Source organism: Salvia splendens, chromosome 22 (assembly GCF_004379255.2).
Source record: "Salvia splendens isolate huo1 chromosome 22, SspV2, whole genome shotgun sequence".
NCBI classification, from domain to species: Eukaryota; Viridiplantae; Streptophyta; class Magnoliopsida; order Lamiales; family Lamiaceae; genus Salvia; species Salvia splendens.
The window spans coordinates 17,032,890-17,104,978 of NC_056053.1; the positions used below are offsets into that span (position 1 = coordinate 17,032,890).

General features: G+C 38.7%; 3 protein-coding genes and 2 long non-coding RNA genes across 6 annotated transcripts; 4 read left to right on the top strand and 1 right to left on the bottom strand.

The window, feature by feature from the left end:
• Positions 1–14,682: 14,682 nt before the first annotated feature.
• On the top strand, positions 14,683–15,490 carry LOC121786830 (putative late blight resistance protein homolog R1A-3). The gene is made up of 2 exons (XM_042185445.1): positions 14,683–14,893; positions 15,105–15,490. Exons 1-2 carry the CDS (start codon positions 14,683–14,685, stop codon positions 15,488–15,490), a joined length of 597 nt encoding a protein of 198 aa, XP_042041379.1.
• Positions 15,491–16,360: 870 nt separating this feature from the next.
• Positions 16,361–17,892, top strand: LOC121785739. Its single transcript, XR_006047041.1, has 2 exons — positions 16,361–16,628; positions 16,720–17,892. It is a non-coding gene; the product is annotated as an uncharacterized LOC121785739 (long non-coding RNA).
• LOC121785738 lies at positions 17,677–20,442 on the bottom strand. 2 transcript variants are annotated; one of them, XM_042184159.1, is made up of 5 exons: positions 20,322–20,442; positions 20,152–20,249; positions 20,021–20,076; positions 18,872–19,923; positions 17,677–17,776 (listed from the first exon to the last, which is right to left on the bottom strand). In XM_042184159.1, exons 1-5 carry the CDS (start codon positions 20,427–20,429, stop codon positions 17,753–17,755), a joined length of 1,338 nt encoding a protein of 445 aa, XP_042040093.1. In that variant the 5' UTR covers positions 20,430–20,442; the 3' UTR covers positions 17,677–17,752. The 2 variants fall into 2 exon arrangements, with proteins under 2 accessions (XP_042040093.1, XP_042040092.1); XM_042184158.1 differs by lacking the exon at positions 17,677–17,776 and adding an exon at positions 18,375–18,748.
• A 1,993-nt stretch (positions 20,443–22,435) lies between these two features.
• LOC121786831 (amino acid permease 2-like) lies at positions 22,436–22,807 on the top strand. Its single transcript, XM_042185446.1, has one exon. It carries the CDS (start codon positions 22,436–22,438, stop codon positions 22,805–22,807), a length of 372 nt encoding a protein of 123 aa, XP_042041380.1.
• A 5,185-nt stretch (positions 22,808–27,992) lies between these two features.
• Positions 27,993–28,377, top strand: LOC121787242. Its single transcript, XR_006047303.1, has 3 exons — positions 27,993–28,027; positions 28,111–28,226; positions 28,321–28,377. It is a non-coding gene; the product is annotated as an uncharacterized LOC121787242 (long non-coding RNA).
• The last annotated feature ends 43,712 nt before the right edge of the window (positions 28,378–72,089 follow it).

Consider the following 72,089-nt stretch of genomic DNA (forward strand, 5'->3'; position numbering starts at 1 on the left):
ATTTATGGCTCTTAGTCTTAAGGCCAAGAAAATACTTAGTTGTTGTTCAAAACTGATCTAGACTATCAAGATTTTAGCAATTTGTTTGTTAAATAGCTTGAAAGTCGAGAATGTATGTTTGATGCACTATGAATTAGAATCATTTAATTCAGAATACTTATAGAAGTGCGACATAGAAAGAATAGCAAGTCTTAATTGTTTACACTATAAGAAGACGAGTAATGGGTTATGATCAGTAGTGGCAGTCTAATCTCCATTGACGAATCCAAGCATTTTTCTAAAGAATGGGATAGGTATGTAAGAAGGAATCGAAGTCTTTCTAAGACAAGTTTGATTAAGTGATGAGTTGTACTAATGAAAATCTTATGATTGATGGGATAAGCGTTAGATACAACGAGTTCCACATTAAAGAAACTACCAACATTAGTACCTTCTACAAAACACGAGTTGTGGACTAGAGCGACTCTAGTCTAACTAGGCCCAAGGTGTAATGTTGTTCCAACACATGTTGGAAAGGTATCTAAGTAATTGGAGTTGAGTACTGATCATGTATGTTTTAAGGTTGTCCCAAATGATTAAGGTTATAAGTTCTGTAATCTTCAAAGATAGAATTCTTGTGTGAAGATCAAGAAATGAACTACAAGCATAACAACGTGATAACTCTCAAGATAAAGAGAGAGAGATATCGGATTTTCCACATTACCAAGTAGTCATACCTTTAGAAACTTTTGCACTAATAAAATCTACTTCAGTACCTAAGATTGTAAGAACCATGTCGTAGTGGGAGCGTTCCTTGGAACATAACAAGTTCATGGGTCTAAGAGTGTCGCAAGACTCAGTCTTAGATTAACTTGAACATAATCACTCTACTACAATGTAGCATTGGTTCATTTGGATATTCATCCTTGGAAATGTGATAGATTTCAAACTACAATCTTAGATAGACAACATGTTTTACAAGACTTGCAATACTTCCTACATGTTGTGTCAGTCAGTGAGAGTAAGTATCCTTGCAAGTGTAAATGTGGATATTTATATCTTAAACACGAGAAATAATAAATGAAAGAGATAAAGCCCAGATTAATCGTAATTTGGGATTGGACGGGCAGTCAATATTATCTTACCGTAGTGGCTAATAATAATATTCTGTCGGACTTGTATTAAATTAAGGCTCAATTTAGTTAGTAAAAGTCCAACAGGTTTGGCCCAAGTCCAACCTCCATGGTGTTAGGTTTAGTATACTGAAAATCATGTTTCGAGCAAGTTCGCGCGAATATAATCTTGCTTTTATACGGAAAACTCTACAATCCACTTTTAACCCGGTTCAATATTATTCGAGCACTTTGCACGAATAGAATCAATATATTATTACATTGTATTTGCTTGTGCATTTATAAGATGTTTTATAAACATTTAAATTCATAAGAAGTAAACAAAGCCTAAGTCTTTTGCTTAGTAGACTGGTTGTGGGCGTCGTCCACTTTAAGGTAACTACTGTCGGTTCTATGCAATGCTTTGCAAAAGAAAAAGAAGAATTTCACAACCCAGATAGACTTTGGCTACCTATCGCGAAAGGTTGCAATGTCAGTCCGATTATTTCTAAGCCTTATTGAAATAAGATGACGTTGGTGTGGTATAGCACTGAATGGATCTAACATCAAGACGTGTCTTTATGCTATCTATTGAAAGACTAGGTCTTGATAAAATACTATTTCTTAATCTACATACGTTAGCATTGAGCATATATGGTATTGATTATGCACTACTTTGACTTATCAAAATGTGCGGGTTTTTCGCAACCCAATAATCCTGATATATTGGGTAGTGGTGATTAATATCTAGCAGTGCTAGGATTGCTATTATGTTGAATCGTGCGTGAGGTGAGTCTCGTTTGATAGGGTCCTCAAGAGGAGCTTGAACAAAGTTTTATTATTCGGAAACTGGCCAGTTGGAATTTAACTATTCCACGAATAATAAATAAGTATTTCTTGCTAAGTCCACTCTTGGAATTGATACGATGTTAATTAATTAAGTCTATAGCAGACTTTAATTAATTAATGGACATTTATATCTTAAGAGCGAGAAATAAATAATAAACAAAATGGAAACTCGGATTACTTGTAATTTCAGATTTGGATGGGGAGGTCAATATTACTTCTGTAGTGGCTGTTCGTAATATTCCAATATAAGCTTGTATTAAATTGTGGGTTCAATTTAATTAGTAAAAAGCTAATTGGGGGAGCCCATATCCAAAACCTTCCATAGATCCCTAACTGGGCCCAATATAAATTTAATATAAATAGGAGAATAAATGAGACAAAAAACACAATTTTTAAAAGATGAAATTTTTGCCCCTTCTCTTTTTGAAGGAGGACGAAATTTCCTAGTTTTCTCCTCCGTGAGATTTTCAGCTCCTCCTCCGTGAGAAAGTTCTGTCTCTTTATTCGAATCCTAGTATTTTGATAAGATCAGCCCACCCTGATATCGAGATACGTTCGGGAACCAGTCAGAAGATCAGTGGTCTAGTATTGAAGATCATCGTGGAGAAGGCGCGAGCAATCGACGATTCTTTGGAGAATCAAATCAGTAACTCTAAACCGTAGAATTCATGTTTTAGGATTTATATTCTTTAAGCATGAATTATTTGTGTTCTAGCATGCAATTCTGTGTTAACATGTGAATAGATTAATCCCATAATCTGTCAAATAGATTCTACGTCTGATTTATTTGTTTTGTACAAGTCTTCCGCTGTGCAAGGGGCTCCAAACCCCAACACATGGACCCTAATCTGACCCATTATAACTCAATATAAAAGGATTTTAGAAAGGAGATTAATAATTAATTCCCTCATAATTTTCGTGACCTACTTTCACCGGTAGAGGGAATTTTCAGTTCTTTACAAATCTGAAGTTCTATCTCCTTTCTAATCAAGCCCTTTTCGATTCTGACAAGATTTTCTCACCCAAAGGTCATAATCTGAGTTCGAGATACAAATTAGAAGTTTCATGGTTGAGTATGAAGAAAATCACGTGGAGAAGGCGCGAGCAATCGACGATTCTTTGGAGAATCAGATCGGTAATCCTAAACTATAGGAAATTCATGTTTTAAGTTTTAATTACTTTTACATGAATTATATCTGTTCTAGCATGCAATTTTGTGTTTAACATGTGATAAATTGATCCCATAATCTGTGAAATAGATCCATATGTATGATTTATTTGTCAATGCATGACTTCCGCTGTGCAAGGAGCACCAAACCGAACACCCTTTTCCTTTCTACCGATCGCCCCTCACGTATTCTTTCCCCTTCTGCCTTATCACTCCCCGTCTCTTCTTCTTTGCTGTCATCTTTTGCAAGCAGATCATATGAGGAGAAGGAAGTAAGAGAAGCGGCTTGGGTATCAAATAGGGATGCAGTTTCGCTCAAACTCTCGAGAGAAAGTGGGTTAGAAGGGGCAGTTTCCTCGTACCCAATATTGGCGGCCTGGTAGGTGAACGGGTAGCTCATCTCTCCCGTGGGTCTGAATTTTTTCATTATACCCTTAAAACTTTCTGAGTGTGACTCGCCTAGGACGTCTCCGGAGGCTGAGTTGTATCGGTGATTGGTAAGACCATCGATTGGGGGGTCATGGGCGTCTTGGTTTCTGGGCGAGGAGTTGACGGGACCAGCCGGCTGAGGGCTTTTTGGATTGGTTGGAAGCGATAATTTGTCCATCGTTGGCTTTGGAGAACGGCTTCGCCTGAACCTAAGGGAAAGGAAATTAGGAATTTTTATGAGTTTTGAGAGGGTTAGCAAGACGTGAGAATGTGTGAGAGAGATGTGCTAAATAGATGTATAGGGAGAAGAGGGAACGGTTGCCATGACATCTGTGACTGTTCGCCTCCCTACGACAAATTTCAAATTTCGAGATTATATGGATAATTTCCTTTTTACCTTTACCGGTTAACAACAAACTTGCGCAGTAATTTTCTCTCTCTCACTCATTCTATCAAATCCAAACTTAAAATCAAAAGAAAGAAAACAAATAAAAAGATACTGTGGAATTCTGGCCAAGGATTTTTCAAGATTCTGATAAATACTACGTTGGAATTAAAAACGCCCCCAAATACATCCACATATTTGAAATATATTTTTACCATTTTCTGAAATTAATTTGTTTGGGATTTTCTTAAAAAGAGAACAGGAAATAATAAAAAAAATTATTTCAAGTCGCGGACAATTCTCGGGATCCACTTGATCCAGTGCCTTGCCCATACATGTGTATTGAGTTGAGCAAGCGAATCGCAAGAATTGTTCAACAACTATTTATCTACTTGATCAAGCCGAATATGCAGGATGGGATTTCTCCCGCTGCGCATACTGCAGATTTATTTACCATTAATCTTTTCAGATGGATCATTAAGAAAAAGTTATAGACCAGGATACTTCCCTGAAACTTTACACTTCCTAGGAGGTGGTGGATCGATCCACTTGCAGGTTGATCCTTGCTTGTCTGAGCTTGATTGGTATTGATTCCTGCCAAGTCTGGGGGAGTAGTACTTTCTGCTTCACTCGTCGCCATCGCACCCTTGTGCTCATTAGTTGGAAGCTTCATTCCCTCCTCGCAGTCATCCATCATTTGGTTATCGTTGCCGTCTTCACCGTTAACATGATCAAGTAACTCTAAGTTTACTTTCAGCTTGATCAGTTCATGGGTCGACAAACCGTTATGGGAATGATTCTTAATTGGAGATCCTGATACAACTTTTCTTCTAGCAGTTCTTCCTGTCCATCGATTCTTCCAAGGGTACATCACGATCACGATAGCCCCCTTTTTCTTATGATTCTTATAAGTTCCCTGAACCTTCCTCTTTTCCTTGGGACGCAATCCATGGTCAGAAGATTTCTCCTTTTAGGCGGTTTAGGCCACGGCCTTAGCTGCTTACAATAGATTAGTTTCGCAGCTCCTCTTCTAGCCTTTTCATTTTCTGGGCTTGGCCCTTCTTCTTCGCAGCACTCATCCAATTTGTCTATCACTAGGGTGGTTTTTCTACCGGTACTGTCACAACCGCCCTTACTAAGGATAGCGAAGACGGGGAAATCGTGACTGTGGGGAAACAATAAAAGACGACATTGAACAACACTCAATTAACTTCCAAAAGAAATATTTTAGTTAAGCAGCAGATTAAAGTCTCAAGGTAATTGGTATCGTAAAAAAATGTAAAGTAAAACGAAAGACTTTATCAAAACAATTCAAGACAAGGCAACGGAAAACAGGTATCTAGGGAGAGTCATAGGACGACGCCCATGTATGAAGACACGACGCCTCCGAATTCCTTAAGGCTCGACTCAACATCCGCCGCAACATCCCGCTCAACCTGCACATTTTTAAAAAGAAATGCAGGGCTGAGTACTTAATGCACTCAGTGGACTCATGCCGAAAACATTTTATACAAGTTATGTCCCATAGTGAACTCGAGTTTTACATTTCAAAAGAAATATCATCGAGTATCACAAAAACAGTTTCACAGCCTGGCCAGACAAACAATCTCCCCCACTTTCTCAACAATCCAACAATCACATCATCTTTCCATAGTGCGACGAAAGTGTGGCCACACTATTCGCCCACGAGACCGGCTGACTAGCAAGGACGGCTCCCGATCCCACCAGTGTACACAGCCTGATAGGGTTTGCGGCCCTACTCAGACCCGAATTCGTTTCACACATAGCCATATAGCCTAACAGAGTAAACTCAGACGAACTAGGCATCATGCACACAATCTCAATCAAAACAATCCATGGCATGACATAACACTTTAAACCACCCTTATAGCTCCACAATCATACTTTGGAAAAATAAAAGAGTTTAGTTAAAGAAAGCCCACCTCGCTTGCTTATACCACACAATCACAACTCATAAGCAACCCTCGTTCCTTGTGCTCACGTACGCACAACAACCCTTGTCAACACCACAACACAATCAGCCTTCCATCAATACAATTTATCATGCATGTCTTATCATTCCTTTCATCGTTTTCTTAAATTACCCATCCTAAACGTTCACCAACATAAGGAAACACACCATAGTATAGCTCAACGTATAACACATAACCACACCATAAGATACGTTCTTTAATTACACATGCATCATGTAATTCATCCAAACTTGACAACAAGTATTATTTTAACATGACGGAAATATGGCAGAACTGCACAGTCGTTTTGTAAAAATCATTAAAAATCCATCCAACCTCCGTTGGGTCTGAACTTTTGCCACAACACAGTAGACACATCAAGGATCATCCAGTTAAAATTTCACATCAAGATCACATCTTTAGGTCGGTCAAATAAAAAATGAAACTCACTGGACGAGAATATAAATTCTGACAGAACTGCGCAGTTAAATTTAAAAATTCATTAAAACCTCATCTTTCGTCAAAAGAGGCTGAAATTTATACACAACACAGAAGACATCTCAAATTTTTCTCAGTTAAAATTTCGTGCCAAAATAAGATCGTTTGGTTGGTCAAACATTCGTCGGAACCTACTGTCCGAACACCACAGAAATCATGCTCAACATTCACTAACTAGGGTTTGTCTATCATCCATCCACACATTCGTATTCTTGCTTCAAAAATGACATCACAACCATGTTCTCCTATTTACACATAATATTCACCAATGAATCATCCACAAACTCACATACACACATACATACACGCACATACACACTTTTCTTATGAAATCATTCTTCCCACGCGATTAAATTCTTAGATCTACGATTTCTACACTCATTATATACATGAGGGAATCAAGAAACATGGATTCAATGGTAAAGGTGACAAAGATGATTCAAGTATACCTTTCCCTTGCAAAAACAATCGGTAGAAGTGAAAAGTGGCTCCATTCTTCAATGAATCTTGAATATCCAACTCCAAAATGATGCAAGAACAAGGGATTGGTGAAGAATTGGTGGAGAAGGAGAGAGGGAGAGAAAAATCGTGTGGGAGAGAGGGACAAGGGAGGGAGGCGTTTTTTGTGTGTGCTAGGGTTAGAGTTTCTCTAGCATTTAATTAATAATTATTCTCACACTTCATTAAAATAATTGTGGAGGAATAAGATAGAGATCAATAAATAAATCCCACAATTAAAATGAGAAATAAGCGCGTATGAGGGAAGAAGGATTTTCGAAAATTGGGCATTATTTGGAGAGAAATATATTCACAAATTTGATAAAAAGATATTGGGTATTTCATAAATAAAGTAACAAGATAAATTAAAAGAAATCTCCAAGAAGGAAATAAATGGGGCGTCTATTTTAAGGGAGTAGCAAGGAAATATTTAAATGCTCCAATAAAATATGAATATGATTTAAATTTGGTAATTTTTTTTTGTAGGAAAAGACCCCCACAAAATAGGTAACAAATAAATTAATTCCCCAAGGAAAATCATAGGTACAAGGGCGAAAATTTATTGGCCTTAAAGAAGTAAATAGTCAAATCCTAATTAAAATAGGATATGGAGGGATTTGACAACATATGGTTAGATTTAATTGGATTTTAAATTCGAGAAGAGAAATTAAATAAGGTACCAATTAAATTAAATTCGAGAAGAGAAATTAAATAAGGTACTAATTAATAGGAGATTTTTTAAAATTCCAAGGAAAACGCTAAGGGTCAAAAATCATGTAGAATAAATTAGGGATAATTTGGTTTGGATTTAATTTGGATAAATATCCCAAAACAATTTATTAAATCCAAGAAAGAAAATATTATTTCCAATACTTTGAAGAGGCCAAAAACATGGCTAGAACAAAATGCATGATCCCATTTAATTAATTTCCTACATTGGAAAAATATAGTACATTAATCCACATAACTTTCAACAATTAAAAATCACATCGTTAACTCAAACACATAGAAATTAAATTCCATGAATGAAATTCCAAATTCAACCACCATATTAAAGAGAGCAAAAAGTCGCAAAAATTTCGGGGTGCTACATCCTTCCCCTCTTAACAGAAATTTCGTCCCGAAATTTGATCGTCTTACATAAACAACTTGGGGTACTATTTCCTCATTCTATCTTCTAACTCCCACGTGGCTCCCTCGGGACCATGGTGTCTCCACAACACCTTCACGGATGTTATTGATTTGTTTCGCAACTCTTGCACCTTTCGATCTAGGATCGCTTCGGGTCTCTCCTCGTAGCTCATGTCGGGGGTCAAGACAACCTCTTCTTGATGAATCACATGCTTGGGATCGAACACGTACTTGCGCAACTGCGACAGATGGAACACATTGTGCACATTCCCAAAACTAGGAGGTAACGCCAAGCAGTACGCTACAGACCTACTTCATCAACAATCTCGCCGAACCTTACGACTCCTCTCGTCGGGGATACTTTCAAGAATACTTTGTCACCAACATCGAATGTTGAGCCTTCGTGACACTTCTAGTCTAAGGTTCACTAATTTAGACTTAAGGTAAAAGAAGACTCTTGGACCAGAGCGAAAGAACGAAGCTCTGATACCACTTTGTCACGACCGCCCTCACTAAGGATAGTGAAGACGGGGAAAACGTGACGAGGGGAGGGACTAAGGAGCGGGTAGAAAAAGGGGGACGCAAATATGAAAAACCCAATTAACTTCAAAAAGAAATATTTTAGTTTATTGAAAAGTTAAACAACAGAAGCCTCAAAATACTTAATTTCATAAAACAATATTAAATAGTGTGGAAGACTTCTAGAAAATAATTTCAGCCACGGCAGCGGAAAAACAAGTATTCAAGAGTGTCAAAGGGAGATGCCTATGTATGAAGACACGACGCATCCGAAATTTCTTAAGGCTCGACTCAACATCCGCCGCAACATCAACGCTCAACCTGCACATAAAGAAAACTGGTTGGTCTTAGAAAGAGGCGAAAACGCGATTAGAATACGGATCAAGTTATATGGAATGATAACCGAACCGTTGGATCAGTTAGCAAATGTCGTTGCCACTTAATCACAGTAGTCTTGCTCTCGCTCTTTCTTCCTTACCAAAGTAATTTATAAACTCCCAATTTTGCACAACTTTAACAGTAAAGCGGCAAGTTCGGGGTCGATCCCACAGAGAAATTGGTGTTTCAAGTGTGTGAGTAGTGAACAGGGGGGTTGGCTGCGGCCACGCTTTAACTTGGGAGTTTTTAACTACTATTTTTACTCTAGGCAGAATTAAACTAGCTAGCTTGATCAATGGAACTTTAACTACTGGGTCAAGTAACATGCAAGTAACAGCGGAAAAGTAAATGCAAAGCAAATAACTTTGATTTAACTAGGGGTGTGCATCGGGTTTCGGTTCGGTTTTGAAACAAAACCGAACCAAAACTGAAAAACCGAATTTAGTTCAAAATCCAAACCGAACCGAAACCGAAAAACCGAAAAACCGAAACCGAAAAACCGAAAACCGAACTTAAAAAACCGAAAAACCCGAACAAAACCGAAAAAAACCGAAAAACCCAAAAAAATAAATATAATATTAATATATATATGTGTGTAATTTATTTTATTTTTTATATATACTAATAGAATATTTATATATAATATAAAATTAATAATACATATAATATATATAATATAGTAGAATTTATTAAAAGAATATATTATATATTATATATAATATAATATATTAAATTAGTAGAATACATATATAATTCGGTTTTTCGGTTTTTTTCTTCGCCCGAACCGAACCGAACCGAACCGAAAAACCGAAATTTTTATATTTTCAAAACCGAACCGAACCGAAAAACCAAAATAACTGAACCGAATTTCAAAATTTCGGTTTGGTTTGGTTCGGATATTCGGTTTCCGGTTTTGTTGCTCACCCCTAGATTTAACTAAAACTGAGTACAACGTAAAGATTAATCTAAACTAACACTTCGAAATCTAAGAAAGCGGTAAAAACTGAGAAGAATCTCAGCGGAAAACTTAAGATAACGCTAACAGAAATGAAGTATTCTGTAGCGCTTCCTTCGGTCGCCCTTTTTAACTAAGCTATCTAAGAACTAAACTAAGCTAAAGTGTTGAACTAAGCTAAGCTAGAGAGCTGAACTAAACTAGATAACTAAGCTAAATTAGGCAGAAAGGAAAGTATATCGGATTCTTTTCTTGTGGTGGCACATCCTCTATTTATAAGCTCGATTCGGCCTCCAGCTGGACAACGATCTTGACAGGGAATATTCACTCATGCAGAGAATGAGCGACTCATTGATTGCTATGTGCTCTTTCTTCTAGAATGACGACGCTTTTTGAGTAACAACTTTCTGACCAGCTTCGTCCTTGCGTCTCATAAGCCAGCACGTGTCCCCTTCTAGAACGTCGTCCTGGATAACAGAATGGTGCGCCACATCCAGCTCATTTCTTCACGTGTTCTTCTTCTAGAAGCCAGCGGTCCCCAATTAAATGCTTGATCACTCCACCTTGATCAACTCCCTCGATTTTTGGCCTTTTATCGCCTTTTGTACTTGCTTGATCAGTTCAGCCTTGCTGCCTTGGTCAAGCGGCATTTCTGCACATTTAACACTTGTTTTACGCGATAAACCGATCAAGTAGTACGTATTTCACCCATAAACCGATGCATGAAATAAGCCTTATCAAACTGCTCACACTTAAAATATATTTGTCCTCAAGTATAAAAGAAAAAAAAGAAAAGAAACGATAAGGCAAATTTCAGGCATGGTTTGCTCATTTCAAAAAGAAAGAGGACGATAAAGAAAAACAAGACTCAAAACCAAAAAACGTATATTTTCAAGTATGCATTAGACTGAATAAATTTCCAACAATCATACCCGAGGTCGAGTTCAATCCATTTGTCAGTAGCTTATATTTTCCTTTTTCGCGATTGCTTGATCAAGGTGTTAGTTCGTCAAGATTGCTCAATTTAAACCACTGTTGGATTCACTCAGTCACTCATTTCTCACCAGAGATGTTAGGACTGTTCAGACATATATCATTTATTCACTCAAAACTTGACAACAAGTATTATTTTAACATGACAGAAATCTGGCAGAACTGTGCAGTCCTTTTGTAGAAATCATTAAAAATCCATCCGACCTCCGTTGGGGCTGAAATTTTATCACAACACTGTAGACACATCAAAGATCATCCTGTTAAAATTTCACATCAAAATCACATCTTTAGGTTGGTCAAATCAAAAACGAAACTTACTGGACGAGATACAAATTCTGACAGAACTGCGCAGTTAACTTTAAAAATTCATTTAAAATTCATCTTTCATCAAAAGAGGTTCAAATTTATACACAACACAGAAGACATCTCAAAATTTACTCAGTTAAAAATTCGTGCCAAAATAAAATCGTTTGGTCAGTCAAACACATGTCGGAATCTACTGTCCGAACACCACAGTTTGTATGCTTCACAAATTCGAATTAGGGTTTATCTATCATTCATCCAAACACATATATTCATGCTTTCAACACATAATCATGCTTCAAAAAGATCTCACAACCAAGTTCTCATATATTCACATATCATTCACCAACGAATCATCCACAACCTCACACATACACATACATAAACGCATATCCACATACTTTCTCATGCAAAACATCAATCCCAACCGATTAATTTTTAGATCTATGATTTCTACACTCACTATATGCATGAGGGAATCAAGAAACATGGGTTCAATGGAAAGGATGAGAAAGAGAATTCAAATATACCTTTCTTGTTCAAAAACAATCGGTAGGAAAGACAATTGATGCGATTCTTCGATGAATCTTGAATTTCCAACTCCAAATTGATGCAAGAACAAAGGATTGGTGAAGAATTGGTGGAGAAGGAGAGGGAGGGAGAAAAAAAATCGCGTGGGAGAGAGGAGAGGGAGAGAGCGGCGTGAATAATGGGGCTAGGGTTAGGGTTTGGCTTATTTATTCTCTAGGTTTAATTTCACACTTAAATAAACTAATTAAATTGTGAGGGAATAAAATAAAATCCTACCATTAAAAATAAAAGTAGGCGTGTGGAATGGGAGAGATCAAGGAAAAAAAAAACTTAAATCCTCAAATCAAATAGGAATAGGATTTAAATTTGGTAAGGTATGGTAAGTTTTAATTGGATTTTAATTCAAGGAAGGAGACAAACAAGATACCAATTAAATCCACAAAATAATTTCTTCTCCTAATTACTATGGGATTTCAAAAATCTCAAGGGATGACATAATTTGGTTTAGATTTAATTTGGATAAATATCCAAAAGCAATTAATTAAATCCAAGAAAGAAAGTATTATTTCCAATAAGTAGGAGGGCCGAAAATTTTAAATAAAATGGCTAGAATGATTAATTCACACATTGGAAGCTTAATCACATTAACTCACATAACACACAACAACTAATTTCACATAATTAACTCAAACACATAGAGACTAAATTTCAACAAAAGAAATTCTTATTCAACATCCACATTAATTAAAAAAAAAGCAAAAAAAAAAAAGTCATAATTTTCCAGGGTGCTACAGGTACATTCTTCCCTTCCATTCCAGACACAAGCCTTTCCACCTTCTCATCGAGTTCATGCACTGTTCTTGCCTGGAGGAAGAATAATGTAGCGCCGAGTCCCATGCATCGCTTGATGACCACTTCGTCCTTTTCTTGAGGTTCATCATTCCCCCATCTGGAATTTCCCGTGATGTTTCATCATTAATGGGCGTGGTGGTCGACTCTCTTCAGGTTGGGACTCCTCCCCTGCTGGTTCTGCTTCAGTGGTTCTTACCTCTTCCTGCTCTTCCGGTGGCTTCTCCGACTCATGTTCAGTATTTGATGGCTCCCCTTTCTCGGGTATGTGGCGCTGCTTTCCTGATTATGTCTTTCATAAGCCCCAAGATCATTTCGCCCCCAGGTTTTATCATTTTTTTAAAAAATTAAATGATATTCCAATTTGTTTGAATCTTAATCATTTGTAATTTGGTTATTAGAGAGCATGATATCAGACTGGAGACCCTTTCTACTTCCAAGATTAAGAACGAAGAAGGTAAAATTGTTAATTTCTGGATAATATTATCATTTTGATGCTATATAAATAAGCACAAAAAATCATGTAATGTTTTTTATTTTTATTGCTATATATGTGACTTTTGGCCTGAACACATTGATGATCTCGCTGATCCCTGCGTATTCGAGACCAAATTTACATCATCCTTACAACTTCGCAAGCCTGAGCCTAAGCCTAAGCCTTACCTTTTTGTCTATTTCCGTAAATCTAATGAGTGAATATTTCGTTGCATATTCTTCCCCCCGAAGAAGATGGCACCATCTCACCCAAATATTACGTATATCCTCCCTCTTTTCTAGCTAAAGATTATGACTTCACTAGGTGTAGCTCAAATGGCCTACTTCATTTTTATGATCATCACAACAAGAGTCATGTTGTTCGGAACCCAACAACAAGTGAGTATAAGATCCTCCCTAAGCCCTTTGTGGAACCTCACCTTATGTATTCGAGGGATCAATTTGGAATGAGGTTTGACAACACACTTGAAAATTACAAACTGTTGCATCTTGTAAACACTTGTTTAGTCGATGATCAAGGGCTTTTTCAAAACCAGACTTTTCGCATTGACTTATACTCACACAAAACTAATTCCTGGAAGCAAATACCTACCTCTCAGTTTGATATAGAATATGCACTCTGGGGGGCTTTCGTGTATGGGACTTTTTATTGTAAAACATCGACTCGTGTTCTCCTTGCGTTCGACTTTTCTACTGAAATCTTTTCCACTTTACCCTTACCTAACATATAGTGTGACAAATATTTATTTCTAGAGTATAAAGGGATGTTAGGTGCTCTTGAATTCTACACTTGTGAACCTGATTCATATCCTAGACCTTTCAACTTTCAACTTTGGGTCATGAGCGATGGATCATGGACAAGAGAGTCGGTTTTCCATATTCGTCGTATTAGGGAGCCGTTGCTGTTTTCAGAAGATGGTAAGCTATTGTATTTGACATTCCTTGGCGAGTATGAGCAGGAGCTAGTGGTGTTTGATCGCGCCAGTGGAAAGCTAAAGCATCTTGGCATCGCTAGCCATGTCGATGATCCAGCAATGTTTCCATTTGTTGAGAGCTTTGTTCAACTCAATGGAATTTCAAGTATTGAAGAGGTGAAATTCCTTTTGATTCCAACTTTATCTATATTTTTTTGTATAAATAAATTGTTAAGGTTTGCCATATATGGATGAGTATTAATGTGTAGTATATTATTGATTCAACTTGATCATAAGCAGGGGAACGAAGAAAAAGATGAAGACGTGACTAAAGCCGAAGCATGAGAACCAATTAATTCTAGCGTAGCTTGTTATTTTCATATAGAGTTAGTTATTTCAGCGCAAACTTGGTTTTGAAAAGATAAACTTTTATCTAGTTTTAATAAGTCCTAGTTATGCTTTTTAGTACTTAGCAAGCTGATTAATGGTGTATGCTTCTCTTCGGCAGCTCCTTGATACTAACTCTTCATTCACACAAATAAGAGAAGTATCACATGAAGCTGAAGACATCATTGAATCCCACATGGTTCATCACATGCTCTCTGGATCTGCAGCAAGTAACACGAGAACTTGATTCTGTTATGGAGCAAGCGGAGAAGCTCATAGAGATGGAGGATAAAAAAACTTGATTCTGTTGTGGATCAAGTGTTGAAGCCCACGGAAATGGAGGATAAGAAGAAGCTTCCAGAACTTGATTCTTTTATGGAACAAGTGAAGCTCGTGGAGATGGAAGATAAGAAGATGCTGTCTAGCACTTCATCAACCAGTGTTGTGGTGGGAATTGATGAAGATCTGATGCAGCTCAAGGATCGCCTGATCGGTCAACAGCAGAAAAAGCTGGAGATTGTCCCCATCGTTGGTATGGGTGGAATAGGTAAAACAACTCTCGCTCGAAAGCTTTATGAAGATCAATTGATTGTTTGCCACTTTGCATCCACAATCTCACAAGATTACAATATGGAGCAAACTCTCAGAAGCCTTCTTCGTTGCATAGCTGGGCTAGATCTACATACCGATAAGTTTTAAAGAATTAAATGAGTTGCTGTATAAGAGATTGTACGGTATAAAGTACTTGATTGTATTAGCTGACATATGGAGCACGAAATTCTGGGATGAGATAAGGATGTGCTTCCTAGATAACAACAATGGGAGTCGCATTGTGATCACCACTAGGGAATCTGATGTGGCGAACTATGCTGACTATTCGAGTTTGAAACATCCGGTGCAGTTGCTTAGCGAGTTTGAAAGTTGGAATCTGCTTCACCAACTTGTGTTTGTGGAAGAGGAGTGCCCTCCTGAATTGCAAGACATTGGTCGAAAAATTGCCAACGGTTGCAGTGGGCTTCCTCTAGCCATCGCTGTAATTGGAGGGCTACTATCTATGATCAAAAGGTCAGAAGATGGTTGGGAGAAAATTGGGAACAATGTAATAGCAGCAATTGCCAGAAATGCTATAGTATTTTGTCTTTAAGTTATAAGCACTTGCCGAATCACTTGAAACCATGTTTCTTATACATGGGAGCTTACCCGGAAGACTTCGAGATTCAAGGCTCCAGGCTCATATGTTTGTGGGCTTACCCTGGCTGTCTGTTTGGTGTGTTTATGTTGTTCATACTATTCCATGAAGCTTAAACTTCGTACCTTTTTTCATGATTTTTTCGATCCTTTGCCTTTTGAAAATATTATGTTTTGTTATTTTGCTAGTCATGTGTATGTTTCTTGTTCCCATGTTCGTCCTTTGATTCAAACGCTGTTTTCAGCCGGAGCGTTTGCTTTTGTAGCGTCTTAGTTGTAGTTTTGTTTAGACGCATGAATATTAACCAACTATTTTCCTTTTTTTAAGTTATTTCAAATCAATATTTAAGGAGTAATTAGTTCTTTTCAAATTGCATCATTTATAGTTCATTTTATACTACTTAGGTTATATAATTATTTTTAAAAATTTATTGTCACTTATAATCGATGATTAAGTCAACTACTGTTTTTGTATCTTTTACCTTCAAAGTTCTGACCCTGAACAAGAAACAAAAGCTACAAATAAACTCACTCAAAGTTCTTAGTGTGGATTTTATGCAATTTAAACAAAGAAAATGACCTCAAATGAGTGATAGAAACTAGTCTATCGATTATCGATATACATATTTTAAAAAGTTTGTAATTTGTAGTTTTATCATTAAATTTGATTTGATTTGATTTGATTTGATTTGAAACAGCCATTGGATTAGTATATAATTTTGCAAATAACATAGAAGTAAATTGAAGAGTCTATGCTTTTATTTAGTCTAAATTTTAAATTATCTTAACGCATAAAAATACTTTGAATTCATTCGAGAACATGAAATAACCCAGTTTTTTTTTTCTGCGCCAAATCACGCTTTTAAGAAAAAAACAAAAATCAAAATACCTCACTTCTCTCTGATTCAATCCCCAAAACTTCCCGCGAAATATCTGAACTACCTAAGGCGAGAGACCACCTTGTTCACGGAAATTCGCACTCGATTTTTCTGAACGTCGGTGCAACTTTTGGCTGGCGTGAATAGTTGGACGGGATGTGGCAAGTGGAATCCGATCTAAACGAAGATCCCAAGGACTGATGGGAGATTGTAGAGGTATTTGAATATTTTCTAATAGTCGAATTTCTTTTTCATTGAATTTGGGGTTTCAACGTTTTTGGGTGTTTTGTTGGTTGATTGGTTGCAGGAGGCTTATGTATACTGGAAATATGATGGGCATGGAACATAATTTGAGAGAAATCACAGAGGTTACGTTTAGATTTAATTCTGTTTTAATCATATAGTATTTAATTGTGCACGAATTACATTTCTGAAATAAGAAGCATGATTCTGATTTCTGAATTTCTGATTATAATGATTTTTGAAAATTACTTGGATAGAATGGACCAACAATCCAGTCACTGACTGTCTGACTTATCCCATCTACATTCCACTATGCAAAAGTAACACTCAAATAAATAAAGTTTCAGTCACTCATTCCACAATCAAGGTCCACAACTGATAAACAACTGCAGCTGAGTTGTTATAGATCATTCAATCATCTTGTTTTTGTGTGATTGCAATTTGCAAGAAGCTTTCCTCCTTTGCTGTGATAAAAAAAATGGCTTACAATCTTCATTCCCTCATCACCATTCTTGAAGGAATCCTGGATCCTGACCAACCACGATGGATCGTTGACGAAAACAACCCTTAACTCCAATCCCTTCTTGATAAAGCTATTTCTCTTCAGCAGCTCGTTGATAAATCTTCACTCACCAAAATAGACAGCGAAATCAGAGAAGTAGCACATCAAGCTGAAGACATCATTGAATCCCACATGGTTCATCACATGCTCTCTGGATCTAATTGCGTGAGATTCACTTTGTCCACACGAGATCTTGATTCTGTTATTGAGCAAGCGGTGAAGCTGGTTGAGATGGAGGATAAGAAGATGCCGTGAGAGCATAATTCTGCTATGGAACAAGTGAAGCTCGTGGATAAGAAGATGCCATCTAGCAGTTCATCCAGTGTTGTGCTGGGAATTGATAAAGATCTGATGCAGCTCAAGGATCGGCTTGCCGAGATGCAAACAAAGCTGGAGATCGTCCTCATCGTTGGTATGGGTGGAGTAGGTAAAACAACTCTTGCTCGAAAGCTTTATGAAGATCCATTGATTGTCGATCACTTTGCATGTCGTGCTTGGACCACAATCCCACAAGATTACAATATGCCACAAATTCTCAAAAGCCTTCTTCGTTGCATAACTGAACAAGAATGTGATCAACTTTTGTAATGATTTAAAAGATATGTTGTATAGAAGGTAGAAAGTACTTGATTGTATTAGATGATATATAGAATACAAAATTCTAGGATGAGATAAGGAAGTACTTCCCAGACAACAACAATGGAAGTGGTATTGTGATCACCACTAGAGAATCTGGTGTGGCGAACTATGCAGACTCTCTGAGTTTGCATCATCAGGTGCAATTGCTTAGCAAGTCAGAAAGTTGGAATCTGCTTCACCAACTCGTGTTTGGAGAAGAGGATTGTCCTATTTTATAACAAGGAGGGTTGGTCGAAATATTGCCAAAGATTGTGGTGCCATCTGTGTGATTGGAGGTCTACTATCTAAGACGGAAAGATCCAAAGATGCTTGGGAGAAAATTAGGATCAATGTAATAGCAGCAATTGCTGAATCAAACGAGTAATGCTCTAATATATTTTCTTTAATTTATGCCGAATCACTTGAAACCATGTTTCGAGCTTACCCTGAAGAATACGAGATTAAAGGATAGAGACCGGACGTTTGTGGGTGGTAGAAGGATTTGTTAAGTCAAATGGGGAAACTCACAAAACCTTATTCAGATGCTCCTCGTGGTGGTTGGTATGTTATAAAACCTTATCCAAGCTCATGTTCAGATGCTCCTCGTGGTGGTTGGTATATCAACAAGTGCAAACTCACAAAACCTTATTGTGATCAGAAAAAGTATCCACAAAATGGGTGGTTTCTCAGTGAACACTAATAACAAATTATGATCAGATTTTCAAATATTATAAGCATATTAACAAAGTTGCTCTAGTTAAACTAGGAATTGTTAAAACTAGATAAAAGTATCTTTTCAAAACCAAGTTTGCGCTGAAATAACTAATTCTATATGAAAATAACAAGCTACGCTAGAATTAATTGGTTCTCATGCTTCAGCTTTAGTCACGCCTTTATCATTTTCTTCGTTCCCCTGTTTATGATCAAGTTGAATCAATAATATACTACACATTAATACTCATCCATATATGGCAAACCTTAACAATTTATTTACACAAAAAAATATAGATAAAGTTGGAATCAAAAGGAATTTCACCTCCTCAGTACATGAAATTCCATTGAGTTGAACAAAGCTCTCAACAAATGGAAACATCGCTGGATCATCGACATGGCTAGCGATGCCAAGATGCTTCAGCTTTCCATTGGCGCGATCAAACACCACTAGCTCCTGCTCATACTTACCAAGGAATGTCAAATACAATAGCCTACCATCTTCTGAAAACAGCAACGCCTGCCTAATACTACGAATATGGAAAACCGACTCTCTTGTCCATGATCCATCGCTCATGACCCAAAGTTCAAAGTTGTAAGGTCTAGAATATTTATCAGGTTCACAAGTGTAGAATTCAAGAGCACCTAACATCCCTTTATACTCTAGAAACAAATATTTGTGACAGTATATGTTAGGTAAGGGTAAAGTGGAAAAAGTTTCAGTAGAAAAGTCGAACGCAAGGAGAACACCAGTCGATGTTATGCAATAAAAAGTCCCATACACGCAAACCCCCAAGAGTGCATATTCTATATCGAACTGAGAGGTAGGTATTTGCTTCCAGGAATTAGTTTTGTGTGAGTATAAGTCAATGCGAAAAGTCTGGTTTTGAAAAAGCCCTTGATCATCGACTAAACAAGTGTTTACAAGATGCAACAATTTGTAATTTTCAAGTGTGTTGTCAAACCACATTCCAAATTCATCATCCAAACATTTAAGGTGAGGTTCCACAAACGGCCTAGGGAGGATCTTATACTCACTTGTTGTCGGGTTCCAAACAACATGACTCTTGTTGCGATGATCATAAAAATGAAGTAAGCCATTCGAGCTACACCTAGTGAATTCATAATCTTTTGCTAGAAAAGAGGGAGGATATATGTAATATTTGGGTGAGATGGAGCCATCTTCTTTGGGGGAAGAATATGCAACGAAATATTCACGTCGCCTATCATTAGATTCACGGAAACAGACAAAAAGGTCAGGCTTAGGCTTAGGCTTAGGCTTAGGCTCGAGCTTGCGAAGTTGTAAGGAAGATGTAAATTTGGTCTCAAATACGCAGGGATCAGCGAGATCATCAATGTGTTCAGGCCAAAAGTCACCTATATAGCAATAAAAATAAAAAAACATTACATGATTTTTTGTGCTTATTTGTATAGCATCAAGATGATAATATTATCCAGAAATTAACAATTTTACCTTCTTCGTTCTTAATCTTGGAATTAGAAAGGGTCTCCAGTCTGATACCATGCTCTCTAATAACCAAATTACAAATGAGTAAGATTCAAACAAATTGGAATAGCATTTAATTTTTATAAAAATGATAAAACCTGGGGGCGAAATGATCTTGGGGCTTATGAAAGACATAATCAGGAAAGGTATAATCAAAGACATAATCAGGAGAGCAGCGCGTGGCGAAGCTATTGTGCTGACAAAAATCCAATGAATTAGATGAGGCCCAAATATTTATACATAAATAAATAAATTAAAAACAAGTCACCTTTGCCATGGCGACTTTAGCGGAGGAGGGGAGGCGGATGTGCGGTTGATTGGGGTTGCCGGAGAAGCCAGTGAAGAGGAGGCTGGTGACGGCGCCGACAACCGCCATGTCTGAGTGCTTGTACGTGGACTGTGGCTGAGTTAAACTCTTAAATCAGTATTGTCTCACTATATATAGGAAACTTAGGGTTATTTTATATCATTTGATATTTAATTTATTTGAATAACAAAATCAAGTAAGCTTTTTTATTTAAGTTAATTTTTATTAAAATAAGATAAATAAAATCTTTGATTTTCACACATAGGAAACAGAAGCCCTCATTCACATCTCATCTTCTTTATGAGAGTGTCGAAACAAAATTATTGATATTTAATAAAATTACTTTTTGATACATGAGAACACTTAATAGTAATAAATAATAGTACCTCCACAAAAAAACAATGCCATCTTTACAATTGATTATCGACGACGATATTTTGTTCAAGTAGGGTTTTCGCACACAATTGATAAGCGAAAAACCCTAATTTTAAAACACGATAACAATTACTACTACTTAAACATCTTCTTACTCCTCAGGAGTCTGCATCAGGATTTTCATCTGTGCTTTGGAAGGCTTCCGTGTCTTCTTCATTATTTCCATCTGTTCTTTAGAAGGAATGATCAGTTTAATGTGTTCCATCTCTCGTTTTCTTCGGACGTCACTTACATACCTTGTACACGGCATCAACTCTAGGCTAGCTTTACCATTGCTGGATATTTTACGAAACTCGACCTTCACTTCTTTGATTACTGTTGCACCGAGAATCTTGCGGGTCTCTAGTTTTATAGTAATGTTCGCACGTTTCCTTCCAATAAACTTCCCGAACAAATGCAGATTTTCAAGAACCTCTTCCATTTTTTTCACCGCATAAAACATCGATATGGGAATTCCAACTGGAATATCGAAACCTGAACAAAAGAAGTTAAAATATTTGAGTAACAACAGAAAATTATAACTATAAAACTATAATCACTAGTACTTACTATCACTGGATATTTCAAATATTGCATATTGAAGGGCAAGCCCATAATAGAGGTACATAGGGGCCTCCACCCCCGTTGGAAACCCATGTTTCCCCCACTGATATTTGAAGTTGCGGAGCCATGCCTCTTCACAATCTGGTTCTTCTAGATTAGGTTTTTTCAAATTAGGCCACATATCTAATATTACGTCCCTGTAGATTTTGTACATCTATTTAAAAATAAAATTTGGTTAGATATAGCATAATTACTTACATTTCTAATAATAAATATTATTGTATAGCATAATTACTTACATTTCTTAGATCTTTCTCCTTAAATAGGCTATCATACGTCTCTTTTGAGGCGGCAGCTGTATCAGAGACTACGGGCCGGATGCCGTGGTTGTAGAATTTTGGATGGATCACCTCAGAGTCCTTTACGGACGATGGCCATCCCATCACAAAATCAATTCTTTCGGGAAATGATCTTAAATTCCTCGCCTTAAGTAAATCCTTTTTAAACATATGGTCCATTTCCTCTTTTAGATTACAACGAGGAGACACGAAATTAAGTCCGCAACAAGCCATTTGAAAAAAGATTCACCTGCAAACAAAAAATCAAAACAAAAAAATCAATAATGAGATAAGATAAATGTAAAACCTCACGCTCAAGATCGAAAATAAACAAACAACTCAAACGCAAAACAACGACACAATGCACAGCATTTATGTGGTTCGATCAAATTGATCTACATCCACGGGAGAATTCAAGTACTTGTATTGATGAAGCTGACGAATTACAATGGAGATCTCAAGAAGAATTCAAATACAACAAGCTTGATTAGAATTCTATAACCGAAACTCGACGGCTGACTAACCAACAGATGCAGAACCACGATCAATGAATGAACACTCCAAGCCAACACTTCAAGGTTGATATTCAATGCTTCTTTACCGAGCATGAATTTCTGAGCTATCTTTCTATCTTGATCGGATCTCAATCTCACAATGTGTGTGTGTAATCTCTTCTTGATTCTTGAACCTTCATGAAGCGTGTGTGAGGGAATGTATATATATTCCCATCCCAACTAACTTCAACCGAGCTATTATCACATGTGCTCAACCTCACATGCACCCTCATTCATAACTAACTTAACCAACTACAAGATCAACCTGTTCAAGCTCACGTTGAGGAGTGTGTTCGTGGTGACATCAACCGTGGTCTCCATGGTCCTGCCATTCTTCGGTGGTGCCGTGGGGTTTCTCGGGGAGCTCGGGTTCTGGCCCCTGACTGTGTTCTTCCCGGTCGAGATGTATATCAGTAGCCACAAGATTCCTAAGTGGAGCTCAAGATGGACCAGTTTGCAGATAATGAGTGGGGCTTGTTTGGTCATATCTATTGCTGCTGCTGCTGGCTCAGTTGCTGGAGTTGTTTCTGATCTCAAGGTTTACAAGCCTTTCAAGACTAGCTATGAGGAGTTGTAGAGGATGGACGTGTTTTATTATATCTATTGCTGCTGGTGGCTTGGTTGTGGATGTGTTTGGCATGTTTATGATAGGATGTTATCTCACATTAGAGTGAAAAAAATAGATAAATGGTGAAATTGTTCCTTGAAGATATGGATAAAAAAAATAAGGAAATCAAAGAGTGAGATTTTTTATTATCTCCCTTGAAGAAATCTTGAAGTTGTATTGATGTTATACTTTGTTAACGAAAATTATAGTACTAGTAATTTGGTTCTTGTTTATCCCAAGTGAAATTGAAGCATTTTCACCTTCATAGTTGGTCAGATATTTACAGTTTTAACCAATAAATTGAAGTACCAGTAATATTCAATCTCACTTCTTAGGATTTTCTAAAATTGTATCTTGAATGAAGAATTTTAGGTGGAACATCAAAGAGAGAGATTGGCAATGAAATTAGAAGTAATTCATCTCTCACAACTATAATATTTAATCAGGAAAACTAGCGTAATGAATAGTTTGATGTGCCATACTTCACTTAAACATAGCAAGGGAGATCTAAAGCAAACAATCAATCGGGTATAGAAAAGCTTCAGTAAGGCAGCACGGATCGAAGGGTGTCGATATCTATGGAGGCATCCCTAGTCTCAACCAGCAAAACGCTTTATTAAGTGGCATACCTGCTCCTGGATCAAACTTTCAGCAACGAGCAACGATTCGACATCTCTTGGTGCTCAATCTGAATGGCTGCACACAGATTATACTCGTCAAGGCATATGGACAGCTGATGTTATCGATTATATGTACAACACGAGCAGAGCAACTCTTATAAGCTTTTCTATGTAAAAATCCCTCTACCAAAAGGAAGCACACAAACTAGGGAGACGCAAATGGAGATAAACCAAAATTTATCTCATAAGATAAATGTTTTACAAAGTTAAGAATTGTCACCTCGAAAAATGCCTACTGTTGAGAATAAAACTTGAGAAATAAAAGAATATTTCAGTATCGATATTGCTGTGCAGTCAAGAATTACATACATTGTACAGGAGCATTACACAATTTTAGAAGCTCCTTGAAAAATCTACTATTAAAGTGATGCTAATTTTTCATAATGAATTAATGGTGATGAATTGCATTTCTAAACTCTTCTCCGGTTTAAATCCTCGGAGCTGTATGAGTCTCCAAACTGATTTGTCCCGTTTCCCGAATCTACAACTGAGTTCCCCCACTTCTGCTGCCTACCCTCTTCTTGCTGAAAATCTGGATGCTCATTTTCTATTGAAATATTCATTTCTGTCATTGTAGGTTTCTTACCAGAGTAACCAACATGACTAGCAACTGGCGGTGGCTCTTCTCCCTTGTCGCTAGCACATGGAGGGAAGGGATGGAATGGCAAACCCAGAGCTACAGTCTAAACCGCAGCGGCTTCTCCAATGACCCGAAATTGTTGCATGAGAGAAGAGGGTATACCATAAGATACAGGCATACGTGCAACGAATCTATCTTGTGAATCTGCCAGATGGATGCTTTCTGAATGTCTCTCTCTCTTGATGACTAATAGCATTCGAACAAGTAGTGGCTGGGATAATAATAGAGTCATTACAAGGAGTAGAAAACCCAGTTGGAATATCATTGTCGGCATTTTGGTTACTGTCACCTGACAATCTGACGGATCAATTCTTTTTTTGGTAAAGGATTTTAATGGAATTCCATTTTAATGAAGAGCATTAGTCGTATTCCGCCTCAGGGAGTGACGCATAACTCTTATGCATCACTAACAAAAAGACGCATAATCCTTATGCGTCGCTATTAAACGACGCATAATCATTGTGCGTCGTTAGTTAATGACGCATAACCATTGTGCGTCGTTTATTAGAGACGCATAACACTTATGCGTCGTTTATTAGAGACGCATAATACTTATGCGTCGTTTAATAACGACGCATAACTCTTATGCGTCTTTAGTTATCGACGCATAATACTTATGCGTCGTTAGTTGAGTTTTAAAACGGGCAGAAGGCAGAATCAGGCAGAAACGCGACGAAAGAGGCGAAGCAGGCGAGGCAGGCGATTTCCGACGAATCCGAGCAAAATCCGGCGAATTACCACCATTTTGCAACCATTTTCCGGTAATTGTTCTTCAATTTGGCTAAATACATCCTTTAATGTTTAATTTGGGCAGGTTTTCCGTTATTTAGTAAAAGTAGGGTTTTTGATTAAATTGATGGATTTTTGGTATTTTTGTGTTGTTTTGTTGCATATAAGTAGCGATTATGATGAAATTATGGGTTATGATGAAATTGATGGAATTTTTGGACGACTTTCCGTAATTTGTGTATTTCATATGGATTTAATTTAGCAAAATTAGCGTTTATGATGAAATTGTTGGATTTGTTGGTCGATTTTCCGTAATTTGGGTATTTCATATGCATATAATTGAATGGGTAGAAGCAATTGATTAAGTTTTTGTAATTGTGCCCCTTTTGGTGGGCGATTTTATGCATATATTGTGCCCCTAAGTTGCAATTTAGTTAGCTTGTTGATTGTTGAGTTGTTATGAAAAAAATTTGAAGCATGGGTGAATGTTTTGAAGTAGATGGCATCTGCAAGTTCCGAACAACAGTTATGCTATGGACCTGAGGATCCATCACTACTGTTTCATCAGAGCGAACACATTTCAAGCTCGTTGTTGGCGAATGGCACAACAAATGTGTTGAGAAGTCGTAGGACGGAGAGTAAGGTGTGGGCATTGCCTATACATGAAAATGTGATGTATTGGCTAGGTGTATGGGGGTTCAGAGGCGTGGTTGAATGTGGAAGACCGATGAGGATGGACAATGAGCTAATAACTGCCTTGATCGAGCGCTGGAGGCCTGAGACACACTGTTTCCACCTTCCAGTTGGGGAAGTTACTGTTACCTTACAGGATGTGCAAAGCCTGTGGGGTTTGAGAGCAGACGGTCGTGCTTTCACTGGCCGTGACTACCCTGTTGGATTTGAAGATTGGTCCAACAAGTGTAGAGATTTGTTGGGATGGATACCTGACTCAGAAACCGAAACGAAGCACGGTGGTTTGTTGATGACGTCTCTGATCCACCAAGCGACGATGTCGTTGGGTGATGGGCTGCCTGTGTATGCATACATTCAAAGAGCACGCATACATGCTCTGATCCTGTTAGGGGGGCTTATTTTACCGGACACCACAGGGTGCAAGGTCCCCTTTATGTGGTTAAATGCCTTAGACGATCCGGAAGATGTGGCTAATATCAGTTGGGGTAGTGCTGCGTTAGCATACCTGTATCATTATTTGTGCGAGGCTTCTGTAGGCAGACAGAGAAGAGATGTCGGTGGACCTATGGTTCTCTTGCAGCTGTGGGCCTGGGAAAGAATGCCTACATTGAGGCCAGCCTTCTTGATATCGCCTATGCACACGCCGTATACCCCGTGCGGAGCCAAGTAATGTTTTTGTTTAAATTAACTCACATAATTATGTGTTTTGTTGATAACTTTTGACATTAATATTATGTATAGGTGGCACGGAGTTACTGAAATTGGAAATGCGCCCCGACATTCAGTAGCTCATTATCGTGATCAGTTATCACTGATCCGTCCTGGCCAGGTGAAATTTATTTGTGTTGTCTTAATTAATGAATTTACTTACTATAGTATGAAATTAATTGTGTTTTTTATTTTATTTGTTTGTAGTTTCTGTGGACACCCTATGCAGACTGTATCCTCCCTGAGTACTGCATTGATTCGACTGCATCCTACTTGTGCGATACTTATTTGGTGTGCTGGTCATTTGTCGAGGCACACGAGGCTGGACGCGTTTGTCGACAATTTAACCGCTACCAGCGTATTCCTCAGTACTGTGATAGGATGCTACATAGCTCCGGCCATTTGAGTAAAAGTCATCGCCGTGGGAGGAAGGGCGCTGATTGGGCTAAGGTACATAAGTTCTTCATTGATGAATGGGACTTGCGCCACGACAGGTTCCAAGCAACTTTTGACCACGCAACGGCGACACTAGGTGGTCGCATTAATCCGGGTTATATGGCGTGGTACAATAGGATCACCGTGTCGTACCTAGTTCAACCTGGGACACAGTCAACTGACGGGATGAACGAGGCAGCCTCTTCTAATTTATTGGCGGTATGTGATGTTTTTGTATATAAAAACGTCTTTAGTTTAGTTTAAAGTTTGTATTGCTCCAAGTGGTATGATGTCATTTGTATTTTTGTTATCTAGGTTGAGACCCTTCAGGGGATATGGCATTTGACCTCTGAGCATGACACAGACCCTCGGTTCAGGCAGATTCGAGACATGGCTGCTTCGGCACTTCGTGCGATGAACCATGCTGATGCGATGGAGTATCCATCTTCTCAACGGCAAAATGTGGTAGTGCCGCCACGCCCACCAACTTCTCTTCGTCATGGACTGCCGGGTGTCCGGACGGGTGGGCACGGGATTACACGACAGCATAGGTTGGCGCAGCAGCAGCAACCGCAACCTGAGTATGCGGTACCAGAGCCCTTGAGTCCGGAGTACGATCCCCCAGGATGGTCTCAGTTGAGTGGTGCAAGCATTGAGCCCTCGCAATGGGGAGCACGCGCGTCATGTGATTCATTCTTTGGAGGTGTGTCTGATTGGGATGCATCTCAACAAGGACGTGACACGTACTTTCAGAATTATCAATTTATGGATCGTGTGGGGGAAGAAGAGGGTCAGGAAGAAGAGGGTCCGGAAGAAGAGGGAGGGGAAGAAGAGGGTCAGGAAGAAGAGGGTCCGGAAGAAGAGGGCGGGGAGGAACATGACGAAGTAATATTCCGACCACCGACCGCGGGATCCTCACGATCATCAAGTACGATTGGCCGGGCTATGCAGAATGTATTCAGGGGCTTCTCAACAAGGAAGAACAAAGGGAAGGCTCCGACAAAGTTCATCCACCACAGCATATGCAATAGGCAAGCATGTCTTGTTAGCATCAAAACCACAAGCAACAAGCAACTTACCTTTAAATCTTCCTCGAAGGTGAGTCCCGTCCACTGTTAACACCGGTGCGGCCTTCTGGAACGCATGTATTGCAGGCCCAAATGCCCAGAAAACATAGTTGAACACCATTGTACGCCTCTGACTCAACAGATCGTTATGCTTCCACTCAACAATTGTGCCCATATTCTGTGACTGGAGTTCAAACATGTAGCTTGGCAACTGCCTAAACGACTCCTCCCATCCACCGTATACAAACTCTATAGCCTTTCTCTTTGCATACCACGCCTTCTTATAACTGATTAACACACCAAATCTGTCTTGAATATCAGCTATTATTGAGAAGACCTTGAAATCGGCACATTGTCGCACATGATGTCGAATCAACAGAGCTATCATTGGGGCTGAAAAGTTAGCATGATCTCTATTAGCACGATGGCCTATACAGGTATGTCGATTCTTCCACTTCCTAACTTCCCACATATCGTCATGCGACCTTTGTGTAACTGAAACCTCCCACTTACATTCCCTCGCATTTTCAGCATCGGTGGTGCTGATGATGCCTGCCCCTGTGACTGTCGTTCCTGCTGGAAATTTGCATACAGCATGCCACCTTCTTAATTTGCTCTCGACAACCTTAAACTGTTTTTCATTCCATAAACTCCACATAGTTATAGCAGTTTTCACGTGTAGCTTGGAATCAAATTTTGTTCCCAACACAATCCGATGCGGCTCATTCTCATTCCAATACAAAAGGCTGTGTTCATTACCTCCCACATCATCCGATACTCCAGAAGGACGACTTGGTAATTCACGAAAGAATCTAAACCCATTAGGATTGTATTCCGGAAGTGGTTGTTCACCTTGCATAACAGGTTTACATGGTACTATCTCATCATCAGAACTAGCACCGACATCATCAGCACCATCACCATCACTGAGATCGGGGTCTGGCTCTGTCTCGGATAGTGGCCTTGGCTCATCAAGATCATCTGCATCATCTACCTCATCATTCAATCCAACACCAACATCAGCAACATCTACAACATCTACAACATCTCTCTGCTCATTCATTTGGTCCACCCTCGCAGATGATCCAATACCACACTCAAAACTCATTTGTTCAAACCTCGCAGATGCTCCAATACCATAATCAACAACTGGTGGGATTTCTTCACTCCTCACAGGTGAATACTCAACAAATAATTCAATACACCCACTTGAATTTTGAGCATTGTTGAACATAAACATTACACTATCATCATTGCGAATCACAGAACATGTATAACTCATACCGGAACCATAGACTATACATTGTCTCCATAATAATTCAATTGTGTGTTGGTTCATATCTATTCCCATCGCATCACAAATCATTGCTACCAACTCATAATAGGAAACACATGAATTTAATATAATGGAGCTCCTCGCACGAGGTGGGTCATAACCAATACCCATATGTGGTAGTTGAACTACTCTACCACCCCAATACAAACTCACAAATACTTGCATGATTTCTGCATCAAAAACATATAAACCAACGACAATTATGGACATTTTCCTACAAGCCCTAATTTGTATAAATTGGGTAAAACTAACAATTGAAAGCACAATAAACATGAATAATGATGAATGTAGCTAAATTGATGAACAAATTACCGGATCTTATGGAGAAATCGCCGGAAATTGCCAGAAAACGCCGGAAATCGCCGAGATAGAGGAATTGAAAGTGTATGAAGGTGCGTTCTGTGATCTGCGTGTGACTGGAGGCAGATAAAAGCCGCCTTAACGACGCATAACCAATGTGCGTCGTTCATGAGCGACGTACAACCCTTATGCGTCGTTAAGCGACGCATAATCCTTATGCGTCATTACTTAACGACGCATAATGGTTATGCGTTTCATTAAGAACGACGCACAATCATTATGCGTCACTCCCTCAATTAGAATGAATCTATTCTCCTTCATTAAATTGGAATTCCATTACTCTCTTAGCACAAAAGAAGAAAGACCTCACAATCTGACCCTAATACTGGGATGCATGCATTCCTCCGGTGGGGTATCCCATCTACTCTTGCGCTTGCGTGTTCTTGTTCCATTAGTTCCATTACTACAACCTGAAGCAGAGGAGAGGTTTGGGGCTGAAGCCTCAATGCCAGATACAACAACGGGCTGCTTGTGACAAGATTCTACTGAATCTGCATGTTTTCCACCTCGGTCACTCCTATGATCTCCTGATCATACTGATAATTTACCATTTGTTGAATGCTGACGAATTTCCCTCTTCCCATCACCCATTTCCATGAAGCACTTTTTCCGGAGGGATCTCGGAATCCACTTATCCCTCAAGTTTCGTGCAATTTGGTGGTGAAGAATCGAATAGGGGGTCAATTGTTGTAATATTATTGCCTGTTTTTTAATTATAGAGTCTACATCCTTTTATAGGCCAATGACCTAATTTACATATGGAAATACAATCAAGGAGATCCTATTCTATTTACGGAGAATGATCAATTAGAATAAATCACATTAATGCTATGATTTCTTTCTAACACTCCCCCAAGTTAAGTAGTGGGATTCCCAATTAACTTGCTCAATACTTCTCTGAATGACTTGGAGTTCACCTCTTTAGTCAGAATATCCGCCAGCTGGTCTTCTGACTTAACAAATGAAAACTCAACAATCTTAGCTTCAATTTTCTCCTTGATGAAATGCCTATCCGCCTCCACATGTTTAGTCATGTCATGTTGGACGGGGTTCTCGGAGATGCTGATAGCAGCCTTATTATCACAAAATAGCTTGCACGGCTTGGGTATGTCAAGATCAAGTTCTATCATGAGCCTCTTCAGCCAAAGTATCTCTGTGAGACCACTCCTGATTCCTCGGAATTTCTCTTCGGCACTTGAAAGTAACCACTTTCTGTTTCTTGCTTCTCCAAGTGACAAGGTTTCCTCCAACAAAAGTAAAGTACCCGGCAATGGATTTTCTGTCATTCGGGTTCCCTGCCCAATCTGCATCAGTAAAGCCATTGATCTCCAAATGCCCATGTTTTTCGAACAACACTCCATGTTCAGCAGTGCCCTTCAAGTACCGAACAATCCGTAGTGCAGCTTCCCAATGGTCTTCCTGTGGGGAATGCATGAACTGACTTACTACCCCCACGACATATGATATATCTGGTCTAGTATGGGATAGATAGATAAGCTTCCCTACTAGTCTTTGATATCTTCCCCTGACGGTGAGTCTCGCTCCTTCGAGTATCTGCAGTCCATGATTCTGTATCATTGGAGTGTCGGCTGGCTTGCAATCTATCATCCCAACTTCTGCTAGAAGATCAAGAATGTACTTTCTTTGATTGATGAAGATTCCCCGTTCTGATCTCAAAACTTCAATTCCCAGAAAATATTTCAGGAGGCTGAGATCCTTCATTTCAAACTCCTTGAACAAATTCTTCCTCAGTTCACCGATTTCTTCTTCATCATCTCCTGTGATGATCATGTCGTCAACATAGATGATAAGACATGTGATCTTCCCATTCTTCTTCTTGATGAACAATGTATGGTCCGAGTTGCTCTGTTTGTAGTCATACTTTTTCATTACTTCAGTGAACCTACCAAATCAGGCCCTCGGAGACTACTTCAATCCATACAATGTCTTCTTGAGTTGACATACTTCCCCGGGCTGGAACTCCTCAGTAAATCCAGGGGGAGGAATCATGAATACCGGCTTTGGTAACTCGACGTGCAGGAATGCGTTTGTCACATCAAACTGGTGGAGGGGCCAGTCCTTGTTTGCCGCAATGGAGAAGAGAACTCTCACTGTATTGATCTTAGCTACTGGTGAAAAGGTCTCTACATAATCAACTCCATATGTCTGAGTATACCCTTTTGCTACGAGTCGTGCCTTGTATCTTTCAATTGAGCCATCTGGTCTTCGTTTGATTGTAAACACCCATCTACATCCAACGTCTTTGACTCCAACGTCTTTGGCTTCCCTCCAATGTTTATGCTTCATTGCCTCTTCTGCGGTCTGTGGGATTTCCTCTTCCTCATAGAGTGCCGCTTCAAAAGCTTGAGCCATTTTGGTCAGATTTCACTGTATAAAGTTTGCCACTCTATATCTGCTCTTTGCACCAATCTTCTCGGGGGAGTACCTATTCGGGGGAATGCCTCGAGTGCTTCTATACGGAAGAATGTATCTCCCAGTGTCACTATCCACAGTGTAATCCACATCCTCTGCATCGTTAGTAACAAATGTAATAATCTCCTCGGTTTCAGATTCGGGATTTACCTCGGATATTCTTGGAAGAGGATCGGAAAGCAATGGACAAGGAGACTCTTGTGGAGGGGCGTGCTCGGCGGTAGTGACAACTGCCTCTGTTTGATCCTCAATCGAAGGACTTGGAGGTAGCACAAACTAACTTAGACAGTCCCCGTGATTAATTTTAGGATTTTGCTCCCCCTGACTGCTAAGGTGGTGTGGGTAAAAGAACTCGGTTTCCAAGAAATTGCAGTTTATGGTAGTGACAATTTTCTTAGTGGACGGATCAAAGTATCTGTACCCTTTCTGATTTATCCCATACCCAACAAAGACGCATTTGGTTGCACAAGGCGAGAATTTGGTTCTCTCGTGTTTAGGAATGTGGACGTAGACTGTACATCCAAAAACCTTTGGTGTCATGCTAAGGGATTCGGGTATTTTGGCTTGGGTGGAGAGAATATCGAGGGGAGTTTTCTTGTTTAGGATTTTTGTGGGCAATCTGTTGATAAGGTGGACGGAGGTTGCTATAGCTTCAGGCTAAAGAAAGGTTGAGACTTTAGATTCAATCATAAGGGCATGGGTAATTTCTAGGATGGTACGGTTTTTCCTCTCAGCCACCTCATTTTGTTCTGGTGTATAAGCGCACGAGGTTAGATGAACAAGACCTTTATTTCTAAAAAATTCAGACATGGTGTTGTTAACGAATTCCCTCCCATTATCCGACCGAAGGATTTTTATGATGGTTTGGAACTGAGTTTGAATCATATGGAAGAAAAGGATAAATTTATCGGTCACCTCAGATTAGTGTTTTAAAAAATAAATCCACGTCATCCTAGTGCAATCATCAATAAAGTTAACAAAATATTTGTAACCATTCCCCCCAATAACAGGTGCAGGACCCCAAACATCAGCATGCACTAGATCAAACATAAATTTCATACGAGTATCTGAAGGTTTGAAAGATTGTCTGTGGCTCTTGGCCAAAACACATGTCTCACAAGAAAAATTTTTAGGAAGTGCAAAATCAGGAAACAAAAGCTTAAAATAACCAGGGGAAGGATGTCCTAGTCTTCTGTGCCACAGCCAAGCCTCTTCTTTCGTGGATCCGTGAGCCAACATCGCATTACCATGTTGAGCTACCTCATCCACGTAGTAGAGTCCTTGGTTTTCAGTGCCACTCCCAATGATCTTCCTCGTTCGAATATCCTGCAAAATGCAAAACTCGGATGTATTAGGAGTGTACAGTTCAACTCTCTTGTCACATGATTTACAGACATCAATCTCTGGGATAAACTTGGAACAAATAAGCAGTTTGACAATCGAAGATTTGGAGAAATCTCAATAGTTCCAGTCTCGGCCACTGTAATTAGTTCCCCATTTGCAGTCCAAATAAAAGTTTTAGTAATTTCTCCAAAGTCAATAAAATCCGCTCTCTCCGGAGTCCTTCCTATTTATTCTATCACCATTTTGCACATTAAATGCAGCGGAAAAATTTATCAGAGGTGCAAAACGATTCTCGGTCCTAATTGTATAATTTTCTAAGGCCAATTTGGTATTATCAATTTTCGTGGTTGATTTATCATATTTCAACAAATCAGGGGCTTATATCTAAAATGGGGTTTCTGACGAAATTCAGGCAAAATCGGAGGACTAAATTAAAATTTATGAGAGTTATTAATGGTGGTGGTAGACCAAACCCTTTACCTCCCTTGAATCCGCCGCCTCCCCTGCTCCAGCTCTCTCCACAAAATTTCGGACCCGGATTCCACCTCCTCCGCCGCCGCCGTTGTTACCACCACCACCACCACCAGCATTGGTTTCGGGATGATGGGTGTTATCCCGTTTGTTCCCGTCGCTAATCGCTCCGTCCCGCTGAGCGATTTGGGCGTTCCGCCTTTGTTCAGTCTCTGCGATGTTAGCGGCGGCGAACTTCGCCTGAGCCCGTGCTCTCTGCCTCTCGTCCCACCATTCCGGGTATCCCACCCGTAGGAAGCAACTCTCCCTTGTGTGTTTGTTTTTCCACAGTGGGAGCACCAAAGTTTGCTCTTGTCCTGTTTTGCTCCGGTCTGGTGGCTGGCTCCTCCGGCAGGTGGCGGTCGTGGTCCGTTCCGGTTTTTCAGTCGGTCTCTTTGCACTCCAAATCCGTAACCTATCTCCCCGATGATGCATCGGCGCTTCCCGCGCTAGAGGGGTCTCCGGTGAGTGAAGGAGACGCCGGTGGCATGATCTTCCGTCGAGCCGCCTCCCTCTTCACAAACCCGTAGGCTTCTTCGAGTGAGGGGTACGGCTCCAGTTTGAGTATGTCACGCCGAATCCCGTCGAATTCCTCATTCAATCTGGTGAGGAATTTGATTAGCCGTTTCTCGCTTGAGAATTGCCGGAACTGCCTAACTCATTTATCAGAGCACGTTACCGGCGATTTTTGGGTTCTGTTGACACTCACCCACAAATCGTGGATTCGACGGTAATAAATTTTGAGATCCATATCCCCTTGTGTAATTGAGATTACCTTGTCTTCCAGGTCACATATGAGGTACAGATCAGCCTTGCTCTCGAAGGTGATCTGTAAGTTGTCCCACAATGCCTTGGACGTCTGATGATGGGCAAAATCGGCGAGAATATCAGTTTCGATATTATCGACGATCCATGAGAAAACCACGAGATCAGTCTCTTCCCGCTCGCAGTATCCCTTGCTATCTGGTTCGGGTGGTTCGTCGGTGATATGGGAGTATCCCCTTCTACTCCCTATCGCGACTTTCATTAGTCGTGACCACAACAGGTAGTTCTTCCCGTTCAGTTTGAACGCCACGGTAATATTCCTGGTCGTTCTTAGTCTGGATTCGGTTGTAGGTTTCTCCTCCTTTGAGTCTGACATATCTGTGTATAAGGGTTGGTACTGTGTTTGGGCTTAGTTTCTTGGTCGAGAATTGGGTATGATTAGGCTATGATGAAAGGTTTCTGAGCCAGAATTTCTCCTGTTCTTGATACCATGAAGAATCGAATAGGGGGGGGGGGTCAATTGTTGTAATATTATTGTCTGTTTTTTAATTACAGAGTCTATAGCCTTTTATAGGCCAATGACCTAATTTACATATGGAAATACAATCAAGAAGATCCTATTCTATTTACGGAGAATGATCAATTAGAATAAATCACATTAATGCTATGATTTCTTTCCAAAAGATGGATCTGAGAGCAGTAGAGGCAATAGATACTCCAGTCAAAAGCCTATCAAACATGGACTAATGGGGGACTAAATCGACACCAAAATGGACGACAGTCAACTGTTTGTCAGCATGTTCGGTCAGGGTTAACATTGAATCTTAGAAGCTGCAAGTACAAGTAAGGAGCAATTTAGAAAGCATAACAATTTATATTTCATGTTCAACATGACACTATAAGTTCAAAAGAAAAAACAAGGCTATCAATCCAAGATCGAGAGGAGAAAATATTTCCATCTGCTCACATGTATGTTCTTTATGTTCAGTGTGAAAAGGAAGCCACACATAAAAACACAGAGCGAATCACTTGAATAGAATTTCTTTGTATATAATTTTTTGGAAAAATGGAGAAGGGAAATGACAAAACATCACACTTTTTTGTTCAAGTATATTGTACAACAATAATAGGAGAAATTTTCTTCACCTTTCGACACCAGGACGAGGTGGACCTCTTGCTTATGTGCTCCAAAGTAAGGATTTCTCTTGTCGCAAGATATTCAAGCACCTGTCCACAAAAAATGAATAATATAATAAACATAATAGTCCAAGTCGTTGAATGACTATTTGTTGAAAATATTGCCGCCTTTACACGGACAATCTTGCTATTACAAAAGAACAAAACTGGAAGGTGTTGAAAATATTGCAGCCTTTACACGGACAATCTTGCTATTACAAAAGAAAAAAACTGGAAGGTAAATGTAACAATGTAAATTACAACGAACATAAAGAGATGCAAACTATAGTATTCTTCAAGTCGAGTCGAGGTGACTCTCTCTCCGCAAGACGAAATACGCCACGGCTAGTGCTCACGGACCGATGTAATGTCCCCAAAGATGAAACGACTTTCCTCCTATCGAGTTGAAGCATCTCAAACTCGTAGGCTTCGGCGAACTTGAATTGGAGGCGAGAACCGAGCAATGCGATGTTTCTAAGATGCACACTAGAATGTAGAGAGTAGAGAGAGTAGAGAGAATATTTGTTGTTGGTGTTCTTATCTCCCAAAACTCCATCTATTTAGAGGATAGGAGTGTCTACATGAAGAGTCTTGGCATTAAGGCACCTCATAATGCATTTGGAGGTTACCTTAAGATGAAAGGCCAAAGGACTTACGAAAATGAAAAGCTCCCCCATATTTTACACGTTTTTTTTCCAATACTATTTACTCAGGTGCATTGTTAAGTATTATATTTAGGACTAACATGATACGCTATTAATTGAATTACTATAGTCCCTCCGTCCCATGGGTGTGCACTTTTTGGCATTTGGGTACGTCCCACAAGTGTGCACATCCCACTTTTGGAGCACAAACCACTTATTTTTTTAGTCATTTTTAGTTTCCAGATAAATTATGAAATGATCAGTTTAATGACTAAAAAACTATACATGTTTAACAAATTTACCTTAAGAAGCTTGCGCAGGATTGGAGTTTTAATGAACTCTTTTCTGTACCTCTTCATTATGTTGTGTAACATCTGCAGACCTATTGACCAAAATCCACTCAGTTACTAAGCACCAATTAAAATGGTATACATTAACATTTTGGCAACAGAAGACTGAATAATTACCATTCTTGTTGATTATATCAACCAGAACCAAGATCATTGAAAGATCTCGATTACTGAAAGGAGATCAAAATGCATCAAGCGTCAAGCAAGTAAATATGCTGATATTCACCTTATTCACTAGAATAACATGACAATCACAGCCATAGAAACAAAACAAAGTTTATCCATATTATCTTTTTCTTCTAATCTCACAACCAAAACCTTGAAAGCAGAGTAATTTGTATTTGAAGTTAAAATCCACAGCAAGCCAAGTGTTTTACAAATCATGTGAAGAGACGGAAATTCTCAAACAAGCATTTCAACTAAAAATAATACTAGTTGCATAATACGAAGAAGCATGCGAGTTATTACTAACCTTTTCAAGAGAGAAAATATAGGATCAACTTTCTATACTCTTTGCCTTTGCTTTTGTTATTGATTCTATTTCACCAGTTGGAAGACACTGTATGACTTCCAGTTTCTGATCACAGTCTGCCTCTGTTTGACATAACTAAGCTTGTAATTCATCCTGTTAATCATTGCTTATCAATATTTCTCTCATTCGATGATAGATTGAAGCTAGGGACCCTGAATGCGGCGATGCAATGCACATTCCCCTTTTCTTGAAGTTGAAAATTAGAGGCATTATTGTTGTAGCCTGTAGGGGTGAAAGCTTCGGCTTAAGATGCAGATGGTATACTGAAGGTGTAGTAGATATGCATTTCATGATGGGAAAGAGGCTATATTTAAATTTGTCCCTAGAATTTGTTTCATGCTTATGTAAGTATGTTGGTCTAAACACACAATTGTTACTTGTTCAATATGTAAGTGTGTAGAGGGTGTGCAGCATTATCTCAAACTTATTAGTTCGTGATTCCTAGTCCTATAAAATAATTCACCACTCCTAGTTGAACTAGTGAACAATAGCTTTGTCAATTCACTTATCACTAAGCATAGTAAAAATACAACAAAGTTGCTCTAGTTAAACTAGGACTTGTTATAACTAGATAAAAGAATATCTTTTCAAAACTAAGTTTGCATAGCTGAAATAATAGTACACATATCCTTGGAATAACTAATTCTATATGAAAATAACAAGCTGCACTGGAATTAATTGGTTCTCATGCTTCAGCTCTAGTCATGTCTTCTTCATCTTTTTCTTCTTTCTCCTGCTTATGATCAAGTTGAATCAATAATGTACACATTAATACTCATCCATATATGGCAAACCTTAATAATTTATTTATACAAAAAAATATAGATAAAGTTGGAATCAAAAGGAATTTCACCTCCTCAATACATGAAATTCCATTGAGTTGAACAAAGCTCTCAACAAATGGAAACATTGCTGGATCATCGACATGGCTAGCGATGCCAAGATGCTTCAGCTTTCCATTGGCGCGATCAAACACCACTAGCTCCTGCTTATACTCACCAAGGAATGTCAAATACAATAGCCTACCATCTTCTGAAAACAGCAACGGCTCCCTAATACGACGAATATGGAAAACCGACTCTCTTGTCCACGATCCATCGCTCATGACCCAAAGTTGAAAGTTGAAAGGTCTAGGATATGAATCAGGTTCACAAGTGTAGAATTCAAGAGCACTTAACATCCCTTTATACTCTAGAAATAAATATTTGTGACAGTATATGTTAGGTAAGGGTAAAGTGGAAAAGATTTCAGTAGAAAAGTCGAACGCAAGGAGAACACGAGTCGATGTTATACAATAAAAAGTCCCATACACGCAAGCCCCCCAGCGTGCATTTGATCATCTTGTGTTGTGCTTAACGCTACTATGATGAGAAGATGATGATGCATTTGACTTCTTGAATATCGACCTTGAGCTTCATCATGAAATTAATACATCATCTTCGGAGCTTCTCTGGTATGTTCATACAATTCCATGAAGCTTATATTTTCGTGCCTTTTTATGAATTTCTTGATTACTTAATCACTTTGCTCTTTGAATTTGCGACTAGATTGCTTTAATTGTTTGATTACTTGTAACTAAAGCTCATGTCTAACAGTGGCGGATCCATGATTTCTCATTTGGGGTACGATAAATTATTATAACTCTTCGAAGCTTCAAAACTAACCAATTCTTTTTATTTTCTTTAATTTGTTTCTCAATCAAAATTTATAATTTTATTTTTGTTATTAAAACAATGTGCACAAGAGAATTGGAAAGATATGTATTATGACCAAAGGATATATATGGAATTAAAATACATTAGAATATTTTAATAAACCTAAAATGATGAACATATGAATAAAAATTCTTTTAATGGTTTGGAATCCATATTAGAATATTAAAGATGATAATTGAATAAACAAAAGAAAAAGAGCAAATGGTGAGTGAGTATGAAGGGAATTGAAGCAAATGGAATAAGCAAAGAAACACGAAACTAGGAGATGCGCTGAAGGGATGCGTTGAAGGGATTCGTTGAAGGGATTCGAAACTCTAGTTTTATAGTAGGGTATGCATCTTTCATTCCAAGAAGAAGAAGAAGAGATGTGTTTTGTTCACTACACTTCTATATCTTAGTGATTTGGATGTTGTGCGTTGGATAGCCAATGAGAACAATTTTCCTAAACTTTGCCACCTCTATGTACACCGCTGCTACTATACTATCTAGCATTGGAGAAATCCCAACATTCCAATCAATCAAGTTAGATTATTGCACCGAATCCGCAGTTGCCTCAGCAAAAAGGATTGTGGAGGAGCAAACCGGTGGCGGTGGTGATCGCACTTCCAAAAGGTAATCATTCCTACAACTTGAGGATGTTGAATGCAGTGGTACAGATGTAGGTGGGGCTAAGAAGGATTGGCAAGTTCAATTCTGGTTTTTTTTGTAATATCAGAAAGTTTTCCAGTATATCTTATTTATCTCTTCTTTGTAAAATCAAGCGTATGGAGTCAGATGATGAGGTGGGTGGATGTATAGCCTATGAAGAATGCCGTCGTGGTGACTCAACTTATTTTAACACAAAGAATTCCCTCAAGTGTACGGGGCTAGTGTAGCACAAAGCAAGCAAGAGTATCGTATCCCACAGAGACAAAATGTATAAACTCAAGTACCACGGACCGATGTTAACTACTATCTAGACAAATCGAAGGTTTGGCTTGATTCTTGGAAAAACAATTAAACATAAACAAATTAAAAGCATGCAACAAAGGATAGGTTTCAAATAAGAGAATGAAGTAGAGCTTTGGGTCCAACTACAACGAGCACAATGTGAACAATTCAACAACTTCGATTACCCAATTGAAGTCTCTAGGATTACTAGGAAAGCCGCTAGTCTAGGCTAAGCCCTCTCTCGAGTGCACTCAACCTGTTGATTAACCATTAATATTGAAGTCTCCTTCTAATACTTCACAATTAACTCCGTAAAACAAAAGGCTCAAGCCCTCACTCTAGAATTCCTTCTCTCGAATGTAAATTATCTAGGTGTTGTTCATTCATTTATCAATCCTAATTAGGCATCTCTCGACTACTCAAAACTAGGTCAACAAACTCAATTGGTAGCTAAGCAATTGAATTGAAAAAGCTCAAGAATGAAACAAAAGGAATCACAAGAGTATAGGTAATCAAAAGTCCTTGAATTAATCAAAAGCATTCATTGTAGTCTTCACCAAAACTCTACAAAGGATTTAGTTACTCATATTCAACGCAAATTCACAAGATGAATCCATAGAAATTGAACTAAACATAGGAAAACTAATAAAGATACTCCCAAAGGTGGATTGAATGAGCAATTCGTCTTCGTCTTCAACCTTGTTGATGATTGGGACTCCTTGTCTCTCAAATCCGTTCTCCGATCTTCAAAAACTGCTTCTGGGGCGTGTAGATTGTATGTGTGTCGAAAACCTAGGTGCCTTTTATACCCGGGGCGGAAATAAGGCATTTGCAATGTTCCGCACAAATCGCCCGGTCGGGCGATTTTAAGTCGCCAAAACGCCCGGTCGGGCGTACTTTCTGGAACGTCGTTTCCTTCTTCAAAACGCCCGGTCGGGCGTTTGTTCCCTGAGAAATCGCCCGGTCGGGCGAAATCTCTGTACTTCAGCTCCGAACTCCTTTTAAACGCGTTTTCACCTGTTTTAACTACAAACACTCGACAAACTTATCAAAACACCTAAATAGTGGATAATGGATGCAAACTCAAGTAATATGCTACAAAACACTGAAATATTCACGTTAAACATCCAAGATATTTGCTAAATTACGAGTTTATCAAACTCCCCCAAACTTAAACTCTTGTTTGTCCTCGAACAAGAAAAGAGAAGCAAGACTTATAAACTCATGTAAGGATGTGGAGTGTCATCATTGCCTTAGTAGAAATAAAATAGAACAAGTATCAATGGCCTCATATGGATGTAAAGTATTATGAAATATAGCTTCAAGTTACTATCATGTACTTAACCTTGCCAATTTGCACTCACAAGGAGAAAATGCAATGTGCATTTTAGAAATTTCACTCACTTTCAAAGTGTATAAGCTCATGACATAACTCTCAAATCATCAAAGCATGCATAGTTTACCATAGGCTTGCTCGAAATCTACACTCTCCTCTACTACGGTGTGATTAAAGATCTAAGATCCGAAAGGTCTTTCTATAGGTTGTAATGTAGGCTCTTTGGTTAGGTGAGGTAATTTTTGGCTAAAGTGACTTTAATCCCCAAGATGTAACTTGTTCAACTTCACCAACTTTCTTTTCCAATCTTAGCTAGTCCTAGGCTTTGCCTAGACTCTTCTCATCTATCAACATTCCGCTTTTGTTCTTCACCCATTTTCCAACTGCTAACAGTAGAGCTTAGGCGAACGGGAGTAAGGCGAGGGCAAAGTGAAAGGAAGGGATTTTGCACACGTATCGTAGGCGTGTGTTCTTCTTATTCAACAATACTTACACGTTCCCACTTCCCAAAATACTACTATTAATTAGTACGTGGTAAGTCGGATGTCAATCCCGAAGAACGGTCGTATCCGTTATGTATTTGAACACTTAAGAGTTTGGCAATGCCGCCACGCTTTAGTTTAAGAGGGAAAGAAAATTAAAATACGGAAATTAAACCATACTTACGAACATGGTGGAAACTAAGTTGAAAATAAATTAAAATGCAAGCCAACAATGAACTTAAAAGATAAAACAAATAAACTACAACTTAAACTAGCCAAGTAAGCAAACTGGGCAACTTAGCAGCAAAAAAAACAATGGCGACAAAAATGACAACACTTGGTAAAATAGCACTTTTGGGAATATAAAGGAATAAGGGAAAGAAACTAGCTTTTGTCACGAAAATTACTAAGTAAAAGAAACAAAAAGAACAAGTAGAAGGCTGCTAACTAAATTCTAAGTGTTCACACCTAAATGAAAGCTAGAGAAGCTAATTTACTAGGAAAGAGACATCTAAAAGGTTGGATCTAAAAACCTACTTAACTAGCTATTTTGGAGACTTCCTAAGGTGGCTAAACTGACATGAAAAGCATGAGAGAGAGAGTGAGAGTTTAAAACTAATTTCAGAGGCTCCATGTCAAAGAGTGAAAATGGATTGTACTTGTTGCTTGCTATAGGCTATTATCTGTTAGGGTTTGTATACTAGAAATCACCTTTCGAGTGATTGGATACTGTAAAACTCTAATTATTATTTTCCAATGAATGCAACAGATTATTTTTGTCATAATGTTGTTATGTTTTACATTTAATGGATGTTTATTACTTATTTAAATGTATAAGCGAACATAACAAAGTCTAAGTCTTTGTTCTAGTAGACCGGTTGTGGGCTGCACTCAATTTAAGGTACGCGGTCAGTCCTGAACAAAGAAAAATATGAATTTCACAACCTAGATAGGCCTGGACTACCTATCGTGAAAGGTTGCAATGTCAGTCGATTATTTCTAAACCTTATTGAAATAAGATGACGTTGGTGTGGTATAGCACTGAATGGATCTAACAGCCAGACGAGTCTTTATGCTATCTATTGAAAGATGAGGTCTTGATAATTAATTTCTTAATCAATGCACGTTAGAATTGAGCATACGATATTGAGTATCTACTACTTTGACTTACCAAAGGTGCGGGTTTTTTGTCACCCAACGATCCAGGTATATTGGGTAGTGGTGATCATTATCTAGCGGTGCTAGGATTGCTATTATGTTGAATCATGCGCGAGGAGAGTCTCGTTTGATAACATCCACAAGAGTAGCTCGAAACAAGGTTTTATTATTCGCAACCTAGCTAGTTGGAGTTTTATTACTCTATGAATAATAAATAAGAGTTTCTTGCTAAGTCCACTCTTGGAGATTGAAATATGTTAATTAATTAAGTCCATAGCAGACATTGATTAATTAATGGATGTTTCTATCTTAAGCGGGGGAAATGAATTAAACAAATAAAAGGAAACCCGGAATACTTGTAATTTCGGATTTGGAAAGGCAGTGCAATATTACTTCTGTAGTAGCTGCTTGTAATATTCCAATATAAGCTTATACTCCCTCCGTCCCATTAAATATGCAACATTTGCTTTTCGGCACAGGATTTTATGTAGTGTTGTTTTGTGAGTTAATGAAGAGAGAGTAAAGTAAGAGAGAAGAAAAAGTAGAGAGAGTATTATTTCCATTTTTAGAAACGTTTCATTTTTAATGGGACAGACCAAAAAGGAAAACGTTGCATTTCTAATGGGACAGAGGGAGTATTAAATTGTGAGTTCAATTTAATTAGTAAAAAGCTAATTGGGTGAGGCCATGTCCTAATTCTTCCTTAGATCCCTGACTGGGCCTAATATGTGACTTAATATAAATAGGAGAATAAAGGAGACAGAAAATACAACTTTTTCATATCATAATTTTCGTCCCCCTCTGTTTAGAGAGAGAATCGAAAATTGCTCTCCTTCCGTGAGCAGATTTCTGTCTTCGTTATTTAAGTCCTAGTACAATGGTGAGATTTGCCCACACAAATATCAGTCTACAGTCCGGGACACCAGTCAGAAGATCCGAGGTCGAGTTCTCAAGATCTTCACGTGGAGAAGACGCAAGCCATCTTCGATTCTTAAGTGAATCAACAAAGGTAAATTGGCTAACTCCGTAGTAAGCATGTTTTAGGAATTATTTGTGCTAAAGCATGTTTAAAGTTCATGTTATGAGCATGATACATGTGATAATTACGCGAATAGAATTTATCTAAATAATCTGCTAAATAGATCAGTATTATGTGATCCATTACAAACGCACGCTTCCGCTGCCAACCCCTTCATTATCCAATGGTCAAAAGTAGTGGACAACTAAACTAAACAAAGGGTAAAAGGATTAGCAATTTGAAATCAGATTTTGGGTTCCTAAATACACTAAGACACGAAAATTATGAGAAAAGTAAGGAGAAAAGGAGGTTACACACTTAACTATGCTAGAGAAACACAAGATCAACAAGTTAACTACCTAATTATGCCTTGAAAACACCAAATGAAAAGCTGAAAATTTAAACATTTAAACAAGATGAAATAAGCTTCAAGAACACTTAAACATGGTGAAAAAAAGCTAGAAGAACGAAATCAACAAGATCATACAAAGACATGCAAAAAAGAAACCCGACTAGACGACGAAAATCACACAACAACCGGCTACATGCACACACTTTTCCTTCTCCTTTTTGATACGTTTTTTCAACCACGAAAAACTCCTAAAATGACTTCTAACATGCTTAGATAACTTAAATAAACAAAGAAAAACACCACAAGAAAGTAGCTTAAAATAACAAACTTAAAAATAAGGTTTTTGAACTAAACAAGCAAGAACTTCAACAACCAAACATAAATGCTAAACACTTAGAGACTTAAATACATCAAAAGATCTTTAAGATCAGTCCTGTTGGTTCTACTGATTACAAGATAACAAGACCGGGCGTAATATAACCCAAAAGAAAGAAAATGAGCAACTGAACTAAATGAAATTACAACGTAAGAATTCGAAACAAAGAACCGTGAACTAAGTTTAGCCGAGTCGAGGAGGCCTCTTCCCGCAAGACGAGATACGCCCCGGTAGTGCTCTTCGGTTTGGCGTGTCATCCCCAAAGGTAAAACGGCTACGTCTCTATTGATGCAGCACCGCAATCAGTAGAGCTCCGGCGGACTGGATGGAGGAGAGGGCAGAGCTTCGACAGAAGGCCAATGCAAAGAGAAGGAGAGAGCTTATGATGCAGAGAATGCTTGGAATTGTGTGTCCTAATGCAGTGGTATGGCTAGCCTATTTATAGGCCAAGCCACCATGCAGGGTCAACCGAGCCATGAAGGCTCATCATGGCAGATTCGTAACCGACGTCGGTTACGAGCGTGTGGCAGGCGTGTGCCTTTCGCATGTGGAGCGTGTGGATTTCTCACGTGGCAGCCATGACTGTGCCTCGCTTGACGACGTGTCAAGCCACTTGGATTGCTGACTCGGCGGTGGTCCAAAAAGAATAGTTTGAGCCAAGCCCCAAGCCCAAAGACCACCCAAAGACCAATTGCCAAGATCCAAGTCCAAGTCCAAGTCCAAGTCCAAGTCCAAGATCAAGATCGAGATCGAGATCGGGATCGGGCCCGGGCCCGAGACCCGCGGCCCGCGACCGTGAGCGCAAGCACGAGCACGAGCACGGGCTCGGGCTCGGGCGGGCGGGCGACGACGGCGGCGCGCGCGTGTGCGCGCGTGTGGGCTCTTTCACCCATCTTGGTCCACTATAATTATTAAGTAACATAAAGTCACTTAATTTATACACATTAAAAGATGTGTTAATCCTCCAATGTGGGATAATTAACACTAGTTAATTATTCCCTAAGCTCCAACTCCAAGCTTTAATTAAAAGTTAATTATGCCCAACTTTAATCCACTATTTCTCACTCACCGGAAATCGGATTTGAGAAAGTGAATATACTACATTTATCTACGTAAAATGTAGATCGACGCTATGTCATTTAATTTCACAAAATTAAATGTCTCGTCACATTTATTATTTGGTCAAAATCCATTGACTGGGCATATTTAATACCATGATTTCTACAATCCCCCACATGAGTGGAAATAGCCGAATGCATATGCATGCAGACACAAGCTCAACCCTCGAGAGGTATATAAGCATAAGGATAGGTAGTTGTTGACTTTGAACCCTCCATAGTCGACACCATCGGATACACAGGCGGCTTAGTAGCGCGATGCTTTGAACTAATCCCCCACGGCGTGCACCGAGACAATGGTGTTAACGCTTAAACACCTCAACCTCACCCGTTCTCACGTTTTGTGTCCATTGCGGTCTTGGACACCACTTTGGATTCATAAGTGCATTTTTTATGAAGCGACCACACTTCGCACTTACATAGGTGATTCTTAGTCAAGTACCTTGTCATACTTGGTCTCTTTGAGAATTCCATCTCTTTGAGATCCTTAAGAACCATTAAAAGTCATAGACTTAGCCTTTACCACTAGGCAAGCTCTCCAACACTCTATTGCTCTCTAGGGAATAGATATAGTTGAGTGTTTCTCATGAACTTTCATAGCTTAGTTGTCCCTTTGAACCAAGTTCTTGGGATCTCCAGTCATCATGGTTGGGTTACCACTATGATAGTTCTTTAGTTTGTGAATTTCAAACCCATTCCCTCTAGCAACTTATTCATTTGATCACGGTTTAACCCTTTGGTTAGCGGATCCGCTAGATTATCTATTGACTTCACATAGTCAATTGTAATCACCCCTGTTGTGATCAAATGTCTCACGGTGTTATGTCGTCGACGTATATGTCGAGACTTACCGTTATAGAAGCCATTGTTTGTCATTCCAATAGCTGCTTGGCTATCGCAGTGGATCAGCACTGGTGGCACTGGCTTAGACCAACATGGAATGTCTTCAAGGAAGTTCTTAAGCCACTCGGCTTCCTCACCAGCCTTATCCAAGGCAATGAACTCCGATTCCATTGTTGATCGGGCTATACAGGTCTGTTTTGTGGATTTCCACGATACAGCACCACCCCCAATAGTAAAGACATATCCACTTGTTGAAAGTGAGTCTCTATTATCGGATATCCAATTGGCATCACAGTACCCTTCAAGTACCGGGGGGTATCTCGAGAAGTGTAGCCAAAGATTTTGAGTGTGTTTTAAATATCTCAAAACCCTCACAAGAGCTCTCCAATGCTCTTTGCTTGGATTGCTCGTGTAACGACTTAACTTGTTCACGGCACAAGCAATGTCAGGTCGAGTGCAATTAGTCAAGTACATAATGCACCCGATGACCCGTGCATACTCTTCTTGTGCAACGGGCTCGCCTTTGTTTTTGCTCAAGTGAACGTCGAGTTCAATTGGAGTCTTAACCGGCGTGCCATCATAGGCTTTGAATTTATTCAATATCTTCTCAACATAATGTGATTGTGTTAAGATGATTCCATCATTCGTTCTTAGAATCTTCATTCCAAGAATTACATCGGCTAGACCCATGTCTTTCATGTCAAAGTTTCTCTTTAACATGGCCTTTGTATCGTTAATTACTTGAGTGTTACTACCCAAGATTAACATATCATCAACGTAGAGACACACTATAACATGACCGTTATTAGTGCTCTTGATGTAGACATATTTGTCGCACTCATTGATTTTAAACCCATTTGATAACATCACATTATCAAACTTCAAGTGCCATTGCAATGGCGCTTGTTTCAATCCATATAGGGACTTTACGAGCTTGCATACCTTTTTCTCTTGTCCAGGTACTACAAACCCTTCGGGTTGTTCCATATAGATTTCATCTTCTAGTTCACCATTTAGAAACGCGGTCTTTACATCCATTTGATGAATCTCAAGATTATGCAATGCAGCAATAGCGAGAAGCACTCGTATAGATGTAATCCTTGTTACAGGTGAATAGGTATCGAAGAAGTCATGTCCTTCCTTTTGTTTAAAACCCTTTACTACTAATCGGGCTTTATACTTATCAACTGTTCCATCGGCCTTAAACTTTCTTTTAAGAACCCATTTGCATCCTAAAGGTTTAGCACCTTCGGGCAAATCAACCAACACCCATGTGTGGTTTAGCAAAATTGAATCAATTTCGCTTTGAACAGCTTCTCTCCAATGCAGCCCGTCTGGGCCAGCAAAGGCTACTTTTATCGATGTTGGTTCTTCATCCAACATGAAAGCAATGTAGTCAGGACCAAAAGTTTTTGGTGTTCTGACTCTATTACCACGTCTTAGTACTGTATCTTTTGGATCGGGCCTTGCACGCTTGCGCGATTCAGGTTCCGCATCTGCTGATTTAGAACTAGTGGCTTCTTCTTCCACTTGTTTAGAACTAGTGGCTTCTTCAATTCTTGTCTCAGAATTGGTTGAGACTTTTTCCTTGTCTTTGCAAGGAAATGTATTTTCGAGAAATACAGCATTCCTCGACTCAATTGTTGTTCCTACTGTGATAGTTGATATTTCAGACTTGTGAACAACAAATCGATATGCACTACTATTAAGTGCATATCCAATGAAGATGCAATCAACCGTCTTAGGTCCGATTGTAACTTCTTTGGGCGGAGGAACCATCACCTTTGCCAAACACCCCCACACTTTGAGGTATTTGTAGGATGACTTCCTTCCCTTCCACAACTCATAAGGAGTGACATCTTTTCCTTTGAGAGGGATCTTATTCAAGATATAGTTGGCTGTCAAAACAGCTTCCCCCCACATGTTATGTGGGAATCCTGAAGTTAGAAGCAGTGCATTCATCATCTCTTTTAGAGTTTGATTTTTGCGTTCTGCAACACCATTAGATTGTGGTGAATATGGAGCAGTTGTTTGATGAATTATACCACTTGCGTTGCATAACTCCTCAAACGGGGCTACATATTCGCATCCTCTATCGCTTCGAATCGATTTGATTTTACAACCAAGTTGATTCTCAACTTCGTTCTTATAATTTTTGAACGCTTCTATTGCTTCATCTTTACTTCTTAAAAGATAAATGTAGCAATACCTTGTGCAATCATCTATGAAAGTGATAAAGTACTTTTTACCACCTCTTGTTTGCACCATCTTTAAATCACATACGTCTTGGCAGGTGGCATCATTCTTGGTGCCATAGGTGCCGCACTTGGTCCTTGGAATGAACCAATTCTGTTGCCCCCGAAGGAGCCAACAACATGGTTGGGCATAGAGCCCCCACCATTCATGTTGGGCATAGAGCCCGCCATGGTCGTACCAGCCCCGAAGGGACTAGCACCCGCATGAGACCCGAAGGCCCCAGCATTCGTGTGAGACCCGAAGGCCCCAACACCCGTGTGAGACCCGAAGGCCCCAGCACTCGATCCATTAAAGGACCCGAAGGAACCACTCAAAGTGGAACCAACCGACCCACTCGAAGTGGATCCACCAGTGAGCCCAAGGGGGTTAACGAACTCCGAAGGGGTTGTTGAGGAAGAAGGATAGCGCCCGGGAGTGGGCATCATCGTCGGAATCGACGACGTGTTGACAGGTCCAGTGGTCGCCATGGTTGAAGGAATGGCGGCGGTGGTGGCGGCAACGGTGGTGTTGGATTCCGTCGACATCTCCAGCAAAGGTGTATTAAGTTTCGAAATTTTAAGTTCAGTTTAGAGGTCAAAAACCCTTCAAAAGCAAGTTATCTCGTCTTGCGATTGTTGGTTCTACTGATTACAAGATAACAAGACCGGGCGTAATATAACCCAAAAGAAAGAAAAGGAGCAACTGAACTAAATGAAATTACAACGTAAGAATTCGAAACAAAGAACCGTGAACTAAGTTTAGCCGAGTCGAGGAGGCCTCTTCCCGCAAGACGAGATACGCCCCGGTAGTGCTCTTCGGTTTGGCGTGTCGTCCCCAAAGGTAAAACGGCTACGTCTCTATTGATGCAGCACCGCAATCAGTAGAGCTCCGGCGAACTGGATGGAGGAGAGGGCAGAGCTTCGACAGAAGGACAATGCAGAGAGAGGGAGAGAGCTTATGATGCAGAGAATGCTTGGAATTGTGTGTCCTAATGCAGTGGTATGGCTAGCCTATTTATAGGCAAAGCCACCATGCAGGGTCAACCGAGCCATGAAGGCTCATCATGGCAGATTCGTAACCGACGTCGGTTACGAGCGTGTGGCAGGCGTGTGCCTTTCGCATGTGGAGCGTGTGGATTTCTCACGTGGCAGCCGTGACTGTGCCTCGCTTGACGACGTGTCAAGCCACTTGGATTGCTGACTCGGCGGTGGTCCAAAAAGAATAGTTTGGGCCAAGCCCCAAGCCCAAAGACCACCCAAAGACCAATTGCCAAGATCCAAGTCCAAGTCCAAGATCAAGATCGAGATCGAGATCGAGATCGGGAACGGGCCCGGGCCCGAGGCCCGCGGCCCGCGACCGCGAGCGCGAGCACGGGCTCGGGCTCGGGCTCAGGTGGGCGGCGGCGGCGGCGCGCGCGTGTGCGCGCGTGTGGGCTCTTTCACCCATCTTGGTCCACTATAATTATTAAGTAACTTAAAGTCACTTAATTTATACACATTAAAAGATGTGTTAATCCTCCAATGTGGGATAATTAACACTAGTTAATTATTCCCTAAGCTCCAACTCCAAGCTTTAATTAAAAGCTAATTATGCCCAACTTTAATCCACTATTTCTCACTCACCGGAAATCGGATTTGAGAAAGTGAATATACTACATTTATCTACGTAAAATGTAGATCGACGCTATGTCATTTAATTTCACAAAATTAAATGTCTCTTCACATTTATTATTTGGTCAAAATCCATTGACCGGGAATATTTAATACCATGATTTCTACAAGTCCAAAAACCTTAACTAGAGAGTTAAAATGGTGGAAAATGAGTACAAACAAGGAACTAGATCATTCAAAGCATTAAAACACTACATTAGTACAAGCTTCACCCCATGGTGAGCAAAAGTGGCAATGGATGCCTATGGTTCGCAATTTACTTCAAGGATGAGAGACATCTAAGCTAAGAGAGAGAAAACAAAACTAATTAAAGTTAGCTAAAAAGTGGTGAATGAAAAGTTTGGCCAAAAAATAAGTTTTGTTGTTTTTGTTACACTTCTTCCAACCAATCTGATGTGGAAGTCTTCTCCACTCCCAATGATGGTAGTTGTCTCCTTTTGCATTCAAAAGTGGCGCTTGTGGGCGTTGGTAGCACAAAAACTCGTTAATTTAGATTTGAAGTGCGACTTTGAAGAGCTGTCAACTTTGCTTGGAGACTATCCCATCTATCAAACTGGGCAGTTGTGCCTTTTAGGTTCCTTCTTTTTTAAACTATCGAATTTGTGTCCAATTTGCATCTCCTTTTGCATGTAATCTAGAATCCATTCAATTAAGATGCTCGTCGGACCATTCAGTTCATTCCTGGCCAAAACATGCAGTTTTATATGCAAATTTTCAACAATATAGCATGAAAGGTGACTCTAAATGGTGACGAATGCTAGTCTATCACAGAACTTCGGCGGGAAGATTATGCAGAGAGAGAGAGAGAGCGTGTATGCAAGAATGCTAGAGTTTGTTGTGTAAAGAATGCAAGGGATGCATGCCTATATTTAGGCCACGTCCACCCGCAGTCAACAGACATAATGTCTGTCATCAAGGCCATTGACCGTAACCGCCAGGGTTACTGACTATTGCACTAGTCGTTGGACTTGAAGAGACACGATGCATCTGGACATGCTACACAACGGGATTCATCGTGGACCGCCGGGTCCCATTCAGGGTCCATCGGGGACACGATGTGGACCAAGACTGCCATGAGACGTGAAATTTGAGGTGGTCTAAAAAGAATATGCGGGGCTTGAACAACACTTAACGAACAGCTTCAAAGAACAGTCCAAAGACCACTTAAAGACCAATTGCCAAGATCCAAGGCATAAGGCACCCGGGACCGGGTCACGGTGCGCGGTCCGCGGGCGGGCGGCGGCGCCCGCGTGTGAGCTCTATCACGCGTCTTATTCCACGATAATTATTACACGTAATATTTCATCTTATTAAATATCTCATCAAAGAAGTTTATCATCCCCGATGTGGGATAATTAACACTTATTTAATTAATCCCTTTGTTTTTCTCATAGCTCATTTCTGGCTTTATTGTGATTTACTTTAATATATTATATCTTATTTAATTAATCCCTTTGTTTTTCTTATAGCTCATTTCTGGTTTTATTGTGATTAACTTTAATATATTATATCTTACTCACCGGGAATCGGATTTGAGAGAATGAATATATTACGATCATCTATTTAAAATGTAGATCGTCGATATTGCATTTAATTTCACATGATGATATTGTATTTAATTTCACAAAACTAAATGTCTTCTACATTTATTATTGGTCAAAGTTCTTTTACCGATCCACAATTCCAACGCTCCTTATATTCTGGAGCATATAATTCCCTAAGTTTGCTTGTCCACTTTTAGAAATTTGAAATTTCTCTACTCCCTCAATTTATAATGTTAAAACAACCAACACGTATTGCAGTTTGAATTATCTACTCATTGTTGTGATTTTTTTTGTTTCACAATCTTTTGATAATTTCAATAATAATTTCCAAATTGTTTTAGGGTCCGTTGAAGGTTTGTATGCTTGGGTTGTGGCTAACTATGCTCTTGGAACCACCGGCGGATACAGTTTAGGACATAGGGATACGATTGTACCCCCAAATAATTATCTACATAATGTAATATTGAGATTTATCATTGCAAAAGGCGTTAGTGACGTAGCGGTTGGGGATGTGTTTCTCCAAGCCAAAGCCAAGACTCGAGGTCGATTCATCTTAAATCTCAACTAATTTTAATTTGTATTTTTGTTTCGCAGTTATTGATTTTATCCCTATTTGTATACTTATTTACTTATAGATTTTATATTTTATAGATTATCATTATGTTCTCTATTTCGTATACTTATTTCTTTTACTTTTATATTCGACTAGTATTACATTCATGCGATACACGTCTCAATATTTTTAAAATATGAATCTTATACTGAAACAACACAATATTAAATACATCATCACAATTAACATTATCACAAGAAAGAATGAACATATTAAAAATGTAAAAGTGTAGAAACATGAATGCTCATTCTTCCACATCTAGACCTGAGGCACCTAAATAGATTATGGATCTTATGTTGAAATAACATAATATTAAATATATTATCACAACTAACGTAATCATCATCACAACCGATACCATTATCATCACAAAACCAAAAGAAATAAAGAAATGCTCAACATATAAAAAATAAAGGCATCTTGAGCGATCTGCTCAAATGTGATGGATAGCCTTAAATAATTTTGTCTTCCCACGGCATAGAGAACCAAGTAGCAAAGTCATTCTGCAATAAATAAATAGATAAATGAATGAATAGAAGTGAAGAACTTCGAACATTAATTTAATATATGAAGATAGAGTTGTGATTTCAAGTAATCTTTTTACGCACAATGTTGTGAACATATGTTGATGTCGAAACTGGTGAGGGATTTTCTATACCTTTGGACATAATTGCGTGGTAAACAAAATGGCGACGGTGGCGAAATTAGTGTAGCAATGTTTATGTACAACGTAATCTTAAACGTATCATCACAACTAACATCATTGTTTCTGTTTCTAACAGTTAAGAAAGTATATATTTTTGTGGGACGAATTAAAAAGGAAAAAAATGCAGTACTCCATTAGTTAGAGAAGAGAATATATGATGATATTTATACTTTTTATGTACTAAATGATTTATGGTAAATTGATATGTAGTGCATGATTATATTAGTACTGCTATATATTTATTCTGAAGTACTTATCAAACAAATTCATGATTACTAATGCAACATGATTCCTAATGCAATCACATCATTGAGTAACTTTTGGGAAAATAAATATGATATGAATTGCATGCATCATGGAATATCTAAATTTGAATTGATCGATACATGCAAAAATATTAAATTTGAGAGTATAAAATTTATTAATGAAAACAGCAAATGCAAAGTAGGTTTTCAATGCACATGCTTATAAATTCAAATTAATAAACTTTAAGTAGTATCCAAATTTAAGAATATTAAATAAATATACCGAATTTATGAATGGAAATTTTGACTAATAAACTTTAAGTAGTATCCAAATTTATGAATATTAAATAAACATATCCGAATTTATGAATGGAAATTTTGACAATAGAAAATGTAACTATCACTTGTTGTCATTTACTATTTTTTTTCCAAAAACTAGTCCATCAGAAGAGCTAACCAAATAAAGACATGATGAGTCAGAAGAGAGAGAAAGAAGAGATGCTCTTTTTGGCAAGGGGCATTAATGCTAAATTAGGAGGACTTTGCCCTAGGGATTGATGCTCAAGTCGTCCTATAAATATTGGAGGACATGACGAAGAGAGCTGAATCCTCAAAAAAGTCTTTCATCTGTTTGTGTTTTTCTTACACCCTGAGGGGTCGAAACAATTGTTACTATGTTTTAGTTTCACCTTTCCAGATAAATTCTGAATCGTAGTTGTTATGATGTTTTTTCTTAGTTAACTCTTGTTGTTTTCTGTTTTGTTGCTCGATCTTGAATCTGAGTTTGGAATTCTGTGATTTAAGTTGAGATTGTCGAAGATCGTGTATGAGATGGAGTTTTTTTGTTTGGAGTTGGTTCAGATCTGATGTGTTCCGAGTTGAAGCTTGCTTATCCGAGTTTGATTATGTTGATCTCTGATTTCTAGTCTAGATTTGAGTGTAACATTTGAATCTCTTTGTATTTGCTTGTTTACGCTTGGATTAGAGATTTAGATGTTGGTTGCATGGAGTTTGAGTAGTTTCATGTTGATTTGTTTCCTTTACGTCTGAATTGTATGGATCTTTCTCAAATTTATTTTCTAGCTCGTTTTATGTTAAATACTCTGTTTGGATCTGCCATGGATGCTTAGCTAATTTACTTTTGTTGATCGTAGAAGAAGGCCGTAGTTAGTTAGAACAACCATCTCTGTCACCTTTTTCGTTGTAGCAGCTTTTCAATAGTGCATAGTTTCCTTTTGGGTTGAGTTGTTCAGTTTGTTTTGTATTCATCTTAAGTTCATTCTTTATTTGGACTAGTTAGGGTCTGGAATCTGTTATGTTGCTCTACTCCAAGCATATGGAAAGTTAAATTCTCTGTTTAACGTTTGTAAATTTGTTTGTTGTTGCAACTGCCAAATCTCTTTATGTAGAGAAACAAATGAATCCTTGTACTTTTAGAGGATACTCCTCTAAAGAAAAGGCACGAAGGCTCTCTCCTACTTCTTTGGTCACGAAAGGAGATACATGTCTACTTTATCTCTGAGTAGTAATTTCTCCGAATGTCGATCTGCTTCTTACAAGTTGCTGCAGAAAGGGAAAGGTATTTTGTGTGATGACTTCACATGCTTCTTCATAATCATTTTACATTATATAATTAACACTCTTTTATGTCAGATGCAGACGTTCACGACCAGTCTACTATGCAGAAGAATTAGACTTACTTACTTCTTATACATTTAAATGTTTGAGAAACATCTTATAAATGCACAAGCAAGCATCAATGCGACAAAATTACTTCTTCTTGCCTTGGGATAAAAGTGGATTGTAGAGTTTATTGTATACAAGCAATTCTATCTGTGCAACATTCCTGAAATATGCTTTTCAGTATACCAATCCTAACAATCTCCCACTTATACTCAAAATCATGCTTTCGAGTATACCCACTGCCAAAACTCTCCCACTTATACTCTAAGCAGGTCTCGGGCCATGATACATCGAACTACCGTACTTTTCACCTCATGTGTAAAACATGTTGCCATATAGGCATTTTGTGAAAAGTTTTGTCAGGTTGTTCTCTGATGATATCTTGGAAACCATAACGTCTTGCTGCACACTTAATCCTTAATTAATTTCATACTTCATCTCTATGTGATTGCTTAGCTTTATCAGATCGTGTTTCCCTCGAGTTAGACATATGACTAGAGTAATTATAATAAAATATAATACTCATACACATACTCGGAATCACGATCAAAGCTATTAGGAAGTTACTGAGATTAACAACTACCTTAGTAGTTTCTGATGAAACCACACTTGTAATTTTCATGATAGAGTCTGTGATGTAATCACACTCCTTCATGACTCAGTTTTCAACTCCTAACGTTAACACATAGTCAATCCAAGCCCCCTAGCTCAAGTGGTTGAGGAGGGTGGCAAGGATATGGTGCCATCCTGGAGGTCTTGAGTTCGACTCCTGGATGGCGCGACTTTGGGATTAATTTCCCTGTGGGCCTGTTCAAGGTTGTTTCCTTGGGGCTTGGCAAGCTTTCGAGCCTGGACGCGTCTGAGGGTGGCGGGTAGTCTACGGGCCTGGACCCGGCTGACCAGGACCCGTCGAATGGGGGGCTAGAGAACGGGCGTGAACAAGGCTAGTTCACAGGCTGGTGCTCCGCTGGGGGGGCTAGTATTCGAGCCACGAGGGGCTGTGTATGGCTAGTTCGCTTGCCGAATGTATCTCGAACTCCTATGAAAAAAAAAACGTTAACACATAGTCAGAGGATAACTCGATCATCAATCAATTATAAAATCGAGTCGATGTAACCTAAAGGACATAACATGGATGTCTGGTAAACTAGAGCATACTTTTTAGTCTTCTTCAAGTACTATAGTATATTCTTTACTCAATCCAATGTCCTTGGCCATGGTTTAAATGATATCATGCTTCTATGCCAACGGCAAAGCAAATATCTAACTTAATACACATCATAGCATATATGAGACTTCCAATTATGGAACTTGTCTCATTCTTCTTGATCTCATTCAATGTCGAAAAACACTTGATTAGAGACAAAATAATTCCGTCTAGAAAAAGAAAAACCTTTTATTGGAATATTCAACGCTAAAGTGTCTAAGTATTGTGTAGATGTAGGATTCTTTAAGAAAACATACATTCTTTTTCTAGTAATCTAATGACACAGATGCTTAGAATGTAACTATATTATCTTAAATCCATCATCCTTAAACTGGGTAGACGACCAGTTTCATACGCTTGATAACCCTCTTAGTTGTTTATCAACTTTTATAGATGTCATCATCGTAGAGTACCAAGAATACCAAATATAGTGCACTTTCAACTTTCTTGCCCTGTATTACATAACCATTAAGATGTTCCATGCAGATGATCTCCTCAAGACTTCTACTTAAAAAAACTGTCTCGACAATCATAGTACATACATCCTAATTTATATAGGCTACAATAGACAATATACAGATCGACTTAGGAAAAAATGGCAGGCGGGAATATAATTCTCTCTGGGTATAAACCCTTTGCCATTATTCTAGCGTTTTGAGATCCATGCTTACACTTGCAGGTCCACTAGCTCCCACTGACTAAAATAGTCTATGGGTAGTATCGCAAGTCTTGCAAACATTCTTGTCTATTTAAGATTGTTATTCAGAATCTATCATCTTATCAAGAATGATTATCTGAATAAGTCATTGCTTCCTTGTAGTTACAGGGATTAGGTTCAAGTCAATCTAAGACTGAGTCTTAAGACTCTCTTAGACCCATGAACTTATTATGTTCCCAAGGAAAGCTCCCACTACAACACTGACTCTTACAATCTTAGGTACAAACGTTGATTTTCTTAGTGCATAAGTCTCTAATGGTATGATTTCTTGGTTAAGATGGAAAATAGATATTCTCATTATCTTGAGAATTATCATACTTGTTAGGCTTGTAGTTCTTCACATAATCTTCATCAAAGAATCTAGTATTCGTGTAAACAAATGCATTCTTGCCATGAAGACTATAAAACATGTACCTTTCCTATCATTTGGGACAACCTTAAAACATACCTCAGTACACAACTCCAATTACTTGGATACATTTTTCCAAAACATATCTTGGAATAACTCTACACCTTGAGATGTGCTGGACTAGACTTACCTCTACTCCACAACTCGTGTGTTGTAGAAGGTACTGATGTTATGGTAGTTTCTTTAAGGTATAACTCGTTGTTTCCAACGTATATCCCATCAATGATAAGGTGTTATTGAGTAAAACTATTCACTTATCGAACTTGTCTTCGAGAGATTTCGATATCTTCTTATATGACTATCCCATTCTTTAGAAGAATGCTTGGAGTAGTCAACTAGGATTTAACTCCCACTACTGATCTTAACTCATTGCTCGTCTCCTATGGTGGTATAAACCATTAAGACTTGCCAGTCTTTCTATGTCGCACCTCTATAAGTATTCTGAATCTCTTGAACCACCAAAAGATTCTAACTTATTGTGCATCAACCAGACTTACCTGACTTTCAAGCTATTTAACAAGTAAGCTGTTAAAATCTCGATAGTCACTTGAGTTAGACAAAATCAGTTTGAACAATTGCTAAGTACTTTCTTGGCCTTATGATTAAGTACCATAAATACTTTATCATTCATTGTTTAAAAAGTTGAACTGTGGTGTTAAACTCAATCTTTTTGCAATTATATTGTTTAGATACTATAATGTATAATTTGTTTTTCTATGGTACTATGATAGATATTCGATCCACATTTCTCAATAATGCACGCATTATCAAATGACAACGAACATCATTTAATCATTAACAAGTTTAGAAACTGAAACTGAATTCTTCCCAAACTAAACTGTACTAATAAAACAAAGTCTTATACATCAAAACAAAACAATAAAGTGGGCATAAAAAAATAGCTCCCACTGCAACAACTGCCCAACTGGATCTAGATCTCTCTTTCAGAAATTGCATTGTTATCTAAGTCATTGTCCTTCTATAGAAGAGGTCAATCCGACTCACAATGCATCTTCTCTTTTGCCTTTTCACCTAATTTTTCGTGCCTTTATAGCTTTCATTGATGACAATTCAGCTCTTCCCTTTTTCCATTGCTAGTCTTCTGTTCGATTGAACTAAGACATAGGAAAGATGCAGCCTTAATGAATTCGTCAACTATCATGTTATCTTCCTTCAAAAGTAATAAAGTGAATACAATGCTGAGGGTTTCCAACTTTTCAGTAACAACCTTCTTGTACTCACTTCTTATTACATTTGATGATGAACTGAGTATAGAAACTATTTGAGTAACTGAATCAGAAGATTCTTCAAAATATTCTAACTCTCTTGGATGTTTCAACAGAATCTGGACAACGTCCTCATTGGATATCCCTCTTTCATCAATATAAACCAAGACGTGTCTTACTACTTAAAAGAAAGTAGTTTGACCTTTTATCTCAAAGAACTTGTCAAGTACATGCATGAAATGCATTCTTGGACTTTCTTTATAGAATTTTGTCGAGGAAATGGAGGACATGAATTGGTGAGTACAAACTTTAAGTTTTCAGCAATGAGAATCTTATCCATTTAATATTTCTAGTCTACATAATTTTGGCCTTCGAGTTTGATTTCTTTAAGGTTCGCAAACATTATTAAGAATTTGGCTGAGACGAAATAAAACTATTTATCACATACTATGCTTAATACATAATCGCAAACAACCACAAAACAATTTATGTATCTCGTAACCGTGAAAACTAAAATAAGTACGCCTCTAGGGAGGTCATACAAATTCGGATTCCAACAATTTCCTGGTCACAATACCGACGGATAGTCCAGAGACCAGTAAGGTGGCATGGCCGCCAAATATTGCCTAAGTATTTACCATAAATATTAGCATCTAGAAATTTCGTTTCTGTTTTGATACTCCTTCTAAGGAAGGTCGCACGCCACTAACAAAATTCCATAGCTATCTTATAAATATGTTTAAACACATGAACTTGCAATTTCGTAGGATTATGGCTACCACTAGGGTGGGACGCGATAATATTAGAAACATGCTTCTAGTTTAAACAATTTACCATTAAGAAGTCTAATCTTATAAACTTGTTATTTCGTAGGATTATTGCTCCCACTAAGGTGGGTCACGATAATATTGGAAACTGCTTCATATATAGACCAATTTATGGAGACCATATACAACGCACTGTTATAATTATCGCTTAGTCATTTTAAACATGGTTTTTGCATAATTATCTCATAAGTACATGAGGCAGACAATCCACTTAAAACGTATAATCACCAAATAAACAGATAAATCCATTTCATAATATGATAATTAATCTCACTGGATAATTATTGAAATTATTTAATAAATCTAGGGAGATTTAATTAAATAATTAATTCCTTATCTTATCCAAAATAGGAATTTTGGATTTGATACGATTTAATTGGATAATGACTATTCAAATTAATTTAGGATTTATCTAGATAGAATGGAATCTATCTAAATCCTCTTAGGATTATTCTAGATTTTACATGAATAAAATCAAATCCTAAAATTTAAGATAAAACTGACATTGGATTATCATTATCTAAATCTTACCAGGATATTTCAGGATAAAAACAAATTTCTCCAAATCCTTAAGACGAAGATAAAATCCAATCATTCCAAGATTTAAAGAAATCTTAGATTATTTTTAATAGAAACCTAGAATATATCATATCGATTAGGATTTATTCTAGATAAAATTAATTTTATCAAAATCCAATTATATAAGGATTATATTGTATTATCTTTATCCAAATTTACCTAGGATATTTTCTAAATAGAAATAAATCTATTTATATCCATAAAATTAGGATAAACTAGAATTAATATTAATTAATTCAACTAGGATTTAACTAGATAGAACTAAATCTATCTTAAATCCAAAAGATAATTACAATACTGGATTAACAATTATCTAAATCTTCTAAGATATATTCTAGATAGATATAAATCTATCAATATCTGTAAGATAGAGATACATTTAATTATCTAAATCTACTAGGATATTTTCTAAATAGAATTAATTCTATAAATATCCACAAGATAAAGATAAACATGGATTTTAATTTTCCAAATCTACTAAGATATATTCTAGATAGATATAGATCTATCAATATCTACAAGATATGGATAAACTTAATTAATATTTATCTTAGTCAATCAAGGATTCAACTAGATAGAATAAAATCTATCTAAATCCATATGACAAGGATAAATTTAATTATTATTCTAATTTATCTAGGATTTATCTAGATAGAATTAAATCTATCCAAATCCATAAATTTAGGATAAAATCCAATTTTTATCCATAATTTAATTAAAAATTAAATTTTAGATAATCCAATTAAAGATATATTAAAATCTTAAACTAAATCATATTTTGAATTATTTCCAAAATTGAATCCAAGGATTTAGAAACCCTAATCAAATTTGGAAAGCGAAATCATGGAACGAGACGATGTGACGTCGCGCGGGCCAGGTGGGGTCGGGCGGGGTCGGCCGACCCCACCACCTGCCCCGGAGTGCACCGGAAAGCTACTTTCTTCGGCCTCCGACCCTACGGCGTTCACGTCTCTGCTCCTACCTCACGTCCTCACGCCGTGTGAGATGATGAGAAGACTGATAAGAGAGAAATGAAGGAAGTGAGGCAGCCGGATGGGTCGACTGTTGCCGATAACGAAGGAGTTGTTGGAGGGGAAGAGTCCTTCCGCGGTTTTTGTTTTCGAAGAGAAAGAGGAATGGTATTGGAGATGTCATTATTCTTTTCTCATCCCTATATTCACTCGTGAATTAGAATAAACCGGCATCAAACTTAACTAAATTTAAAAGATTAAATATCTTAAATATGTTATCTAATTGTAAAATGGGCTTTGAAATATTTTTCTTTAGTTGAATTAATTCTTAGAAGTCCATTAAAAATATATTCTCATATTAAAATATCAATTAATGTTATAGTAATATTTTTTTACAGTATATCAAAATCAACTTATCTAAATTAACCACCTACTTATATAAAGTAAATATTTCTTAATTTCTTCTACTCTAACTTTTATAATTTAAATTTTCAACCTTATTATTCATATTCAATTTTTTAAATCTTTAAAAATTTGGTATGTTACAGAAAAATTATGCTATGTGTATGTCACTTTTTTTGTCAAAATACGTAATATAACATAATTGTTCTCTCTTATTTTATTATTTATTTGCATCTTTGTTTTATCTTAGATCATATTTTATTCTTTCTTCAGTTAACTCCATAAACGTCTTTTTCCTAAATTATGTATCCAAAAGAAGCGTCTCGCTTATAACGGGACGAAGAAAGTGGAGTATGTTGTTTAAAGATTATCGATACTAGCATGAATTATTTATATTAAAAAGTATATTTATAAAAATATTTAATTTAAATAAATATTTACTATTTTGTTCGACCCCACGATATTTTGTTCCTGGATCGGCCATTGCGCGCGAGCGTCACGCATAGGGTAAATAATCTTGCGTCGCCGAACTCGAGTCCGGGAAACTGCCCGCGAAGGGCTCCCACTCGAATCACAAGCTTTCGGGACCTGACGTCTCCGACGCTACTGCGTCGACGTGTCTCCAGCCGCTGCTGCCCGGAACTCCGCTGCCATCGAGCTTGCAGATCGTCGCTGCTCTCGCTGCAGCGTTCGGGCTGTCGTGACTGCACCTGCTGTGCCTCGTCGTGCAAACTGCCCAGCCCGTAGGCTTGGGCTGCCGACGCAGTCTGCCTCTTGAAGCCCTGCGGAGAACTCCGACACTTCTGCTGCCACAACGGACTGCCGTTGCTTTTCCGTAGCCGTCGGCGCTGCAATTTGCAGCCTCCAACACACAACAATATACCATAAAAGGCTCCAAGTTTGATTCGTTTGATTTATTTCTTTAATCAAGTCAATGTGAATAATCAGTAACTCCAACACCAATTCACGTAAGGATAAATAAAACTAAAAGGAATCATGATATTGAATTATGATTTGCACGACATGAATTAAATAATTACAAGAAGTACTCATCAAATAAACATCACGTAAACTTCATGTAATTCTTATGTCATAATTCTTATGTTGTTATGCAATCTTAAAAGAATTAAAGCACAACAAAACACGTTTGAAACGAATCAGCACTACAAGAATATTCCGAGAATGAATTTTCGTGTTCTCAATATTCGAACTTTATATGCATTCAAGCAATTCACATAACATGAAATTAATCCACATAATCAGAGCCAAAAATGGGCTCTGATACCAATTGCTGGGGTTTCAAGCCCCTTGCACAGCGGAAGTTATGCATTCACAAATAAATCATAATTACAGATCTATTTGACCGATTATGGGATCAATTAACTACATGTTAAACACAGAATTGCATCCAAGAACGCACATAATTCATGTACAAGGAATTAAAACCTAAAACATGAATTCCTACGGTTTAGAATTACCGATCTGATTCTTCAAAGAATCGTTGATTGCTTGCGCCTTCTCCACGTGATGTTTTTCATACTGAACCACGAACCTTCTAATCTGTATCCCGAACTCAGAATCTGACCTTTGGGTGGGCAAAGCTTGTCAGAATCCAAAAGGGCTTGAATAGAAAGAAGACAGATTTTCAGTTCTGTGAAGAACTGACTTTTTCGTCTACTCCCAGAGGGGAGCACGAAAATTAATGATAAAAATTCATCCATTTTGTCTTCTATTTAGTCTCCTTTATATAGAGTTATGATGGGCCAGATTAGGGATCCATGGAGGTTGGACTTGGGCAAAACCTGTTGGACTTTTACTAATTAAATTGAGCCCCAATTTAATACAAGTCCAATAGAATATTATTATCATCCACTACAGTATAATAATATTGATTGCCCGTCCAATCCCAAATTACAAGTAATCCGGGCTTTACCTCTTTAATTTATTATTTCCCGTGTTTAAGATATAAATATCCATTAATTAATTTAAGTCTGCTATTTGACTTTAATTAATTAATATCTTTTTCCAAGAGTTGTCTAGTTCAAAATCTTTATTTATTATTCTGGAATAAATTCCAACCGGCCGGGTTTCTGAATAATAAAACCTTTTTCGAACACCTCTTGAGGATATTATCAAACTGGACTCACCCAGCACACGATTCATTACAATAACAATACTAGCACCTCTAGACATTAATCACCACTACCCAAGATATCAGGATTCTTGGATTGCGAAAAATCCGCACCTTTGATAAATCAAAGTAGTGCATAATCAATATCGTATGCTCAATGTTATATCAACAATGATTAAGAAATAACAATCACCGAGACCTCGTCTTTCAGTAAATAGCAAGAAAGAATTATCTCAACTGTTAGATCCTTCAGTGCTATACCACACCAGTTCGTTTATTTCCTAAGGTAAGGAAACATGCGGACTGACACTGCAACCAGTCTACTATGCAGAAGAATTAGACTTACTTGTTTCTTATACATTTAAATGTTTGAGAAACATCTTATAAATGCACAAGCAAGCATCAATGCGACAAAATTACTTCTTCTCGCCTTGGGATAAAAGTGGATTGTAGAGTTTATTGTATACAAGCAATTCTATCCGTGCAACATGCTCGAAATATGCTTTTCAGTATACCAATCCTAACATTGTGCTGCCCAACCTTGGCGGTTGAAGGCGTTCTCTTGTTGTTGCTCCGCCCATCGATTTTCCTAAGTGTTGGACATATTTTGCATGTAGGAGAACATATCTCCTAGTTGGGTGGAGGTTTTCACTTGCAACTCCACATTGGCGTTAGGCCTTCCGTGACAACGGTAAGCTCTAGTGCGGCGGCGGTGGCCCTCTACTTCCTCATCGTCTTCTTCTTCTTCTTCTTCATCATGTGGCGGTGCCCCACTCCCATGAACTTGTGATTGCTCCGCCCCCTCATAATAATTTTCGATGGCGTCAAAGGCAGAGTCTTCTTCGGGGTCGAAGGCGGGGGTACGGGAAGTAATGTTCTCCTCCTAAACTCCCCTTGAATGGGGTTTGCCTCAATGACTCTTTGGTGAGCGGGAGTGTTGAGCTTCCAATTAGCTTGATTATCTCATGTATGGGATGGGAACGGAAAAGTGATCCTGATCCACTTGCATGAAAAATGCTTGACCGCTAGAATCGGTCTTCAAAAGACCCACCGAAAAGAGCACCTCATAAATGCCAATGTGTTCGGCAAGCACCGTGATCAATCCCCCGTAACATATCACACTCCCGTCCTTCTTTGAAATGCGGTCAACGTAGAAAGCGAAGAGGTTCCCAAAGTTGAACCTCCTTTTGGTGAGAAGACACCATATGACGTTGATCTCGATTTGGGACACACTCCCACCATCAATCCTAGCAAACATAATTTGTGTCATGGCTCGGTGGAGGTACCTCAAGACGGGGTTGCGGATGGATGAGGACTTGGCATAGCCCAGCTCATGTTCTTCTCCTTCCATCGTCATCGCACCCCAAACATCAAAATAGTCATAGTCAATCTCCCCGTCGGGGCTGGGGTAGAAAAAATGGAACACCTCACAAAGGTCCTTCATGGAGAAGGTGTGGTTGCGGTTGTCGAGGCGGAAGTCAATGCTCTCGGGGGTACGGGAACGGTGGTTCTTGTGCACCTTGAGCATGCTTAGGAACTCGAGAGTGAGTCTCCTATATGAGGGCCATTCCCCTCCTCTACGTTGCACAACGCCCAAAAGTCTTCTAAAATCCCCAAAGTACCAAGGGGAAGCTATGGAGGTACCGTGAGGGCACCGTGTCTCTTGCTGAGACTCTCTTCCACATTGATTTATGTTCATTCGTGGGAAGGCTAACTCCATAACTCTTCGCATTCTCGGGCTTGCCTCTTGTTGTCATTTTCCTACAAAAGAAAATCAAACTCTAAAAAAGAGCACCAAATAACGGACCAACAAAGATTCCCCCAAACTTGCACTCAACTAAACATACACCATAAATTCTTCAACAATGTGCAAGTTTGTATCAACTAAGCATTCTAAATGGTAGCATGTGATCATGTAAAACAAAATCAACAACTTAGAACAACTAGAATCCATCCCCTAACGTGAATTCATCCCCCATGCAGAGAAGTATCGACATAAACAACACAAATCAACAATCTCTATAACTACACTTGTATCGCAATTCATGGAAGTAATAATAGACTCATAATGCTATGAACATGATTGCAACATATAAACAACTAAGAATAAGAGGCAAACTCACCAATAAAAACCAACAATTCACCACCTTATGCAAAATTCAACCATGTAAAACAAGTAAAAACATCATTACACTCATCCCCATACTAAAACATACTTTTCAACCAAACAATTCAACAAGAAAGAGAAAAATCAATTGAAGAATGCAAACTAAACTCAAAAATTAAGTGTAGGATTCATACCTTGAGTTGGAGAGAATTGGACGATGAAAGCTTGAATTTAGGAATGGAATGGAAGAATGAGAGTATGGTTGTGTGAATTAGGTGATAATTTGTAGTTGGGGTCGTGTTCAAGTGAGACTTGGAGAAGATGGTGGAAAAAATCAAGAAAACGCACCTTAAATAAGCAATTTTGCATCACTGCCTGTTCCGTGGTGACCGCTGCACATTCTCCAGCGACAGCTGCGCGTGTTAATGAAACGACGCTTCTTTAGCTTGTCACTGCGGCCTGCACAGCGACGGTTGCAGCCTGCCCTAGGGACTGCCCTGTTCCTGCACACTAACAAACTAGGCAGCGACCGTTGTGTACAAAAATGCACGAAAATTTAAGGAAAAACAGAAAAAATGAAAATAAAAAATAAAGTGAAAACACGTTGGGTTGCCTCCCAACAAGCGCATTTGTTTTAAGTCATTGGCTCGACGTGAAGTGACCAACTAGGTGGGCGGATCGATGACTCTAGTGCTGAAAACCGCGAATGAGACCAATTTGTTGCAAATATTTCTCCACCACTTGTATCTTACATTTGAGGTCTTAATCACAGACTTCGGAGTCGATAGAGGTTGTTGTTTCTTGCTCTTCTTCTTCTTAGGCTTCTCCTGCAAGTGAGGTTTAGCATGTTTAGGCTTGCTCATTTTAGGAGTTTGAGGAAGAGGATTAATAATGAAAATAGAAGGTTTAGAAAGATCATCCCCTTCTAATGCCCTAAAAGGCTTAGACGTGTCGGTCATCATGGCCGCCCTGCATACACGCTCCATCTTGGCTTGTTGCGCCTCTTCATAACATTTCGCTCTCTATTTTGTATATGGAGCGACTGTAGTTGTCACTGAATGTGATCTCGCCTCTACCTGCATCAATAAGAGCTTTGCATGTGGCTAGAAAATCTCTACCTAAGATTAGAGGTACATTTTTATCTACTTTCATATCAAGAATAATGAAGTCGACAGGAAAGATAAAATCGTCTACCTTTACCAAGACATCCTCAATCATACCCACTATTTTGATTGTTGAATTGTCGGCCAACTTTATGATCCCATCCGACGTCTTGAGCGGTCCGATGTTGAGCTTCTCATAGTATTTTAGTGGCATGATGTTTATGCTTGGTCCTAGATCGCAAAGGTCCTTGTCTACCTTGCCCTCTCCAATTGAGCACCTAATGATGAACTGACCGGGATCTCTTAGCTTCACCACCCTCTACCTTTGGATGATCTCGCAGCAATGGTGAGGCAATGATAAGGCTCATTTCATGCATCGGTTATGGGGTTAAATTTTTTGATTTCAGTGAACTACCAAGTGTTTGTAAGTTCAGGTGTGTGAAAAATCTGCCAGACCCAGGAAATGCAGGAAAATCAACCGGGTAGATAAAACTGAGGAAAAGTGAAGTGAAAAGCGGCAGCAACCTACCTATCCCAGAAGAATGACGAAAACGCTGGCAGGAAGCAAAACTGGAACAAGGAGCATTTTTCTAAAGGATCTTTTTCGATGTCAAAAATGACAAACTAACAAGGAGGAGAGCCCTAGGGATCCGTTCCTCAACTATATAAAGGGACAACCACTTTGAAGAGAGGCACTTCGACATCAGCTCCATCACTCTCCTTAGTTTCACTTTGTTTTAGTTCACTTCACACATATCTCACGCACTTGGCTTCAATGGGGTAATTCTTGGCATTGTGGCGGTTTAGTTTAGTTCTGTGGTGTAACACTGTCCCTAAGGGGGCAAAGTTACAATTGTTTACCTTTTCGTTGTTTTGTTTCGCCGTGAACTTCTTCGTTTGAAGCTCAGCGACTGTTATTTTCGTTCAAACCTAATTCCAGTGGCTATGGAAGTTTATGTTTCTGTTTTACCTGGTGTTGATGTTTGTTATTTGTTTTTACTGATTTAGATGCTTTTCGCAATTGGTTCTTGAGTGGAATTTGACATCGGTTAAATTGGAGTAGAATTGTTGTTGAATTGGTTGAATCGGAGTTGAGTAGTTATGGATCTGAATGTGGTTGTGTTGGGACCAGATGGATCTGTTGTGAATCATGGTTTGGAGTTGTGGATCTGATACGTACTTGTTTGAATCTGCATGGTTATGGCTATTCTTACTGTTGCTTTCGATTTGCTCGACCTGATAGTATAGATTTGGTTGTTTTTCTACTTAATCGTAATGTTTGAAGTCCGATCTGAGTTTGCTCTGTTTCTTTATGTTTGATGATCTATTTTGTTGGTGTTCATGTCATATTTGCTGAAGAAGATGAAGATCGTTGGTAGTTAGAGTCAGATCTGTTTTTTGTTTGCTTTTGCAGCTTTTTCCTGTCACAGTAGCTTAATTAAGAAATTATTCTCACTGTTTTTTCTTGCGTGCTTGTTTGACTGTTTTGGGAAATATTTTACTTGACCTGGTAGTTTGCTTAATTCGTTCCTTAGTTAATTTTACGTTTGATAAGTCATGCATGCGTACGTGTTTATCTCGTTTCCTAGGTCTAGTAGTTAGTCAAGTGCTTTAGTTCCCTCGAGTTCAGTAGTTTAAGGAAATCTTAACCCATGAGTTGCGTGGCAGCAGCCGACCCTTCCCAAGTCCTCTAAATACTTTCTAACACCTCTGTCTCTGTGGGATCGATCCTTACTTCCATATACTAGTCGATAGTATGATGGGTTAAGGTTTTGAAGCGGTAAAAAGTGCACCCAATGACCTTTTCTGATAGATTTATGGTTTGCTAGACCTTGTGGTTTAGAGAATCCTCTAGGTCTGTTTGATTGGGATATACATACGCACGCACTAATTTACACACTTCAGGCAACTTATGGTTGGCTTTAGTAGGCTTCTTCTTCTTCATCACAGCATCCCTTAGTAGCTTAGCTTACCTAGGAATCTCCTGCAATGATTCGATAAGAGGGATGTTAGTATGAACCTTACAGAACCTATTTAGAAAGTGCTTGAATTGCTTTTCAAGCTTGAACTTCTTCTTTGGCTGGAAAGGGAGTACAATCCCGTTGTGCCGAACGAGCTCCTATTTGGCGGGTGTCTCAAACTCTTCAGTGGCGGCCCGCTGCGGGGTGTGCAGCGGTTCGTTGGGAGTCGGGCAGACTCCAGAATTCGTTTCGGAGATGCTGCCTTCATCCTTTTTCAGCTTCACGACCCACTTCTTGTTTATGTTGGCCACTCGTGCTGTTGCCTTTGTCTTGTCTTTCTTAATCTTTCGTTTCACTTGGTTCATTTGAGTCTTTATGTTCGAGACGGCGGTGGCAATTGCGTTGATTCCGGCATCGAGGTTGTTAAACCTTGCTTCAACGACTCCTATCTTGGTGTCATTCGTCTTCCTATCTTGCACTAGCATTTCAAAAATCTTCATGATCCCTTGGTCGTTCTTCTCCTCCTTCTTGATTGGTTCAACTATTCCACCTTTGCTCACATTAAATCTTGCGGGGGTTGCAAGAAATTATTGTTAGAATATGAAAGGTTGGGATGAGGACGTCTCCCATTATAATTATTGAAATTACTCCCCCTGGTTAGGGACATAATTGTTGTTGTATGGTCTATTGGGACCGCCTCCTTATTGAACATAGTTGACATCCTCAATAGGAGTGGGAGGAGCGTCAGGTTTGGTGACCGCAATGATGGAGGTCGGTGGAGCCGGATCCACTCTTCTCGATGTGTCCATTTGGTCAACCCGAACTCTAAGCTAGGCCAATTCCTTCGCAAAGGAGTTCTCTTCTGCCTCTTCAATGGCTGCTACTCTCCTTGAGTTATACCTCTCTTTTCACCACCCCCTGCTGTTGGTGGCGAATTCCTCTATGACTGCCATGGCCACTCTTCCGTAAAAATCCTCCATTGGCCCCTGAATCCAACATAGCACAAATTTTTTCATTAAACCCATTATAGAGGATTCCTACCTGATGGTCCACGGTGAAACTTCGGTTGTGGCACTTGCGGAGGAGACCTTTGAAACGAGAAACCACCTCATAGAGGGGCTCGTCGTGGCCTTGCATGAACTGGAACATCTCGCTCTTGAGCTTTAAGATTGTGCCCGACAGATAGTACATGTTGAGGTTGACACACAAACAACTCTTTAGTAGAATCAATCAATGTAAAAGGAAAGAGTCTTACCCTAATGGCAATCTCCACAAACTTTGAGAGGTGGCGGTTGGCATCTTCTGTGGCCATGCCTGCAAAAGAAAATTACTCAACCCTTTGTATAAGGGGCATTCACAGCTCAAAATTGTTAGCATCTACATGAGGGCCTTCGGGAAAAGTAATCATATTCCCGTGATTGAACAAATGCATCACGGGCATTGTCTCCTTGTTCCTCTTTTCTTGTGCCTCGTGGGAAGCCTTCTCTGCGTCTCTCTCATCCGTCAATAGCTTGACTATGGCTTGAAGCCTCTCTAGCTCTGTTCTGTCCGCCATTGATCAACTCGTTGATCATTTCTTATTTTCTTTCCTACGGGTCCTTTCAAGTTCGAGATCGAGCGGCTCTAAGATGTTCTTCCCAGAACGCGATCGCATACACAACCTGAAATAAACAAAAATAAAACACGCCCAATAATATGATCAGATTCATACAAAACCACTCTCTAAAACCATGTAAAATCCAATTATGTCAGGCCTAAAGGCTTCAAGACATCCAACAACGTCAACAAATCACAGAGCTCCAAAGGATGGCTGTCGAGGCGCAAGCGGAAAGCCAAACCATGATTGGCAACATCAACTACTTGATTGGTGCCTTCGACGAGCTCAACGACAACTTCCCTCCTCCTCAAGAATGAAGATCAAGATTCAAGCTCATGATACTAAATGAGCGTTGTATCTTTATTTGTTTTTGTTTTGTTGAAGACAATTTTTATTTTATGTTCGGATATTTTTCCATTAAGTTTTTGCAGTGTCTTTGTGTTTTAATTTGGTTTTTGTGTTGATTGAAAATTTCGCAACTCTGAACCTTCCCCAGCGACCGTTGGTGCTTGCGCAGCGGCCCACTGGCTACGCTCTGGATCATTCTGACCCTTCCCCAGCGACCGCTGGCCGACAACAGTTTTCCAGACGCAGTCTTTCGAATTTTTCGAATTTTTGCTCCGTCCAGCCTCAACGTGAAATTTCAAGGTATCTTTACTGCTTTCTTAGTTTACTCACGTCCCCACCGACTCTACAAACTTATTTTACACTTTTTGTTTTGAAAAACCCGAAGGTGAATAATATATCATAAACATAGCATGAAAAACTTAGAAACACGTATGTATAAGGACATATTAGACAGAGGTGCCTATGATATAAAGTTCTTTTCATCTTTGATTAAGGTTGGCGTGATGTTTTGATATGATGGTTTGGTGAAAATGTGCATAATTAGTGAATTGCTTGTTCGCCGTGAATCATGCTTTTTCCTTGTGAGATTTAAGCCTTAATTTTTTCATGTGTGATTTATCTGCATGCATGTATATGTTTCTAGAACTTGCTCCTCGTCTGCCTAAGTTTACATAGTGTTTATGTTGATTAAGGAGAATGTTAGGCAATCTTTTCAACCTACTTTTATATCCAAAATTTTTTACCATTTTCAAAAAATCTCTTTATCCCTTTGGAGCCAATTTTGAGTCTTTAAGCCTATTCTTTGGAAATCAAATCAATGGGGACAATTCCTTGGGTTAGCATAGTTATTTTTATTTTATCTTTTGTAAAGGAATTGAAGAGATAAGGGGAGATTATGAAAAGTGAAAAGTAGTGTGCTTAAAGTTGTAAAAGTGCAAGTTGTAAAAAATAAAAAATAAAATTGCTTGGTCTATAAAGGATGCCTATAGTATATAAAAAAAGGTTGTGTGGAAAAAAGAAAGAAAATCAAAGGATTGGAAAGTGAATTGAAGGATGAATAATTATCAAAAGTGTCTAGGGTTTGAAAGAAAAGTGGAGTTTATTTTACTCTACTTGAGATTTTTATTTTTAGTCACTTTTTATCCTAATTTTCCTCACCTACCAAAGAGCCTACATTACAACAAAAAATAAAGACCTTCCGGACTTTTGATGCTTAATCACATCTACTAGAGGAGGGATT

What these genes read in the sequence shown, in the direction of transcription:
- LOC121786830 (XM_042185445.1), top strand. Translation starts at nt 14,683, where the DNA reads ATGGAGGATAAGAAGAAGCTTCCAGAACTTGATTCTTTTATGGAACAA. An exon ending in CGTTGGTATGGGTGGAATAG is followed by an intron (nt 14,894 to 15,104) that starts GTAAAACAACTC and finishes TGATTGTATTAG; the next exon opens with CTGACATATGGAGCACGAAA.
- LOC121785738 (XM_042184158.1), bottom strand. Translation starts at nt 20,429, where the DNA reads ATGGCGGTTGTCGGCGCCGTCACCAGCCTCCTCTTCACTGGCTTCTCC. An exon ending in CAAGATTAAGAACGAAGAAG is followed by an intron (nt 19,924 to 20,020) that starts GTAAAATTGTTA and finishes ATTGCTATATAG; the next exon opens with GTGACTTTTGGCCTGAACAC. An exon ending in GAATTTCATGTACTGAGGAG is followed by an intron (nt 18,749 to 18,871) that starts GTGAAATTCCTT and finishes GATCATAAACAG; the next exon opens with GGGAACGAAGAAAATGATAA.
- LOC121786831 (XM_042185446.1), top strand. Translation starts at nt 22,436, where the DNA reads ATGTGCTCAACCTCACATGCACCCTCATTCATAACTAACTTAACCAAC.